This window comes from Brachionichthys hirsutus, chromosome 10 (assembly GCF_040956055.1).
Source record: "Brachionichthys hirsutus isolate HB-005 chromosome 10, CSIRO-AGI_Bhir_v1, whole genome shotgun sequence".
Taxonomy (NCBI): Eukaryota; Metazoa; Chordata; class Actinopteri; order Lophiiformes; family Brachionichthyidae; genus Brachionichthys; species Brachionichthys hirsutus.
Window position 1 is genome coordinate 8,312,012 of NC_090906.1, and position 72,089 is coordinate 8,384,100.

The 72,089-nt window shown below is 41.2% G+C and overlaps 3 protein-coding genes across 3 annotated transcripts; 2 read left to right on the forward strand and 1 right to left on the reverse strand.

Annotated features, from left to right (window-relative positions):
• The first annotated feature begins 5,745 nt into the window (after positions 1 to 5,745).
• Positions 5,746 to 27,448, forward strand: zbtb20 (zinc finger and BTB domain containing 20). Its single transcript, XM_068744903.1, has 4 exons — positions 5,746 to 5,870; positions 21,313 to 21,458; positions 22,604 to 24,133; positions 25,814 to 27,448. The coding sequence occupies exons 3-4, from the start codon at positions 22,624 to 22,626 to the stop codon at positions 26,347 to 26,349; spliced, it is 2,046 nt and encodes a 681-aa protein (XP_068601004.1). The 5' UTR covers positions 5,746 to 5,870; positions 21,313 to 21,458; positions 22,604 to 22,623; the 3' UTR covers positions 26,350 to 27,448.
• Positions 27,449 to 41,316: 13,868 nt separating this feature from the next.
• Positions 41,317 to 43,643, reverse strand: si:dkey-251i10.1 (uncharacterized protein LOC100038774 homolog). The gene is made up of 4 exons (XM_068744036.1): positions 43,459 to 43,643; positions 42,150 to 42,636; positions 41,923 to 42,063; positions 41,317 to 41,744 (listed from the first exon to the last, which is right to left on the reverse strand). The coding sequence occupies exons 1-4, from the start codon at positions 43,567 to 43,569 to the stop codon at positions 41,587 to 41,589; spliced, it is 897 nt and encodes a 298-aa protein (XP_068600137.1). The 5' UTR covers positions 43,570 to 43,643; the 3' UTR covers positions 41,317 to 41,586.
• Positions 43,644 to 46,336: 2,693 nt separating this feature from the next.
• Positions 46,337 to 61,246, forward strand: LOC137900789 (GDNF family receptor alpha-4-like). The gene is made up of 8 exons (XM_068744930.1): positions 46,337 to 46,391; positions 55,440 to 55,706; positions 55,851 to 55,943; positions 56,036 to 56,405; positions 57,159 to 57,268; positions 57,844 to 57,978; positions 59,676 to 59,812; positions 61,049 to 61,246. Exons 1-8 carry the CDS (start codon positions 46,337 to 46,339, stop codon positions 61,244 to 61,246), a joined length of 1,365 nt encoding a protein of 454 aa, XP_068601031.1.
• Positions 61,247 to 72,089: the final 10,843 nt, after the last annotated feature.

Below are 72,089 nucleotides of genomic sequence, written 5' to 3' on the forward strand. Positions count from 1 at the left end.
ATTGCTAAACGTTAAAGTGTTCCAATTCTTCACCCAGCATAATATCACGAGCTGCACCAATGCTACCCGCCTCAAAGGCTGTGAGACGGAAGCATAACTGCCACTGAGCTGAAGAGTGCAAAGATTTACCGGCATGCGTTTCCCTTCACCCAAGTTGCTTCCCAATTGCGTTCACATTGTTCTTCCGACCATGTGAATCAGTTACAGTTGATGTTGGTGTCAGGCCATAGCGGAAATAGAACAAAGTGTCCAAACCTTTCATTAGTGTGTCATTTTCTTTCCCACCCCAGCACCATTTGTCAATGCTCAAACTGCCACTCTTACTTACTTACAGAGTCAATCAACAATGAAGGGTTTGTCAAAGATTCCGACAAATAACATAGTTCAGTATAGTGATGAAAGGCATTTATTCACTGCACATATAATAATCAGATATTTATAGATAAATGGAGCCACTGATGCATACACCTAAAATGTTCGTTACCATTAATACATAAAAAAAAAAAAAGTATTGGACTGAGTGTGTACTTATGCGCTGATGCAAGTCATGTCATAAAGTGTGGTAGGACTCCTGGTCACTCCTTGGTGATAAGCCCAACAACCAGTCGACTGATTTCACAGATTCTTCTTATTTCTCTAAAGTTCTTGGTGTGACTCTTAGAACAGCTGGTGTTACATTATGTAAAGGAAAAAGAGCTGCAGTACATCCCTCACCTCACATACGGAACATAACCTGATTAAAATAAGCACAGTTCTGCAGTTTCTTTGCAGTCTAATAACACCGAGGCACAAAAACAAAACAAACACACACACACACACACACACACACACATACACACACACACGTTTGTCAGAGTGAGAAGAGTTTTCTTTCACATCTGGTTGGGCTGTGATCATTTCATTGGAGTTTCAATAAAACGTGTATTACTAATGTTGTCACTGACATACTGCACAGCAACAACAAAAAAGAAGAAGTTATTTTAGGCTCAATAATTGACAAAATAAGACCAAAGAGCAAATCACTAAAAAGAGAAGAATATCCAACAAAGCAGTGATATTGTCTGTACTGTCAAGCGTCTGCCTGGAGCCAGTTTTGAAGCTGAGAAGCGTTGTTGCAAACTTACTGTGCATTACAAAAGGTAGTGAGATTTAAATGGTTTGTTTTTGTGCGCTTTTTCTTTAAATGGCCATTCATGTTATCGTTCCAGAACATGAAACTTAACAAAGGGTGGAAACGGGGCTGTTTATATTTGCTGCCGTTTCTTTTAATAACTCAAAATATGTGAAGCATGATGAGGCATCCAAGTCATCACACACAGTGAGGTTTCTCGTTACATGCTCCCAAACATCCTGTGGACGTCTTTTACTGCGGGTGTGACCGGGGGTTACTGTGCACGCCTGCAAAAGGAAGCCAGGAAAGCATGAATCGGGTTCAAACAGAAACAATGCGCCTTTATTGAATTAAAACATTGTTTTATTATTCTATGGATCTCGCTCTTAAACTGGTTACCTCGTCTCCTCAGCATCCCTTGACACCACTGTTGCTTTTAAAAATGTATTTTAACTTACCTACCTACCTACATTGTGTTTACTTACTGTACTTTTGTTTGTCTGTGAAAGCACTTTGTGAATTGTATTTCTTGCTATATAAATAAAGCATATTATTATTATTATTATTATTATTTATAATTTCAAGTCATGCCATTGAACATATTTAAGTGCCAAGGTGTGACACACACGTTGAGTTATAATGGAAATTTTGTGATCAACTCTGATGAGAGCATCAAGGAGTGTCTCACTTTTGGCAACTGTTGTTGCCGCAATGGAATTTACAGAAATTACAGATCAGGTTAGGATGCAGCGCAATGCCAAACTAAACGAATGCTCACTGGTGGCAATGGGAGTTGGCTATGATGAAGCTTCGCGTTACAAAGCTGGCACGTTCAGCTGGTTTACCTGCTTAGTGTATGCGTGACAATGAACAGGATCTCAAAAACACACCTCGTTACCACATATCTGGAAGGCTGAAGTCTTTATTAGTCGCGCACACAAATAAGGTCACGGTAAACGTGTGACCAGACTTAGATGCACCGCAGTGACCTCTTGGCTTGAATACAGCAGGCGACACATACGGTTGTGGTATTTCCAGAAGATATATATATATATATATATATAAATAAACTGCTTCCTGAGCAGGAACTTTAAATGAAACTTTCAAACTTTTCAAACTGAAACACCTGGAGGACTGAAGAGAAATCAAGCAACGAGAAAGAATAAACAGAGCATCGTGGCAACAAAGCGCTGTTCTTGATACGTGTTAAAATGAGAAAGAAAAAAAAAACAGGCATGAGAAAGAACCTTTCGTGAAGATATTTCATTTTAAATTACATTGCAAATTAAGCGAGAACTTGTCTCTACTTGTCCTAGATAAGTTTGCACAAGTCGACCGACAGTGAACGGCCTGTCTCGACCGGCGCTAATAACTAGCCTGTAGGCCAGTCATTACACATGAATTAAAACAAAGCCGTTTTGTCTTTGAATATTTAATTGTTAGGCAGAACAGGAAGCATTATGATGGTTTTCAAAATGTTACTGTAAGTCTTACAGTTTAAAATGATGCAAAGCCTCATTCATTCCAACACAAGTTCAGCATTAGAGGGTGTTGGCGGAAGAAACTAATGCTTACCCTAAAATTATCATAGAAGTAACAAAGTCCTTGACGTCTGCAGAGTATTACGGGTCATTGTAAATGCAAAACACTGCATGCAAACAGAAGGAGAGTAAATGAGAAGACAAATAAATAAATATTTGTTAAGACACGTCATATTGCTGCCCTCTGTTGGTTGCATGTAAGGCTGTGCGTGACACGACTGGGCCTGCCAACGTGAAATTATAGTCTGTACCCATGACCATATTTTAATTGTGGCAGGAACTGAGTTTTATTACAAAATATTTATCACAGGAAATGCCTCTTTTACAAGCGTTGTTGGTTCCAAATGTAATTCTAAAGAAATTAAATTAAAATTGCTTTATATATATATATATATATATGTCTTTAAACTGGTATTTGCTCATTGTTGTAGGAAGTTTTACTTTGGTTTTTATGACCAGTTAAAATAATGAGGGGATTTATCAGTAGTGAATAGGTGCTCTGCACATGAATTTATATCAGCCTGTGTCAGTCAAAGGTGGTCAAATTCAACAATTACTAAGACTGTGTACTCGGTTTGAGCGGTAATGTTTGGTATCCGAACCAATACCCCCCAAAAAAGCAAAAGCTCTTGCTGGATAAAAAAAAAAAAAGAATCAATCTTCAAATTTCCCTTTCAGCTCCAGCATCATTTTTTTGTGACACATAATGTGGTTTTCTTTAATAAGATTAAACAGTTGAAAAACATTTGCTAAAATAATTGTTGAATTGTTTTGTTGGCCCTTTTGCATCTCTATTTCACGACAGTATTTGCGTGATCTGAAATGCTTCCACTTACACTAAGAGCAAATGCTTACCAATTTTGCTACTGAAAACATTTCATATTTGAAGTTAAATTATTGAAATATTTTAATTGTGTTTTAATTATCTTTTATGCTATCCAGGATGTTTACACTCACCAGTGATGACTTTCATCTTATTATACATTTTCCATTTGAAGCTTAAAACTTCAAAATCATTAGTTGTAAACATGTCAGGTATATTTATTGGGACCTTAATTTCCTGCTCTATTTTCCCTATGTTTCATTTAATTTGTAATAAGTGTGATACATGCAGAGTAAAGGTGTATTACATCCTATATTGTTAATATATGTCATTTAATTGCGCTGAATTGCTAAATTAAAAGCACATAGTGACTGACAAGCTCTGAAAAAACTGCATATTCTTCTAAAAAAATAAATTAAAAAAAGCACATTTTATATTTGTGTTTTATAGTGGAGACAATGCGTCCCGTCAAACACGCAAAAGCTCTCGTTCCTGCGCTGAAACAAAATGTTCTCTTGGTGAATCCTCCCCTCACGTGCTGCTGCTGCTGCTTCTCGGGGCCGTGATAATGAAGCCAATCTGCAAGTACAGTTCCGGGAAGGCAACGCGCCACATGGTGAGAACGTGTCGGAACATTCTGTCTAAAAAAAAAATATATATTACAATTACAAATTACAACTATTATCACGTCATTTTTCACATTTGCAAAAACGATTCCCCGTGTCGGCAAAGAAGCGTGTAAAGGCCGATTATGTAGTTCCTGTTTAATGTAGGTCAAAGCGGTGACGGAAGGGTGTCCTCCGCTGAACCCGCGGTATTCATCCACGTCGGAGTCCTGCAGGTGGCGCGCACGGCCAACCCGAGTGTCCCCGGCCGGGGTCCTCACCACGCAATTTATACATGCACGTGGGTCCTTCAGAGAGATGGCGGTTATCTGAAGCAACACTTCTCCCTGCCTCTCTCATGCAGCTGCTGGAGGCCCGTGAAATTCAAAGTTCACGAGTGGAACTTGGAAAAAAAATATATCGTTCATACCTGTGCGCGCGACAAGGCGGGAGCCAGCTCGGGAGGATTTAGTACGAGAACGCGCGTTACCTGAGTTAACCTCTATTGTTAGGCTCTTTTGTTGTACAGTCTCACCATTATAATAGACAAACTTACCTCCTGCTTAATAATTCTGATCTAAATTACAGACACGCGCGTGTGTGTGTGCGTACACACGCACACCTGTCACTGTCTAGACAGGGAGGGGGGGCATTAAGGCGGTGGGGTGGGGGTGGGGGGTCCCGCATGACCCACTACTGCTTTATTCTATGCCAGCCAGGATAGGCGCTAGATAATGACAAAAAAAAAAAAAATCATAAAAAAAAAAAATCAACAACAATAAGATCAGAAAGCAATCGCGCGACTCAATCTGATTGGCCGGTTGTGCAAAAAAAGAAAAAAGAAAAAGAACAAAAAATTCATCTCTCTACCTCGAGGTCAGCTCGGGACGTTAAAAAATAAATAAAGGAGAAAATAGAAATGCGTAGAAAGTAGAAGACAGGACAGACAATCTAGCTTGTTGGTGGCCGGGGGGGTGATTGGCACCGCCGCTGTCCAATCAGGAGCCGCGGAGCAGCTGGCTGACTGTATTGGCAGAGGCGGCGTCCAATGGGATGTTCGGACGGATGACGGACGTCGAACCGACGATTCCCCGGTTCTCGCGATGCGGGCTGGGGATACGTTTCATTCACAATTGTGAAAGCTGCTGTTTTGAACAGTAGATGGTGGAGCCCACACAATATAACACGTACTTCTGACTATATATATATATATACATATATAAATAAAATAAAATAAGGTGGGACCGCCGCGACGATGTTCTATCCCTGCACGTATCGTGTTTTGTGACGCGAAATGACTTCCATTTATAAAATAGCTGCGTTTCCTAACGAGACGGGAGGAAACGGAGACACCGAGTAGGAGGAACGGCGCTACTACGACTACTACGAGGCTACTACAACTCCCACAGAGCCGTAATGGAGCCGGTCGCTCCGAGCTCCCGGCGCGCAGGGCGCAATAACGCGGGCGGATTTCTCATCCAAACCAAGAAGACAGTTCTTGGTTCTTGCAATGGCAGCTTTAAGTAAAAAAAAAAAAAAAAGGCGTGCCCGCACCCCCCCCCCCATCACCACCCCTCAAAGCGCTCGATGTATAGTTAAAAAATGGGAGGGCGCACTTGAACCGAGCTGCTCTATGAAGGTAGGCTGCAGCGTGTGTTTATTGATGAGATGAAAAGAAGATGGAAGTGAGAAATGAAACAAAGTAAAGGAACATACAAAAAAAAAAAAAACGCGCTCCGTCGGGGGGGAATCGGGAACACTTTTCTTTTTGAACGAGCTTCGAAGTGCAGGTAAGCGATCGAGAAAAGTAGGGAAAGGGATGGGTCTTTATATTTATCTGTACCGCTGTTATCACAGGTGAGAAATAAGGGCATTTGTTTTCAATACATAACATGTTTAAACGCGCGCGTTGACTTTGTGGCGCTGCGCACGACTTCCATGTAGTTGGTAGCTCTTGCCTTGGCCAAATCAAAAATGAAAGCTCCGCTGCATGATCCGAAACTTCATTACTGAGCAGGTCTGGGACATTCAAATACAAAATGACGGTCGCTGAACGAGGTGAAGTGGAAAAGGAGTCCCTCGCGTTCGGGGCGCTCCAGAGGTTTTTGTTGTGCCCGTTTATAATCGGCTGCCCGGGCATGACGCAAGTTCCCCCATCTGTCATTATTCTCAGACATTCCGCGTTGCCTTTACGGCTTTACTTTCGGATTTGTGTCGGGGCACACTTGAGAACAATTGCTGGGTCAAACTGGGTCAAACTGGGTCTGGTTCCTGAAGCCAGAGCCAAAGAGAGCTGCTCGCAAGCCCCGGAACAACTGTGGCATCCGACGTGCGCATTTTTTGGCTTTCAGGTTCAAATGTTGGAATCGGTTCCTTATCGCGGGGATATTACTAGAATCGCCGCCTCGCCGGGAGAAAAAAAACGTTTCTTAAAAATCTGTTTTTAGTTTGTTGAACTTGCCCGGAAAGATGGGTTCGATGTCTGGAACGTCACCGGCTCACCGCGTTCGGTACTCAGACAGATGTCTAGCCTACATTTTATGAATTAGTATCAGCCCGGCGTGGCATTTAGGGGGGGGGGGTAACATTTAGGATATGCTAAGCAGGCATCTGAAGGTAAAACAATAACGGGAGGTTCGGTTCGGGTTCTGATAAATCAGAACTATATCTAGCGGGACTCTGGGCTGGATTCGGTGTCATATTTCTCCAAAAATGAAAGGGCACTTTAATCGTTTCATCCAACGAGCCTTGTAAAATGTGCGGATGTTTTAGGCACAGGGTGGCCTAGATATGAGTCCACGCCGTGGTGTAATTAAAGTTGCAAGAGACGCTTCCTGCGCGCCTTTTGAGACATTTTATTGCAAAATATTCATGAGCAACTCGTCATGTATTATTATTTTATTTTTTTTGGCGTTGCTCATAGATGGCAGCGAGCGGTGATATTTCATCTCATGGACAAACTTAAAAAATAATAATAATAAAAATAAACCGTTAAATGATCCCCCCCCCCCCCCAAAAAAAAAAAAAAAAAAATTCACCGAAAGGGAGAAGCAATATGTCAGTCCCTTTCTTTCGGGTTCTATCTATCCCGGCGCTGTGGAGCGCGTCCACGTGTGAGACTGGGGAAGGGGGGGGGGGGGGGGGGGCACAGAGAGCGCGTGCGGGAGAGAGTGTGTGTATGTGTGTGTGGCAAATGGACGCTGTCCCAAATCGCTTGGCTTTGTCAGATGAAGGGGGGGTCATACATCCCCTCCTTGCGTCCATTAGAAGCGTCGCCGGCAGATTGCGCTGAAGCGCGCGCACGTCCTGCGTGATTAACAGGCACAGAGGCGCCTATAAGTTGGGAAGTTGCGTGCAGGTGGAAACCACGCTGACACATTTTACACAAGGAGACACAAACAAGAAGGCCGGTCCTCTGGTTTCATGCGGGGAGAGGCACCAGAGCGCAGCGTGCACCGGTGTGCGTGCGTGAGCGTGCGTGTAGTATTTTGCACTACACGTTATTGTGCGCTCGTTCCTTTCCAATTTCGCTGTGATCACTTAATCTCCTCTGCCTTCATACACGTTATGTTTCTGAGGCCTGCGCTCCTATAGGCTCGTTACGTAATTGATGGCTGGCCCTGATTTGCTTTCTGAATGGGACACGTTTTTTTTTTTTTTTTTTTAGAGGAGAGTGAAGCTGCAGCGTGAAGAAGAATCGCAGCATTTGACTTTCCTGGCAGATTTTTATTTTTTGGCTGGCCACAGTTCTGCATGCTGATTGACAGGCTTGCATGTGGGGTGAGTAAAGTGAGAAGTGTGTTTTCACAAAGAGGGATACTGCATGCAATACCCTTCATCTGAAAAGAAACGATATACTCCACTTGAAGCGAATAACTGTATGTTTGGACATTTTTATTGTTTCGACGAATTGGAGGGTGCTTGTCTTATGCGGAAGTGAGCTCTCCACGTTGAAAGACTCGCTTCACCGGAGCCAGAGGTGCACAGCGGCCGCTGGAAGAGAGGCAGCTATTATGTGCAGTGGAAGTGTTTGTAATCCACAGTGTGTTTCATCCCAGTGCAGTCAGTACTGAGTATTTAGATCCATATTCCACATGCACATTAATATTCGCAGTGTTTCAGCCGTCTCCATCCCGCTTTCTGTGTCACGGCATAAACACACCCATGACTGATGAATATTTAAGAGCATGTCTACAGACCAGGGAAGCTCATTATGATATGAAGGAGACACCGCAGATAAACAGCAGACCTTCCTATATGAGGGATGGGGGGGGGCACTTAATCCACACTCAATCAATCCAAATTTTAGTTTTGCTTCATCATCCTTTACCCGTCCTTGTCAGGTTGTCACCCCCCCCCCCTCCCCCCCCTTCCACAGCCAATCCATTACTGACCAACAGACTGACATAAGGCGTCCACAGAATTTGATTTTGAAACGATTTCAGGATCATTTTGTCATTCTGCCACACGTTTCCTCCCTAATGATTATTCCAATTTAAAACGTGTAAGCATAGCATGTTAGCGCTAATGTAATGAGCGCTTCTTTGGAAGGGACATGTAAAAAAAATAAATTGAAAAAAATACAATCATCCTGTACTCTCCATGCACACAGATGGCAGGTCAGTATTCCAAAAATTTATAAATATATATATATATATAAATTTAAGCGCAGCAAAGACACTGCTGCCCAAATCAAGCAGATATCTCTTTGAAGGTTTCACAATGCCACATTTTTGGTTGTTTTTTTATTCCCACATTATCCGGCCATCTGCACCATTTGATCAGGTAATCCCGGTGAACCATAACCCACATAATTAAATGTGGATGCATTCATTCTTTTGTTTCAGTGCAACTCTCTTGAAAAGATCTTTTGTTGGTTTATTGGACAGGACTGGAAATGGAAATGGGGATGGAAGAGGCAGGAGAGAACATGTAATATTGAGCAGAATTCACCTCCATCCACTGGTTCTTGCAGCGCTGTTTATTCTCGCCATGTGTGTTGTCATTGTTATTGGTGTTATTTTAATATATAACTTCAATTTCGAGGGCGGTAGTTTGGCTGCATGGGAAATAATATAATATTATTTTAAAGATAAAGTGAAAATGATTCGTAATTTTAAGATTCCAAGGAGGCTAATTTGCCACATTATGACAAAGAGTTAAAGAAAATATGTACTTGAATCCTTTCTGGTACTTATTCTGCCCCAGTTGAGCGTCTTTGGCAGCCATTTTGGGAATACAGTTGAAATTATCAGCCACTTTGCATGCTGAAAGTCACATTGCTTGAGAACTGCTTTTATTGGCCCTCGATATATATATTTTTGTTTCTGTATAATAGTCATTCGAAAAATATTCCCTCATGGACTCGGGCTCATCTTTGATGTTATTGCCAACTGAGACTGAATTCCGGCGCACACCTTAAAGCTAATACTTGGCCCTGTAATTAAACACCGACATGCCTTTAAGCTTTTGTTTTACTTTTAGATTAAATATTTGGCTTTGTATAAATGAGAAGGATGTATAAAGTTTACCAGCTGATGCTCATTGCCAGTGTTTTTAAGCATTTTTTTTATAGCTTTAATGCTATACCGAGCCCCTTAGTTACCAGGGCAACCTTTAAAAACAAAGAAAAAACAAACTCAGATATGATCAAAATGTCACTAATGCTTTATTTGATTTTAAACGTGTTATACATTGATCATAATAAGTATCGGCACACTATAACGCTACCTTTGGTGGTGCTTGGAATTTGCATACAAGGAAGTATTGGCAGGCAAGCGGCTCCTTGACTAACTGGCTTGGAGCCTTCTTCCCACAAAGCACCTTTTTCACACATAGCATGCTCCTCTTCACATGATTTTTTTTTATTCTTGAAAATACCACAAAAATGCAAGACCAATTGAAAATTCTCACAGATTTTTTGTTGTTGTTGTAATTAATGACACAATTTCCCCTACACTCCATAGGCCACACATAGTTCTCTTGCTGTAAGCTGTGTTGATATCCTTCCAGCTTCAAGGAAATAGCTTAAAGTATTGTATATTTATTTAAAAACAAATTATTGATTGACTTAACGTTTGTGCAATCTGGCTCAATTCGGAAGTTTAAACAGCAGGAATTTGAAAATTGAAATTGAAAACACTCCCTCTTTAAGAGAACTGGCAGTCAGATCCTGAAAGCCTGGTCATAAAAAAAGGATTTTTGCACAACTGCTCTGTAAACCCAAAGACATTCGGAGCTAACAGCATTTTGAAACCTGACAAACTAAAAACTTTAAGGCATGTTTTTTATTTTTTACTTTTCAAATAACTTTTGTTTCAGAGTCTGACCCCCCATCTAGTGCCCCCCCCCCCCCCACCTGCACGTACCAGAGCAATGCATAGAATCAGAAAGATTAAATGTTTGCAAATGTGTTTATGTCAGGAAGGATTTGTTTAGTAACACAACTGTAAATAAATATATTTGGCTATTGAATATTTTTCATGTAAATATAAGTGACAGACACCTGACACCTTTTCACACTCTTGTTAACGCTTTATTGTTGCAGAATTAATAGAATCGTGACGATTGTTATTCAGAAATTTTAAATGCTTGAACTATTCTCTATGTCAGTTTATCTTGTAATGTAAGATTGGGTTAAAGTGTAAGTTGCATTATAATCTATTTGCACACATAACAATCGTTTAGCACACACACAAGAAGCACAGAACAGTGCTTCCATTACCCTTGCTGAAATTGATAATGGACTATTTATTTTTGCTACTTTATATTTGCATTGCTGTTTTAATTCATTGCATTAAAAGCCAACAGCTGTAAAACACACGTCATCTAATGAGGTATAATTAAACAGTATAACAGACATCACTCTTAAAGAGCACACAAAAAAAATCCAAAGAAAAAAGAACATTTATAAAAGCATTATTCTTAAATTGTATGCATGTTTTATTTTCAAAAGGAAGTTTGTAAAATGAATATGCATTCTCTCTTCTTAAACTCGCACAGCAGGCCCAGACATTCAGCCGAAGAGAAAAATGTATCCTGGAATCTAATAGCTAAAGTTGTCTGTTTGCCAAGGTGCGTGCGTGTCCTCAGTTCACCCTGCTACCCATATGGTTTTCTACAAGTCATGTTAGATCACGGCCTAGCCGAACTCAGAAGTACCCAAAGGGAATTTAAGGAATAAAGAAATGCAGCAGGGGTCTTCAGCAACTTTTGAAACTATTTTAGAGAGAATGGGAGCTGTGTCTGCTTCTTTTTTGGCTTCGGGAAGACTTTTTTTAGAAGCCTCATGCCAGTAAAGAGCACTCCCAGCTCCCGAATGTTAAGGCTGTGTTCAGCCTTACTCGGTGAGGATTCGATTTAGGGGGGGGGGGGTTATCTACACGGCCGTATTTGTTTGTGATTCTTATTAAGAAAATTAAGATCCTTCAATAATTTCCAGTGAATCTGAAACGTGGATTTTTATCAGGCATTATATAATACTAATTAGTATTAGTATTTAGGTTATTGAAATACAGTTGCATACATTTTTTTTTAACTTGACACTGTTTCTTTGGAAAGAAGACTTTATTTTTAAAAACAATCTTTTTATTTTTATGAAAAGGGAAGCAGCGTCTGCTCTGACACTTTCGACATTGTCGGTCCCTGAAAAAAGGACTTGGATCAAAACTGATGTCAAAATAGACTTTTCACAGATGTGGAAAATCATTTCTAATTATGCTTTGCAGCTTTTTGTTTTAAAGAAAGACATTTAATTTTTTTTTTATTCCTTTGACTGATCCAAATCATGCTGAACCTGTTCAACGACAAACAAATTGTACTTTATGGAAGTTGCCGGGTTTGTTTTTTAATTTGAGGGAAACCGGCCTGCAGCAGCAGCCGCAGCAGCAGCTGTTATGCAAGCTAACATGCACCTTAGTTTTCTTTTATGATTTATATGAATAGGTGAACTGACGTGAATAGATTTCAGACGAAGTATCTTTCATGGGTTTTGACCGTTGCAGACGGCTGCTGGCTGTTACTGTATCCCAACATTTGTTCATTCACTCAAACACATTGTGTTCCCACGTCCACTCAGGGTCAGTTCGGCGTATCCCAGCATGCATTTAGAGGAAGGCAGGCCAACACCCTCGGTCGCCGAGCTAACAAACAGATAAACATGCTCACAGAAGTAAAAGGCTGCTGCATAAAGATGATTCAAAAATAATAACATGCAAACCTTTTAAAATTCTTTATTCCTCTTATTGCGACACTAACAAATGATTTTAAGGAAGGACATTCATGAAAAGAGTTTCTGAAAATAGCCAAACCCCGGGTGGCGTGGCTTTTTCTATAGTAATGTCACCAGAAACAGCAGGCGGGCTTTCGGTGCCTGCGAGTTATAGATTCAACAAAGATCATAACTGCACCACGTTAAAACATTGAACGCTGATCAATACTTCACATACATTAGCAAGGCCACGAGGACGGGCAAACGCCATAAACAGCCGATGGGTGATCATGCAGGGTTGGACTTTGCTCTCTCAGGAGAAACTAAAGCAGCGTTCAGCTACGCAGTTTGTGATAAATGCCATGCCTCCCATTCTGAATACACTTCACCATAGACTTTAAAGGTTCAGTGTGATACTACCAGCAGAACCACCACAACTGGTGGCTGTTTCTGGACAAAAATGCCCACAAAATCAATTCAGAGCACCAAATTATTATTAGCGCCTGGTGTAAGGGAATACTGGTCATTCAACTTCACAATGCAGGTGCCGACGAGTTACATACGCACACACACAACCACACGCCCACACACCCACACACGATGACGAACTCTTTAAACAGGAATTTGACCCCCTGAACATACTCGAAAACTCACCAAATTTTGTCCAAATTTCAGGTCCGGTGAAATTAGTTTTTTTTTTGTGAATTAAAAAGTACCGCCACAGCACCACCTACAAAAGTCAAAATACATTGTGCAGATGGGGACGGGGCTGACGCCAACGTTTTTGTACAGTCACGGAATTCATTATAGACATGGCTCATTTTAGCAAATGAGCTGGAATTCGGTGGACACCAACTAGAGAAGTGGGGCATCAAAAGTTCTAAAAAATATTTTTTTATATATTTTATGGTTTCGGTGCAGCGAAGCCGCAAAGTTTAAGTAGAATTCTTAGATTTTTAGTACACTACAAATGGTTCCCGTTCGCACATACAGATTTTAAACACGTATTGACCCTTCTTACCTGGACACCTTGAATGTTAAACTTTTACAATGGGCCTCACAGCGCCCCCTACAGAATGAGAAAAAAGATTATACAGGGAGCCCAAAAAAATGTTTTGCCAGAAATGAATGAAATTTGACAGAAAATTCTTTTATGTGATCCCGATAAAAGAAGTCAGTCAAACCCATGTCGTTATTTTTACACCGTTGCCATGGCGTTGGCCGAAATTCCCCCTGTTATTCTAATGCGGCCGACACAACAATCTCCCATGATCCGAAAATGGCATATTACCATGGAAACGCCCCAAATTTGTCACATACATTCTGACACACATGCCGGTCGAAAAAGTCAATGACACCCCTGCTGTATTTTTTTATGCTCTTGCCATGGCGATGGCCAACATGTCCCACATTATCCCAATATATTTTGTAGAATTCGGAAGCATTTACTTGTCTATTTTCCTCTTTTTGGTGCAAATGTATAATCAAACATTGTGACTGTGTCACAGCTTATATTAATTACATCAGAAGGTATTTTATGAGCATTGATGAGGTGGCAAATCTGGTCGGTTTCTGTGTGGCATTGGTAGGTTCACTAAGTAACCTTTCTATGGGAACAAATATGTTAGCTGATACTTTCTATTCCTATTCTTATGTTTGTTTCCAATCATCTAAAATTCCTCTATCCAAAAATATAATCGATACAAAAGGGGGGGGGGGGACTGCTGAGATTCCCTCGTTTCTTGTGAACTGCTTGCTAACGAAGCTTATCCTGCTCCATATCGTTGCATGGATGAAGTTTCTTCATGTGGCTCGATTGCACCTCTTCCCTGTAGGATTAACAGAAATCCTACACTTGTGCCAACTTTGGCTCATTTAAAACTTGTGTATATTTAAGTCATTATGCTTAACTGGTATTGCTCGAAGAGCCTGCTGAACTGTTGACCATCTAAAAATGTCATGCTGACACACTGAAACACGTATACACACTTTCACCGAGCGCCAGCGCTGGGTCATGTGTCAAACAAGCTGATGGGACATGTATAATCTGTATTTACAACACAACACTTTGCCAAAACTAAGGCTAAAAATAAACATAGAATATCTGTAGAGGTCAGAATGCTGCAGATATCATTTGTCTACCTGAGGGACGACTCATCCTGAACTGTCTAGTTAATGTTGGACGTACCTATTTGTCATAAAACCTTTTGTGTGAAGTTCATTTTCACTGTCTCCATTGTGTTTGTGTTGGTAACAAGTGGCATGTTGGTGAACCCTTTAAAAAGAACTGAACACTGAACGTGAAGAGCTTGGCTGTGTGGGATCAGCGCTGTTCTCCTGCAGCTGCTGCCGGAACACGTGGTGAGGAATTTCTGAGGTCACATCCACAAATGGTAAAATAATTAACTAAATGTGCTGCTGGTGGTTGAATCAGAGGCTCAGAGATTAGAGGGTTGCTTCAAAGACTCTGTGTGTGTGTGTCTGTGTGTGAGAGAGAGAGAACATCTTCACTGTAACCTTGAAGGAATTTCCTTCCATTAAGTTTAGCTTCATGAAATCAGCTCTCATTTAGTTATTGTGTGTCCTGCAGAAATGGTTACATGTCAGGTCGTTCACAAGCCGCTGTTGTCTTCACGTTATCTCCAACGGCTCCCTCATGTGAGCCCAGCTCCCATTCAGGCCTCTGATTGGTCCAAAATGGATACTGAGTAGAGATCTGTAGTACCTGCGAGAGAAAAGACGCCCTTTGTAAGAAGTTAGTGCAGTCATGTGGTAAATTTCTCTTCTTGTGGAAGCAGGAGATTAATTCATCTAAATCAGGGTCTTTAAAAGCTCTGGACAGAGTACTGCATGTTTTAAATCTCTATGACAACGCAGAAGCAAGAACGACGACGTAGGGGAGGGGATTCTCTAGGGAGGGTTAACAATCAGAGATTCCAGATCTGTGCTGCGATCGCTTCTTGGTGCGACACATTTTTCTCAAGAATTTTGGTTGAAGTGCAGCCAGCAGTTTGTCTTTCAACTCGTCACTGGGAACAACAATTAAAGGCCCCACAGAAGTTGTGAATTCAAGCGCACGTGTAGGTTTTGTCAATGACGCAGGTGTATATGCACATATATGTATATATCCTAAAAGCTTTTTATATTTTATTTTTTTCAAATCTTTTTTGGTAACAAAGTGCGCTTTAATTTGAGAACGGCATGACAGTGTTTACTTGTTGACACATGTATTGCTCAACTTTAATTCCACTTGATGCACAAAGCTGAAGTAAATACTTTTTCTTAAGACATGATTCATCTCCCGAGGACTCTCAGCTCGAGCTCACAAGATTTTTTTTGGCACAAATTGGAATCACAAAACAGAATCCCTAACAGTGAGAGAAGCAGCGAGGGAGAGAAAGAAAGAAAAAATCTATTTTTTTTTTTGGTCCGTGGTTGACGGGATCCTGGAAGAAATTGTGTGTGTATTTTCTGGGTTTTGGTTGTGAACACGTAAAAAAGTCAGACGTCGGCGTCAGCTGTACTGGAAGCATAGCCGAACTTGAGCCTGATTTCTCTCAGGGCGTCGCTCGGGACAAAGGTACCTTACAAACCCAGTGGATCGGGCAGAATTGATACGACTGATTTGATGCAGGAAAGAGAAAATCAAGCGGCTTTTTCAAGTGGTTTGATTAAATTTGAATTTGTTTCTAGCGCAGATGAAGCGTAATTGTAATGCGTTGAGTGAAATGTTATTGCCGGCTAATGGTAAATTAAAGAAAAGAAAATGATGGTGTTTTGAATTCCCTCTGACAAACAAAAGAAGGTTGCAGTGGGGTAGACAAAATCCCAAAAATAATAATTTGACTTTGGTCTGAGAGAGATCCGTGATGCGTTTACTTGCATCATAAATAAGGGTAATAAAAAGTCTGCATCCTGGATTAGAAGGAAAGAAAACCTTCCTCTTGAGTGTGATAATGTTTCCAATACGCCATCTAAATACTAAATACTAAATCATGTGAGTCCAGATTATCTTTGTTCACTCCCCAACAGACTATATATTCACTCTGATACCTGGAGGCTGTGGCATTTCCTCACATTGTCCGAACTTCTCAGCATCTTTGCTTCCGATTTTATCTACCGAAGATGTAAAATCAGGAGATACGTTGCTTCCTCTTAGAGGTCTCTCTCTCTCTCTTCTCCTCTGTCCACGCCTTCTTTCTGTCTCCCAATAGAATCATGCCACACCAGTAACAATCAGAGGGGTCCCATATGAGCACCTTTGCACATATAGGCTGATCTATTAATGGAATAATAAAAAACATTAAACCGGAGAGGCAGAATGTCCTTGATGTGTCTAGTAGCCACAGAGAGGCAGCCGCTGTGGACACTGGTGCCTGAACGATAACTCTTGAATTTGGCGATATCTGCCTCAGGGGTTAGATGTGATTTGGCGAGATCATATGAGTAGTCACATGATTATTATGGGTCAAATGCTCATTAGCAAATAGCTCACTCCTTTCCCATTTATTTCTGAGAAATGTCTCTTTATAGGCTCCACTCCATCACCACAGGCTGATGCTGTCTTCATTATTCTGGGGGCAGTAAGCCAGCAGTGGGATTTTTTATTTTTGTAATTTTGTTTATCCGCTATGTTCTTTATAAGATGCTTCACAAAACACAGTGTGGAATGTTTACTGATAAAACTCATTCATGTATGTCCGCGCTGACTGAAACAAATCACGCTTGAAATACATTATCATCCCATCTGTAGAAGGACAATGGATCTGCTATGGACAACGGGTGGTGGTGGTGGGTGTGCGTTTAACAAACAAACAAAACACCAAAAAAATCACAAAGTTGAAAAAAGCTATCCTGTCCAAAAAATACTTTAATTGTCCTCTACTTGTGTGATGTCAATGTGGTGTGTGTGTGTGTGTGTTTGTTTTTTTGTGTGTTAATTGTTATTTGCTTTTTGGGGATTTATTTTAGAACATCCTGTCATACTTCGTGTCAAATCGCATTGATCTGCTGAGAGACGTTTTAGTGGCAGCAGAACCAAAGACGAGTGAGAATAAATTTAGAAGAGCATAAAGTTAGCGGCAGTTTCAACCAGAGTGTGATGCGTTCAAAGACACTGTGCAGATACACAAGCAATTTCAATTGAGAGCAGTGGCCATAACATTGCAGTTGGTATTCTGTAATTACTTCGCGATGCTTCAACCAAAGAAGAAAGCATTCACAGAGGGGTGAGAAAAAAAAGGAACGCTGTTGTGAATTAACCAAAACACTGTTTTACTGTTTTACACTCTTCGTATATCTTTAAACCATCCCTGATGGGGAGTTTGAAATGGGAACTGTAGTGAAGGAAGAATTGCCTTTCTACATCTGTGCAGTTGACATTTCCTGTCGGTGACTGTTTCTAACATGACACGTCGTAAAGAAACAGATTTGTGGAAATATTTACTGCGACCTTTTAAAACGTACCACTTCATCCGAAGGTGGGAGATTTTTAACATTATCGGCCCAACGCTTCGACAGTCTGCATTTGCCCGTTGACGATTTTCAGTGACTGCCATTAACGCAAATCAATTTAAATCTCGAGATATTTTCTACTGACTTGCCTGAAGTGCTTTTGTGATTTCCACCCATTAGTCGCCTCACCTGTTAAACGTTTCGCCGTGTCAAAGACGACCACTCCAATGTAAAAGCATGCACGTCGTTGCAAATGACCCTATCAGCCGACGCGGCATTGTCGAACGGAGGGGAATACCCGGGTTTAATTGCGCTCGTCTAAGGGAGCCGTGGCACTTTTGCATTAATGGCGTTTCATTTAGTTCCACCCTTTTCTTTGGTGTAAAAGTTTTACGCGCTGGCCAATTACAACTGGGCGCGGCGCTGTCACCTGGGTGGGAATGAACACGCTGCATCTTATTTCCTCAATTATCACTTGAGCGATCAACACTTTGTCACTTGATTTTGCAAACCCCCGTGATAAGATTGTGTTCTGAATTACATTAGATCCCGCCTCTGAACCAGACCGCTAAAGCGTGGCGTCTCGGAGCCTTCCTTGCTAACGCAGCTGGAGCCGTAAGGGTGATGGAAATTGATAATTACAAGATTGGACGGCGACCCTTATGCAGTAGGTTTTTAACTACTAATCTCAATGAGCACGAATTAACGCAACATTTTGCATCCGATTTGTGCCGATTCGGTGTGCACGTGCAGACACGAGCTTTTCCCCCCCATGTCCACGTGGCCCCTTTGTCTCCAGATTTAAATGTACCAATGGCCTTCAAAATGTGCTTGTATTGTGTGTTGTAAGCAGTATTTACATACTCAAGATGTATATTAGTCACATGGCTGATGCTGCTCCTTTCATAAGCAGGCCTCTTATGTCTGAATCCCCACCCCCCACCCTTGATTAACTAATGTTCAATTTGATGCAGAATATTTCATCAGCTTTTTCACCGAATACAGGCAGATGATTAACCTGGAGACTGGCTGGTGAAGTTGCAAACCTCATTTCCCTGTCTTAATGTTTTTTTTTTTTTTTATTCGCACCCTTCTCCCCCCGACTAACACACACACACACACACCTCCGCCTCCTCCCCTTCCCCAGTCTTTGTTGTGGCGGCAGCAGCAGAGCATGCACTGCATTGACGGTCTGAAGCATTGTGTCTGATTTCCAGCAGACAAACTGACCTCTGGGGATTTATTGACAGCAAACTCCACAGAGGCAGACGGAGAGCCGCGAGTATGGAGGCAGTTGGAGAGGGGCGGAGGGTGGAGGCGAAGGTTTGTGTGTGTGTGTGGGGGGGGTCTACAGACAGAGAGAAGGAGACGGATATGTATGAAAAGATGGAGAGAGAGTTTCAGCATGATTGAACAGGAAACAGGTAGAGCTGTGGAGAGAAAGAGATTAATGCGAGGCGGGAAAAATACACGCCCCAAATTTAGTTCGTTCCAAAAAAAAAATTTTTTTTAGTGGAGTGTTAGGAAATGAAATAAAATGGCCGCCTCTTACAAGGATCTAATTAATTTTGAAGGATCATCAGCCCCTTTAGTCCAAGGCAGGGTACAGGAGGGAGGGAGGGGGGGACAGACCCCTGGGCTGATTAGAATTCACTGCAGGTAGGCACTGGCTGCTGCTCACCCACTGTGTCACGGCTAAAATGGAATCACTGTTGTGAGTGGCTGTCTGGGCAGCTGAAGCCTGCTTCCCTTGGCCTGTTCCTTTGTTGCCAGCGTTCACCTCACTTTACCCCCTTTGGCAGGTGGATTTACGTGCTTGGGTAGCCTCACGAACGCCAAAGGCACAGCGTATATGTTTGCATTGTCTAACAGTAGCCACGTAAAAAAAAAAAAAACAGCCCATGGCATCAGAATACAGTTACTAGATCTCAAGCTAATACCTGCAAGGAAAAGAGAACGAACGATCTATTTGCCACTGCAAATGGTTTCAAGCAAACAGGCACCCATGTGCATTGTGAAAACTCGGAAAACGTTGATGGCTTTGTTGGTTTTGACTTTGAATAAGTCAACGCTGATCTATTTCAGTGCCAGCGGTTTGGCGAGGGCCAAAGTCACACCTGCTGTAGGTGTAATGGATTTGGCTTTCCTTTTTTAAACTATTTTCTTTGTAAAGGATTGTTTTTGGCCTCTATCCATTCTCGGTTACTGTTTCAGTTGCATGTACTGCTAATGTTTGTGTGATGGAAGACAGAAAAAAAAAAGGTTTCATTTCAGATTAAGGTTAAAGATTTTAGCTGGAGAACGTGTTTTATGCCTTGACCAACACAAATGTTTCTTATTTTAGTGGGTTATTTGGTATTTAGGCATCAATTCTTTTGCTGTGCAACACACTCTATTTAATTATCAAATGTATTATTTGAAATGGAAATAAGAAAAGAAGCACATATCTTGTTTATCAAGTCGGGTCTTGTTGAGAGAAACCTCTTGCAGTTCTGTTTCATAATAAAAAAGATTTGACCATTTAGGGCCGCAAATTCAAAGCAAGGCCATTTGCTTTTTTTTTTCTATCTCCTTTTCTTTCTTTCTTTTTTTTTAGGTTTTGTTTGATTTTTGTAGATTTTTACTCAAGCGTTCCAAAGCAGGAGATTGTTCTTTAAAAGTGCCTGATGTTTGTAAAAGAATAGAACAGAAGCACGCGGGCGGGTCTGGCCAGATTCAAGGCCCCATCCTGTTCGTTCAGCAGCAGACAGGAGTTGCTGGCGTGTTGCACAGAGCACTTGATGTTCGTGTTGCTGCCAGCCTGACAGCCATTAAACATTCTTTTCACTGTGTTTCCAAAAAAACAAAGTCTGCAAGAACACTTTGTAAAATTCCTGTTAATGATGACTACGTACATCTAAACACAAACTCATTTCCAGATTCTTTTCAAGCGTCACTGGTTGAAACGCACAGCAGTACTTTGACCAGTGTGGGATAGGAAGGAAGACATTTTCCCTTTTTTTTTTCATGCCTGCCTGACTTTAAATGATCCCATGAGTGTGGTTTGTTTAATGTAATTTTCCATAAAGCTTCGAGGTACATCTTGTGATTGCGTGCAGTATGAAAGCAATTGTGTTACGATTTCTGAGCTGCACTCATCACATGTTTGAAATCAATTTGTTGATTTGAAAATACATTATGTCCACACACACACATTCGCACCAGCAAACGTGCACTCTGTACGAGTGTGACTATGTAAAATATTTCATTTGTGTGTATTTATGAGGAATTTAAGGGTGTGGTCCCCCCCCATCAGTTTAGATAAGTAAGATAAGAGCTGGCTCTTAGAACACATTTATTTGCAGCGTTTTATCATTACTTCCCTCTCGCACTTCGGAGCGTCTCTCCCGTCTCGTCCTTGCAGTCTTTTCTGTGGAAACTCTTCACACATCTGTTGCAGCTTGTTGGCGGTTGATAATTGTGTTCTCGTGTCTCCGGGTTCATTAAGGGAGTGGCAGTATTGAGGAGGCACTAGGAGGCATAAAGATTTGTCTTTGTCTTTTTCTCTCCCTCTCCAAATACCGTGGCAGAGCAACACATGAGTTAGATAGAGCGGAGTGACAGGCTTGCCGAGCAATCCGGCCTCTGATCAGCCATCGCCACCAGCAAACTGAAGCTTGACCCGCATTTCATCACCAGCCACACCAGCGTCTTCGCAACAAAACCTCATCTAACTGTGAGTGCCGGCTTGATTCTTTGTTTTTACGCTGCTAATGTGCATGTTGGAGATGACTTAGCTGTAAACGAATCATCGTTCTTACTATTGTGCTGCTTCTGTGGAACATTCGAGCTGAATTCCTCTTCTGCATCTGGATCTGTTTGAATCTGTTGCTGTCTAACGTGGTTCTGTCGCTGCTGTCCATTTCTATTCAGACTATTACCACCTTCCAAATCACAAAGCATGCCTCCACTTGGTCAAGGCTCTTCATGGATACAGTAGTCATGTGCGATTCATTAATCTCACGTGTTTTCATTCGTGCAAAGGCATTATATTATCAGAATTGCAACAAGGTTTTGGGCAGTTTCCAAGATCAGAATTGGAACTGTTACACTTGGGAGCATTTTATTCAAAAAAATCTTCAGATCAAATGCTTTGCTTGATTTACATTCAAGCAAGTTTCCAAACAACATAAATGAGGTTTATTTTTTGACCATAATGAAACCCAACAATTTGCATAATTCTGACTCTTCCCGCCTGTCTAATGGTGGCGCTGATTTGTCTTTCTTTTAATGCCAATTTGGACGCAAAAACATCAGAAGTTGTCTCACAGACCGATCGGCTGGGGCACATTTGGTGTATTCCAAGGACACTTAAGGAAGCGCCATCAAAGTGAACACATGGCTAACAAAAGAGGCCTCGTGTCCTCTGAGTCCATTGCACCACCTAATGGTGGTTGTAGAAACTTCAGGCACACGCCATGAAAGAACAGGCTGCCCCCCCCAAAAAAGAAAATCCTCTTTGGAGTCCTCCGGACGGCACTTTGCCTGTTCATAATGAGCATCGATGTCACGCGTCCTATATGTGAATTTGTTGCAGCAGAGAGAGACGGTTGCGTTTGTAACAAAGCGAAATCCTTTACTTTTTTATGATGCATTTAGTGCTAACAATTATGTTAAATCGGGTGTATTTAATTATTCATTGAAGCTATTTCTTTACCCCTAATTGATTGGTTATTCTTTAAACAAATATAAAAAATCTATCATGTTTTATATGTGAAGATTCTTCTCTTTGTGCATCGTGGTGTGATCAATCCAGCTGTGTGTCTGCTTTTGAATGCGTTTCAGCGCAACCAAATCAGGTGTGTTGTTCCCCGCTTGCAGGTGACATCAGTTGCAAGGGGATGACCGAGCGCATTCATAACATCAACCTCCACAACTTCAGCAATTCTGTACTTGAGACCCTCAATGAGCAGCGCAACCGTGGGCACTTCTGTGACGTGACTGTTCGGATCCATGGAAGTATGCTGCGAGCTCACCGGTGCGTGCTGGCCGCTGGAAGCCCCTTCTTTCAGGACAAGCTGCTGTTGGGCTACAGCGACATTGAGATACCGTCCGTGGTCTCGGTGCAATCCATCCAAAAGCTGATTGACTTTATGTACAGTGGAATCCTGCGGGTGTCTCAGTCAGAGGCCCTGCAGATCCTCACTGCCGCCAGCATCCTTCAGATCAAGACCGTCATCGACGAGTGTACCCGCATCGTGTCCCAGAATGTGGGCCTGGCTGGGCCGGGGGGGTTCCCCGTCATACCAGGAGACTCTGGTCAGGAAACACCTCGTGGCACACCAGAGTCGGGAACCTCCGGGCCCAGCAGCGATGCAGAGTCAGGTTATATGCAAGCGACATCACAGCATAGCATGGATCGTGCATACACACCACTGTACTCCTACCATGGCCTCTCTCTGCAGAATGGCACCCGCGAGCACCCCCTGTTCATCAACCCCATGCCGTCAAAGTACGACCCCGCTGTCAACACTCAGAAGGACCAACAGTCTCAAGATCCGCCCTGGATGAACCGCATCCAGGAGCGATCACAGCAGGTGGATCGCTTCATCTCCACCGCAGAGTCCACCCACTGCCGCAAGCAACCCCGACCGGTACGCATACAAACGGAAGGAATGCACATAAAGCAGGAGGCCGAAGACGAGTTCACCTGCTACGATAACTTAAGGGAGTGCCAGGATGACACTGACCACACCGAAGGCGTAGAAAGCGAATCCAAGATTGAACATTTCGACTCAGGGGTGAGCTCCTCCATCAGCACCGAGCCAGATGTTGTGGAGCAGCAGCCGTACCTGGGCTTCGGACGAGACATGGGAGGGGACAGCCAGCAAAGTGAAGGCGGTCTGGTGCATATAGAGGTCAACGATTCGTCTCCAGAGCAAGTGCAGGAGACAGAAGACGTGGACACGTCCCACAGCACTAGTGATGGCAGCATGATGCAACACCAACCAAACTCAGTCATGTCCCAGTCCGTGCCGAGTGCCCCGCACTACATGCGCCAGGCAGAATCATACACCAGCAATCATCTAAGGATGCCGCTCACCAGCAATTCTCAAGTGATAGGCACTGCTGGAAGCACCTTCCTGCCCACACTGTTTCCCACACAGCCGGCGAGAGACAACAAGCCTTTCCTTTTCCTCTCTGGCCAGCCGCAGTCGCAGTTTGTGGCCGTGCAGCCCCCTACGATGCCATCATTTCCCAACCCCATATCGGTACCGCAAGGGCCAGCTCAGCAGCAACCGGCTGCAGGCGGCGTTGGCTCGGCAGAGAAGAAGCCCTATGCATGCACTCTCTGCTGTAAAACCTTTACTGCTAAACAGAACTACGTCAAACACATGTTTGTCCATACTGGTAAGTCACAATATCGCCTTTACTGCACTGTTACCAAATCACTTTTCTCAATTTTTTTGTTGTGAAAACTTTACAAAGTTGTGATTGCTGTACGTACATAAATTATATTCATAAATAGTTCTTCATTCTTCATCGTGATGCAAAAAAAACATTGTGCAACAAATCCAGTTTCATGAACATTAGAATGATGAAATGAAGCGCAGACCGTTGAAGCCCCTCCCACTCTGGGTAGATGAGTTTAGGGTTTTGGTGACAGAGGTGAATGGCTGACCTTGAAAACCAAAGATGTTTTAGATCTTCCAAACGTTTTTTTTTGTTTTTCCTTTGTTGAATGTAGATTAGATCGAGATCACAAGTGCCCAGGTTGTGAATTAATGATCAAAGACTAAAACAGTACACTATTGTTTTGGATAAAACATATACCGTTACATATGGCGCACGCAATAGGACACAGTTGCCTAGCAACTTTTTTTTAATGATTATTTTAGTCTGACTTATTACTCTGTGCTCTGCTTTCATCTTCCACTGACAGCATTATCAATCATCACCCATAAAAAAAAAGAAAAAAAATCATCATTACAGAAAGAAATAATTAGATACGTCTTAATTAGATGATCTCATAAAAACTGCCAACTCACAGAGCCATTATTATTCATTACAGCCCATTGCTGGTGGCTCGGACCACCAGTGGATGGGGATTCAAACCAAATTCTCGTGGAGCAGAGAGATGACATATCGAGAGGGAAAAGGAACGTCAGCAATCGATCAGCCACACTGAGGGAGTCTGAGCGTCCCACGGCAGCTAACGACAGATTATATTTACTCAACCTTGTAAAGATATTATTCAAAAAAACGAGCAGTGTGTCACGATGATTTGCTACAGCTCTGCCTCGCTTGTCCCTGCGAGAAGATGCATACGCAACGTAAATTGTTTTTGTTCTGTTTGAAAAGTAATAAAGAGATAATGGGGAAGATAAGACATATCACATTTTGTTAACGCGGGATGAGGGTGAGGGAAAACTCCACCCTCAACAGTCATTAGGATCGTACACGCAATATGCACCCAACGTAGCTGAAGCCTCCCGACACGCAGGCGCCAACCGCAATACCAATGTGCAGCAAAGTTAACGTGGCCGTGGCCGTTGTCGATGCTCGAATGCAAATCCGTTGCCCCGAGGATGACAGAAAACGGTAAAAGAAAAAAAGCAAACATATCAATTATTGACTTAATTAAATCATTCACAGGTAGCTGCACATTAATTCATTCAGAGAGCGCTGCATTAAATTATTGTCAGTCTCTCTCTCTCTCTTAATTAAATCCAGAGGAACATCATTATCGGTATATTCTGCAGCCTGCGATGCTCCAAATGAAAAAGTACAAAGATGCATCCGCAGATTGCTTGTGATCGCACGCGAATTAATATTTTAGCTTGAAGCGCCATTGAAATGAGTCATTATATTTATCACAGCAATTATGGATTTTTATGAAGTAGCCTTTTCACCGTTTTGCAGCAACTGCTCACTATAGGAAACCATTTCCTCATAAACCTGTGGCACACCTATTGAGATGAACGTGGTTTGAATAATTGTGAGCCTTGATCCAGTGCTGGAAGAACACGATGCTCAAAATCTGTCTTCTCTTCTCTCCTGTCAACTCTTTTGTCTTGCATGTATATCCAGGTGAGAAGCCTCACCAGTGCAGCATCTGCTGGCGCTCGTTCTCCCTGAAGGATTACTTAATCAAACACATGGTGACACACACAGGTGTGCGAGCCTACCAGTGCAGCATCTGCAACAAGCGCTTCACCCAGAAGAGCTCTCTCAACGTCCACATGCGGCTGCACCGTGGCGAGAAGTCCTACGAATGCTACATCTGTAAGAAGAAGTTCTCACACAAGACCTTGCTGGAGAGACACATGGCCCTGCACAGCACGGGCGGCGGCATCACCGGCCTGTCGGGGAGCGCCGGAGCCCCGGGCCCGGTCTCCATCCCGATCCCTATGACTGTACCCGAGCCCGGAGCTGGAGTGGTGGCTCTCGCCATGCCAGTGAGCGGAGGTGCAGGAGTCGGGGCTGGGGTCGGAACAGGAGTGGGTGTAGCTGCAGAGGCGAGCTGCCAAGAAGGGACCACCTACGTGTGCTCTGTCTGCCCGGCCAAGTTCGACCAAATGGAGCACTTCAATGACCACATGCGAATGCATGTCTCCGATGGATAAGTACTAATAGATAAACTTCTTTCAAAAAGAATGACAAATGAAATGGCACTAGATTTTCCTTTTCTTTGTTTTTGAGGTATGAAGAGTCATGAGTATAGACACTGGCACATTAAGTTTCCCAAAAAAAAAAAAAAAGAATTTCTGTTATTCTAAAATGAAAAAAAAAGATGGTGGCCTTAAGGCTTAGTAGTTTGATGCTGATCTACTGGATGGATCCTAACTACAGGCCTCTAAATGTATGCTTTCCTAAAATACTGATTTATGTGTTGAACACTACCGAAAGGCCTACGAAAGAAACACATACACACAAACACACCTTTAGTGTAGACATTCTGGATGAATATGCCTGTGCGTAAGTGTTTTTCGAATTTGTGTCTGTGCGGTTGTCCGTGTGTGTGTGTAGGTGTGTGTGTGTGTGTGCGCGCGCATCGCCATGACACATTAATCATGGCAGTTGTGAACCCATATTGACCAGTTTGGAAACTTTAGATGTCCAAGCTTACTGTGGTATAATTTACAACAATACGAACCAATCATCCGGGGCGGGGCGGGGCTACATATTCCCTCTAAAAAAAAAAAATACTGACGGTCACAAGAATGCCTTCTTCTGTAAAAAAAAAAAAAAAAAAAGGAGCGTTAATTAATTTGACAGTGTGTTTTATTTATTCCGACGATACTAAGGGATTATAATGCAGCTGTTGTCAAGGTACCAGTTTCAGTCGTGTCGCTGAAACGTCCTGTCAGCGGCGACAGTGACAGATATTCTTTTTTTCTTTTTTTTGTAATTGTTATCCATGCATTTTGATGGTTAACATTACGTTTACTAAAATTAGGGGGGGGTGTTTCAGATATATAAAAAAAAAAATACATAAATCAGTTTCTTTGTTTCTGACGTTTGGAGGTTAAGCTTTGCGTACACTGCCACTAAAAATCTTAAAAGACTGTTAAGGCTTGTAGACCTCTTCCATTTCAAAGCGCAAGAAAGAAAGAAAATGCTTCTGCTGATCAATCCTGTCATCCGATCACGTTCACAGTTAACGTAGGCTGGCATAAGCGACTTAACGCTCTCCTTCATAATTGCTGCTCCCCGACTTGCGCCTGACTGTTATAGGATGTAGATTAAAAGATGATTTACCACTTGAACTATTGTTGTCATTGAGCAGCCTACACAGTTTTCACTTGATGAGTAAATTATAATATTGGAAAGGGGGGTTAGGCTGCTTGTTGATTGGAATACTGCTGAGGGAGGGAGGGAGGGATGTAATTTGAAGTGTATATGAATTGGAGATAAATGCCATACTTATCCTATAACCCCCGACTTCAATGCTACTGCAAAGCTATTTCAGCAAGTGTGGGCTAAATTGATTACAGTTTATGTATTGCCTCTCCCCGAAGGCTCAAATTTGCACTTAACGTTTTGAAAGGAAATAAGGTCTCGTAGCAAATCAAGTATTGCTATCGAAAATCGCATCTTTTCATTGGAAACCACAAGTTGATGGACGTTCTAGATAATAGTATACATTCCTGAGCTGTCTAAAAACATAGACATGCCATGTACAGAATAGATTTGGAAGCTAGTGTGCACGCATTGTCATCCATGCACCACGTCACTTAAACTCATTTCTGATATTTGAATCTTTATGAAATTGTTTTTTATTAAATATAGAACACACGGCACACCCACACCCACACCCACACACACACACACAGACACCCAAAACTGCCTGCAACTGCAATCTGAAGGATTTGCTCATTTATATGAGCAAACACTTTCGTAGTTGTTAAGAGAATAACTGCATACGGTGGTCTTGAAAAACGCTGCAACGTAGATTCAAGAAAACAAAGTGCTACTTTGCACATTTTCTTAAAACGCCTGTGCTTAATATTTAATCATTTTCTTTCAATGAACTTCTACGAGTTTCTTTTATTCAATTTCAAAAGGAAAAAAAAAACATTTCTTTTAAATCTTGATAAGTGGACTGCATTATTTTCTTGCATATATGTTGCACTGCTTAAACCAATAAGTGCACTACTGTTAACAGAGATATTATAGTTTTAGAAAAGAGGATTTTTTTTCCCTTTTTTTTAAAAAATCTAACATTTGGTTGTAAAGTTCACATGTAATAGAATAGTTTTGTTTCAATTTCTTCATTAATTAATTCAGCAGTTCTTGGCTTTTTTTTTGCTTGCTTGCTTGCAGTTATCTACAGAATATAATTGTGCTAACGCAAGCTTTTATTTTGACTTAAATATGTACCATTGTGTGTGCTCATCTATGTTTGGATGCTTGAATTCATTCTTTTATGGAATTAGCTCCATATAACAGTTATTCAATTGCATTTCTTTACAAACTCAGAATATCCAAGCCAAACAACAGCAACAGTGAGACAGTAATAATAAAGACATCTCCATCTGCGGAGTTAATCATTACTATTATTATTACTAATAATAATAATAATAATAATACCTTTATAATGTGTGTGTAACAATGATATATGTGTCCTAGGTCAACTTCTGTGGGTTTAAAGGTGTAGGGAGGTGATGGAATGCAGCTTCTGTGATATCTGTGTGTCAGTTGTACACAGTTGTGTCCCTTCCTTAGTGTTTTGTATGTCTGTGTGGTATATAAGCCTAATCAAACTATTGATAAGTGGAATATCTGAACTGTAGGGCTTCCTTAGCAATATGCAACACAGGTACTATGAGAAGCAGCTCTGTCCTAAACCCTTTTGAGCAAATATGGCACCCGTGATGTTGGTTCTGGTAGTCGAGTGGAAGGCCGTCTTCTGCGTTCTCGTGCTTCGTTTGGATGGGCTCGTTCCAGTTGCTACTAGATTTCCTGTGGAGTCAGCTGACGTGAAGTCAAGCATGTGAGGCCTGCATCCTGATTTCTCCTCAGCTCTATTAAAAAATTAAAAGAAAATAAAAAATAAAAAAAGAATATACAGACCCCATGTGAGAAATGCTGACCCCCCCCCCCCCCCCCGCAGTAAAAGTAGCACGCTATTTTAACATTTGATCGGGCCCCGTCTCCTCTGGTGTTCATATAAGCCTAAACTGTGTGGTTCCTGTTTGTAGCTGTCGTTGCCCGAATGGCGATATTGCTGCATGCTAGTGCTATATTTGTCTCTACACAGCACGTGGAGGGTAATCTCATGCCTTAACCAGACAATGCACTAAATAGATAGATGTAAGCAACTGCCGCGATCTCTTTCAGTACTGCCACATGTTTAGCACGCGGCTCCAGATGTTGCTGTCTGTTGTCCGTTCAGTACCAAGTGAAACGCTGCCAAACCGACGTCACCGCTCCTTTGGAAGCAGAGGCAAGGCATTAAATTGAATTGTTTCCGTGTAATATGTGTAATTCAGTGATCGAGCATTCCTTCTTGCCACCTAAAAAAATATTTGTGTTTCCTATTTTGTGTAGACACATACCGTATATCAAATGCACTATTGACTGTAGCTAGATGAGTACAACCAGCTTTGTGGTATCATTGGTCTCTAAATAGTAGGTTAAGTAGCTTGATGTTGGTTTTTTATACAATATTTCATTTCATAATGACTCTATATTGATTCTTTGTCGCTTTCTGGAAATAACAAAAGTAGCCAATCACAGCGTGATCTGGATGAGGGCTAATAACTCGTCCCATCGTCAGAGGGCTGTCCGTATCGTAAAAAGAGTTGGATTGCAGACCGGGCCTGGAGGAGAACCTTCTCTCCGGTGTGTCATAACGTGCTTTAGCGTAACCCCGGGCCTTGTAGATGCAGCGTTGATCCACAAAAACGAGTCCTTATCTCAGTCGTGCATTTTTCCTAGTTGTTAGTTCAGAAAAAAGATTCTAAGCTTTATGTTTGCAAAGTGTTTGCATATTTTCCAGAACAAAAGTACATAAACGCCTTGAGCCCGCCTCTGCTTGTGTTGTGTTTCAACTATATTACTGTTCATGTTTTGTTTTTATCTTAGTGTAGAGACACAGAGTCTACAGTGCATTGTTGTCCTCTTGCTGTACGTTTATTTTCATTGTTAGACTTCTTTATTTCAAGCTTCCTGCTGCTTCTTTTTTTTATGGTGATCATAGTGGTGTTGTTTTATACATAGCTTCACACAGCTGGATAAAGGGGCAGCCGGTTCTTGAGTCATACTTCACAGTGTAATATATACTATATGCTAATATGCTTTTTGCGTTGAGATGAAAACAAGGAAATTGATAATGATTGTGAGGGTTGTGTTGAGGAAGAGGAGCAGAGTAAGCATGTCGCTGTCTTCCTGTTTGTCTTTCAGTCTGTCTCCACACATTTTAAGTCAGATTTGTTCTTTTTTTTTTAAAGCTTGAATAACGTCACAAAGAGTAGAATACAGAAAACCATTCAGATAACGCATAACCACATGTCTGGCCTTCTACAACACACATAAGAGTGAAATAAATAACTTCTTACAAATATACTATATATATTTACGTATTTCCATCTTTATTTTCCAGATTTCTTTTGTAAAGACATAATTGCAGCTAGAGTATACAGTACCTTGTGGGATATAGGGAATATGCCTATCAAGTGCCTATCAGTACATACAGCAGCTATACAGAATATTCATAGTTTTTCTCTCCTATATTGCACAGATACAGTATTTACACGATGGTCTATTAAGATATACTATTTATACTACTTCTGCTAAGACCTGGTGGTTGTGAGTGCATCCTAAGAGAACCCTTTAAAATAGCTTAGATGTTCTATACAGATACAGTAAAGGCTACATCTGCTAGTTTTATTTTTTATCATACATTTATAGTGCAGTTTGGAGGATTCAAAGGTATAAAAATGCAATCACATGCTGACGTGTCGGTGTCTAAATGAAGTAGGCGGAGTAGTTTCAGGTACCTGAAAAATATAAAAACTATAAATTGAATAACCTTTTTTTTCCGTTGGAGTTGCTCGCGCTTTCTCGTGTAGTTTGATTTTATTTTTATTGTCCATTAAGCTGTACATTCACAGTTCCGTGTTTGGGGGGAGGTACAGTTGCGGGTTGTGAACAGCAGAGGGAGACACGTCAGAGTCAGCGCCCTGCCTGCTTCAACTAATGAAAATCATCATTAATGGGTATTGTTTTAACCTTGTTTTGGCTAAATATTCTTTAAATTACAATACCATCTAGAATCATGGCTCTTCAAGTCCACCAACTAAAAATTAATACAATAAAAAATGTTTTGGCAGGTAGTAGGAAGTGGCAACAGCTCTAATAATATATTTTTTTACGAGTGCACTATGTGTCCTTTGACCTTGATGACACACCCTTCCTTGTGCAGATTACTGCCCATTTGCCCCATAGTGATATGTACAATTTCATCTTATCTGAAACCTTTATTGCTCGAGATGATAAGTGGCAACCAGCGAGCGACGTCTATTAATCGATTCACTTGAGGGCAAAATTAAATTCCAGATTTGGAGTTTTGAAGTGCAGATTGGTGAGCTCACATCCAAGCAAAATGTGACTGCACGACAAAAATTTAAGAGCGGTCCGCACGTTGTTAGGGTCCCAGAAATATTTTTTTAATCTCTCATAAGACAGAAAGCAAGGCTTTTATCTGAAGGCAAAGATATTTTTTGCAAAATATATTTCTGAGAGCCTAGCAGTGTGCAGTCCTCTCTCTTTCACACTCTAATTTGTATTTTATTTTTATTATTAATTAATGAGATCTCACGGCATTCAAAGATTTTTTAGAGGTTTAACAGTATAAAAATGTACCGGTAGTAGAATAAATTTAAAAAAAAATGAAATCAAGTTTCAGGACGGAGTGGCTGTGAGATTAAAGGTTTTTGGGGATGGCTTATTATTCAGTCCCCTGTGGGCTAATTACCACCGTTTTCTCTCTCACCCTCTCCAGCCGAGGTGGCGTGCCAAATTTTGGAGTTTTTAATTATGCCACTATTAAATCAGTTGTGAGAACCAAGCAGAAAGATAATTTATAGAAGGTATCATGTGTAAAATTGACAACTTGAACATAATGTTCATTACAAAGAGAACTCGCATTAAACAGACACCGGTGATTGCCTTTATTTCTATCTTTCAATCCTCTATAATACATGGTGTTCGAGTAAATAGGAGAAAACAGCTATGATTACCAAATACATCGTGAAGGCTTAGTTTCATATACATTTATTGTTCAATTGCAGCATTAACTTTATAGGCAATGTGATCGTCCCTGTCGTCCAACTGTCTCACTAGGACACAAACAGACAGCATCTGTTCAGATTTGACAAACATTCAGATTCTGTTTTGATTTTTGAGCTTCGCACGCAGAGAAGCAGCTGCTTCAGAGTTCTAAGTATCGCAGAGCTACACTAAGCTGCAACAGCATTCTAGATTATATTTTACTTTCTCCGAACATGCAGTCATTACGCGTCTCTTATGAGGTTTTGATGAAACCTTATCATCAGGTAAATAACCATCGATCAGTCCAGCTGAAGCATGCAGTCCTGTCGATACAGATTTTTACAACAGGGGGTATTTTGGTTTTTGATGGCGCACAAATAATATTTTCAGTGCCCCTCGATAAAAGGCTTTCTGTATCTCTGTTTTTTGTTTTTCCATCACAATGGTGAGGAAATCTGGGCCTGATTTAGCCTCTGAGGACTAAACACTGAGCGTCTTTGTGTTCACACTCGCTGTAGTCTTTTTTTTTTTTTAGGCTTCGTCCAGCTTGACGATTGGTTTAAAAGAGTTTCAGCAGGCCTAATGGAAAACATGCATTCCTGTTCAAGTGCAGAACATTCCAACTCCTACTCTGGCACCCATCTTCCAGCTCTTAATTGTTTTACGATCCCGTTGGATATTTGAATATATAGCAGCGAGCAGTTCCCATGAATGCATCTTTCCCTCGAGTAGACCTGTTTTTAATCTCATCCTGCTATGTAACAGAACATTTCACCCCCCCGAGCTCACGAGCCTGCTTAGCTTCTGAGCTCAGCTTATGTCTGGACCAGCGCTATAGACAACCTGCAATATGCTGCCACTCTGTTCCTCTACACAGGTGTCTCTTTTTTTTTATAGTGCAGAGATGATAAATCCAAGACAAGACAGCAGAAAGCGAAGCTCCTCTTTGCCGTGATGCCGGTCACTGATTCGCTAGTCTGCCACAGGGAGGGGGCGGGACATGCGGACTTGCTTTGAAAAGTTCCACACTGTAATGTTCCTGAAGGGGCTGCTGGTGGCGACATGCAAAACGGGCCTATGCTGATCATCAGAGGCCGAACGGGCCTGTACTAGACAATGTTTGTTTTCACGAACCAAAGAAGGTTTGAGATCATTTAAGTTGCATGGAGAAAAAATACTATTTCCTTTCTACGTGACTGGGGTTCTTGCTTTTGGGCTCGATTGCTGCGGTTTGCTTGTTCTCCTTTGTCTTTCTTCTCATTACAGGGTGCTTGTGAACAGGTATCTGGTTGTTTTATCGTTTTGTGGTTGTGTTCGTTCGCCTGTCGTAGACTAAAATAGATCTTTCTTTTTTTCCCCTTTTAAATAAGATATACAACAAAATTAGAAACGAATCCGACTCGGTAGCTGCGATGTAAACAGTCGCACGTGAAGACAAGGTAGTGATGTTGCATTGCTCTTCTGATCAAACATAACGCTCGATAATCATGGGTTAAGTCTTCGAAACACACATTTAGCAAATCAGCATGTTTCACCTTCAGATTTGATGACATGGGAATATTTTGGTAATAGCAGTTTTCCCTCAACTATTGGCACGTCTAATATCTTAAGGCCTTCCCTGACATTCTAATCTGGTGTTGTGACTTTTAGCCATTTATACTTGAGATGGACCAACATGTTAAGTTTGCACATATTTGTTGGTTGTATATTAAGCCAAATAAAAAAAAGAGGAATAAACGACGACAATATCCAGCTGACATCTAGCAAACATGTCACTCGTTCGTGTTTCCTAAAGTACTCAGCCGTCGCGACATGATGAAGATTCATCCAAACCAAAATGTTACATGAATTTTAAAATATTACAACTTGGTCCAAATATTTATTAAAGCGATTACAATCGGATATATTTTTGTAAAATCACAAACAACAACAACAACACACTATCTGCTAGCAGAGTGTAAACCATTTGGCAAACATTTGGCGATATTTTATTACGGTACTGTAAGGTAACTGTTGAGCTTAATCTGCTGTACATTTCTCCTCCTTGAATTACTGTAATTGGAACCTGGCGTGAAAACAGAATATCTCAAATATTTAAAGAGAAAATCAGAAAATACTAATTTGGTGAGGTTTTTTTTTGTCTTTGTATTTGTATGTGTGTATGTGTGTGTGTGTGTGGGGGGTGTTTTTCATTTTTGTTTTGGCTTTCAGGCGTTTTGCTGTCATATCTTGTAAGATGCTTTTGTAAACATGCACTTGAGTTGAAATATGGGACGTGCGTATAAATATGTGTATATTTTGTTTGGCTCTTTTTGGCCTATATTAGCTTGATATTTTATTATTTCCCTAAAGTACTTCTCCTATATAGCTATGAACATGGCAGAAGTGGAGCTGTTGTAGTAAAGGTAGTTAACATCACAACTAAGCAACCCTGAAATATATGCTGCAGTAATGTGTTTTCAAATTGTTTTTGATAATTTATGCTCCAAGTTGGTTTGTGTTTTATTATTATTGTTGTTTATGAAAACAAGCTTGTTTGAGATGTTTTTGACTGCTGTTATGAAATAGGGGATAAACTTTCTTTTCTTTTCTTTTTTTTTTAAATGTACGTGCAAGGACGTTTCTATCATATGATTTGTCAAAACACTGGACTGGAGTGAATTTTCCAACATTTCCAACTCACGAGATGCATTTGACAGACATAAATAACTGCACAGACGACACCCCGTTAGCACAGACGAAGCACATCCTCCCAGCTGTACAGGGAGGGTCAGCGAAAAGGCCGTCATCCTCCTGCTCCAACTGGGAGTCATGTAGATGTAAGAAGTTAAGGCGTTTCCTTTGTGTTGGGCAATCGCTTCGGGTGGTGGGTTATATATTATAGGAAATATTTACTAGGATTTTCCTCATAAATTCTTACATAACATCAACTTGTTTTTCCTCACAAAGCAAGAAGGCTCTCATAAATGTTCACAATAATCTTAAAGGTATACCACACGAAGCTAGCCGTTATCTAAATCATCATCATCATTATCATCATCATCTGGTGTGTTCTCGCAACGGGAGAGCAGACATGACATCACATCCACCACAACAAACCAGAAAAGAGATTTGCACTAGACTTATTTTGGTCTTCTTCTGTCAAAAGCAATATATTTCACTTTCCAAATCACAGTGCATGACAATTATCGCCTGCAGAGGCAATGCTGAGTAAATGGTGATATCTGACTCGTTTTGGTCTGATGATTTGGTGACTTTTCAAATGCTCATAACACCCAAATGTTTTTTTTTTAATGTTTGTTTGTTTATTTATTTTACCCTAGTACCCCGAGTATTAGTGTCCATAGCTGAGGGGCATTAAACTTGCTTGCTTTTGGACAAATCAAGCAGCTCTGATTGGAAGCGAGAGACGGGATGTACGAGGGCTGAAATTATTTCACAAGAGCAAAAGTACCCTTTGTCTTCATCACATCCCCGACATTATTAAATATAACAGATACCAAAAGACAACCATCCGCCGTCGGACACAACCCTTCCCTTAAAAACGCTCGTCTTCGCCACATAGTTGGTAACTTTGAGTCCTTTTCACTGGGACAACACAAGAAAAATGCTTTAAAGTGAAATAACAAAATAAAGGAAGAAAAGGATTTCCAAATGCACCTTTTTTTGTATAAACACAGCATCATCGGCCATGTACGTAATCTGTCTCCTCCAAAATCATATTTCATCCTTTCTCAATGAAGTCATTCACAAAAGTCGTAACTATTGACCTTAAACGCTATTTTGTTGATGGATAAGTGTACATTTTTTTTTTTGATAATTCACAAACAGCAACACTTCATTTTATCTGGATGTAGTAGCTTTTCCTGTTTTCACCGCTTTGTGGTGTTATTGAAAGATGTTTGTCTAAATATGTCGCGTGTTAGAGGAAGCATAAGTATGTGCCTTCTTGTAATCTCCTTGGTGAGCTTGTTATTATTGAGAAGCTGAAGCCAGCCAATTGTGTTTGCACTAAAACCAAATTGCTTTTGTGATGTAGACTATTTAAGCAAGCTTGTTGCGTCACTTTAATCGTACAGTATGCATGAGGGTGAAATTGGTAAGTCTAGGGCTAGAGCTCTCATCTGTTGACCAGTAAAACCAGTGCAGCTTAGAGGATCTTGTGAATATATCTCGGCTTCGTTTCACATTCAGTTCTCTAATTCCATCTCCTGACTCATCAAGTTTGTCACAAATTTTAAAATGTTTTTTTTTTTTTCAATCAAATTTGAAAAAAAGAAATGCAAAATAACACATACCATGAATAACAACACAGCTTTTACTTTAACATGCCACAGTTAGAGTCACACACCTGCAGCAGAGACATGGAAGTCTCTGAATCCACAGGAATGCATGAGAATACGAGGTCGCCTCAAGACTATTGGTCAAAGTAATTTAGGTTATTTTGAAAACTTGTATTTACTACATATTTTGTTAACAACCAAGGAAAAACCTACATGTGTTGAGTCTTACAAATGCACCTTATTCAGGTCAGTCCACATGGTTGGGGTGGAGGGGGGGGGGGGGAGGCTGGCTACGTATTATCTCTGATTTAGCACCTTACTACACAGCATGTTTTCACCTTATGTCAGTTTAGCTATTCTTCCATATGTGTGATTTGAAAAACAAATCTCATACTTTGTGAAATTGTTCATGGGATGTGCCAAAGTTTGGAGGCGATCTCCCAAGTGTTTATACTTATCATTTTTATTTTCCTCCTCCTTCAGTTATAGCAACGGTATGTCAAAACTTTCCTATAACAGTGTGTGGAATCAATTTATCTCAGCAAACAGTATCATTACTTGCCATTTTACAATAAGCCCTGTATTTCACATATATTTACCAGTGATGTGTATTTGTTATTATAAAGAAAATAGCCGTAAAAGCTTCATTATGTTACATAATATTGTGACTTTTTTCGAAAAACTGTGAAGACTTATCTTGCATATACTTTATACAGAAGTATTAAGCCTTAATACAAAAGACTAAAAAAAGTGTGGAAGAATAAACTGATTGTTGCTAAGTAAGGATGATTTTTGTAAATGTTACCAGCACTTTTTTTGTAATTTTCACTCTCTGAGGTATTGTACAAGTTCAAGCTGTTTGTGAAGTTTGATTATGAAGGAATAAAAACTAGTACTTTCCTGTACTTCACAGAAAGTCTTGCTGCAGTTTTATTTTGCTCTACTTTCGGTACTTTCTCTTTTGGATTTGGATTTTATTTTACATGCCTTTCCTGAACTAAAAAGAATCAAATAAAAGAGCGGTATTACTTGGAATCAAGCCCATTAATAAAATTAGACTGCTTCTGAGTTGATTCCAAATATGAATTGGACGTGACAATATCCCAAACAGGCTGTATTTTATGTGGAAAAAGGCAGGTAACAAGCTGTTCGCTACAGCAGGTCTAAAAGGTCACAGCTAATATAGGGACAATTCAAAAGAGCACAAGCCTTAAAAGTGGTTGAACGGTGGCCGGACGCTGAGACAGCCATCAGGTAAACTCTGTGAGGTGTACGCGCTAACCTCTGCGCTGCAGAACTACAGCCTTAATCTATTGTTCATAATCGTTTCAATACACATATTGAGACTGTGCAGCAACAGTAACCAATTATGGATGCGAATTGTTCAGTTGAATCATGCAAATAAAACATGACCAACATAGAATTACAAGGACTTTGAATACATTTCTTTTTTTTTTTTCATCTTCTCTCCCGCTTAATCCGTTATCGGGTCGCGGGCCAAGCTGGAGCCAATCCCAGCAGTCAACGGGCGAGAGGCGGGGGACACCCTGGACAAGCCGCCAGTTCATCGCAGGGCAACACAGAGACATACAACCAGCCACACACACACTCACACCTACGGACAATTTAGCGTCACCAATCAGCCTAGGCTGCATGTCTTTGGTGGTGGGAGGAAGCCGGAGAACCCGGAGAGAACCCACGCAGGCACGGGGAGAACATGCAAACTCCTCACAGAATGGCCACAAGCCGGAGACAAACCTGCAACCATCTTGCTGTGAGGCAACAGTGCTTACCACTGCGCCACCGAGCCGCCCTTCTTTGAATACATGTCAGTAGAAATACTGAATTTTAATTATCAAAAATGAAAGCAATTTCTGATTAGATTCACCTTTATTATTGTCAGAAAAATTCTATCCTGTCAACAAGGCCGAGAATTTACCAATTTTAATTTGATTTTCTGTGGTTGTAATGCCGTAAAAACACTCGAGCACGAAAGGAAATAAATTGTATTCAAACTCTGAATTCAGCTTATTGAAATATTTGGTTAAAAGTTTTATTTGGTAGAATAATACCTAATAAGTGCTTGTACAGCGGGGGTTGATTCATTGAATTTAAATAGAGGATATCTTAGACTAATTCAAGAACCGAATAAGGCAAGTTTAAGATAAATCCACAAAAGACAATCAGATAATGTATGTTCGTATTTAATTCCCCATGTAACTATTGATACTTTGTTATGGTGATATATTACATTAAATGCTATTTGGAACAAGGGGTGGAGACAGTAAATGAAAAAACAGTAAAATCATTTTACTTTACAGGAAAATGCAATACCGTACTTCCTTTTATCAGAATTAATCATTCAGATAATCAGTAACGCATTGGTATTTATTTATTTATGATGGTATACGTCGTCTACCTTTGTTCACTGATAGTGCAAAATAACAGGTTGAGGCGCTTCATTGAGAAACTCGAGCACGCGCACAAAATACGGAATGTAGTAGAAGACTTGTGTGCCGCGGGCTCCCCCTGCTGTCAGTTTGCAGCACCTCAGGTTTAAACAAGGAGGAGGGTATTGAAACATCTGCGTCATTCTTGGGTCATCCAAAAATTTATTTTATTTTCATTTTTATTAAAAGCCGTAAGCATAGTCTGACTAATATACAGGTACATCTAAAAAAAAAAAAAAAAAAAGATTTTATTTCCATAAGTGAAACCCAAATATTACACAAAGTGAAATATTTCAAGCCTGTATTTCTGGAAATTTTGATGATTATGGCTTACTAATAATGAAAACCCAAAATTCAGCATTGTCCCCCCCTACAAAAATAAAGGATATTTTAAACGGAAATGTCCGACTTCTGAAAAGTATATGTCTATTGTTATGCCGTTACCTTTTCCATGATTTGCTGCGTCACTGCGGCGAGCATGGAGTGTGGGCAGATGCTGAGTCCTACTGGAAGTTGAAATCAGCATCTCCATAAAGCAGGTCAGTACAGAACACACAGTGAAATAACACCACGACTGACTTCATGTGGATTCTGTGCCTACACCCCTACTCCAGATTCTGGGACTTTTATTTCCAAATGACATGCAAAATCTATTCTCATCTGAAAAGAGAACTTGGACCACTGAGAAACATTCCAGTTATTTTTCTCCACAGATTAGGGAAGACTTTTCTGACGTCTTCTGTGGTTCAAGATTGGTTTGACATGAGGAATGTGGCATTTGAAGCCAATGGCTAGGATTCCAGTGCCTGGTGGCTCTTGATGCGCTGATTCCAGCCTCAGTCCACTCCTTGTGAATCCCCCCTCAAATTCTTGAATGTATTTTACATGCTGATCCTCTCAAGGATGCGGTTATTCAGTTTGCTGGTGTTACCTTTTCCTACCACACATTTTAATTCAACTTTTTTTTCAAGTGAATTAGCTGATTAGGCTGTGGTACCCTGACTTTCCAATACTGAACTTTTTCACATATTCTAATTTCCTGAGACCCTGAATTTTGGATTTGTATTACAGTATTTATAAGACATAATCAGAATTGCAAGAAAAATAAGCTTGAAATATTTCACTATATGAAACAAATCCATTTCATATAGTTTCAGTTAGTCTTCAGTACTCAATATTGAGTCACAAAATTAAGGAATTTTACAGAAAGAGGAACAGGCTGAAGCGGAAGCTTATTTTTTGCCTATTCTGTATAATATTGAACTTCTGAGGTATTGCCGTGACAGTCTGACAATCCCTGATTCCGTTATCTGGATTCGTTTTACGTCTCTTTCAGTATGGCTATAACACAGCTATTATAAAGGCTTTTACGTTAACACTACGATAGAAACGTGTTGATGCTAACACGGGCCGAACATTTTCATTTCTGACGCTAAAGCAAGGGCAAAAATAAAACTAGTGCTGTTTACAGGATCTGTCTGACAAAGTGGCGCCCCTTCCAGCTTCCAATCATGGATTCATCAGGAGCGGGAAGTGGAACGGTGATTCTGCAGTTTGACAGCATTTTATCTGGATTTTTTTTTCTTAGCTTTCTTGTGAATGCAGTTTATCTCGACACACCCGTTTTATCCAACATCCTGGAAGTCGGCCCAAGAAACCTTCAGTCAGTCGCTTCAGTAGTGACTTACATTGTGCCTTTACTTTTTATGAAAGGCTTGATCAACTCTGTCTTTTGCAATTCTTCCGTGCAGTGTCTGGTGTAATAGAAACTAATTTTGGATTAAGAACCCCGAAGACAGGTTCTTAATTCAAAATTATTTTTGCCAATACATCTTCACCATTTGTGAGCAAACCGACCCAAAGATTTTACAATCAACTGTCCTTATCAATATCCTACTGCATCTTTGTCGAAGGTGCCCACCACAACCCTAGCAGTGAGTAATGGTGTGTTCAAATCAGGAAAGCTCAGGAAGAGATGAGCGTGAGTAAATATAGCAGTTGGGTGTAACCCACTTCAGGCGTTTCATTATCCAGCGACTGCATCTCATACACCGACAGAACAGGAGGCAGTGGACACAAGTGGTAAGTTTGTTCCCCAGAATAGATTTATTTATTCAGTTTTGGACCATACAAACCAAGTGCGTGACTGGAGGTATCAGATTCTCTTGAACAGGAATGACATTGGTACGAGGGTGTGGACCGTTTAAAACCATACTGATGATGCACAACGTACAGCAGTCACCCACAACCAGGAGTGACACTATTTTGTTCCCATAAACAAGGCAGAACGCTGAGTCCATAAAAATGGAAAGTTAACATTAAGCCTAAATGGACAGTGATGTGACGTTATGAATTAGAGGACCTTCTTCAGCTCATCGTACAACACAAGCACGAAGGCACCGCCCATTCCTCTGAGCACGTTGGACCAGGCTCCCTTGAAGAAAGCCTTGCCACCCTCATCGCGTGCAATTTTACGCCAGCAGTCCATGGTTCCAGTGTACATGATGTCAGCTGAGAAAAGAAAAAATAGTGTCCCAAATACATCATGAAAGCAATGAACAGAAATCATCTGAGAAATGACTGATCTGCAATCAGTGCAACAACAGATCAAAGGAACGGCACAATATTTGTCTGCTCAGCGGTCTGGACTCTAAACTGACTCCAAACGCCTCCATTAACAGAAACTTACCTCCTTTGCGTCCCGACTGCATCATCATACGTCTACGGACAGTGTCGAAGGGGTACGAAGTCAGGCCAGCGACAGCTGTGACAGACTGGGCAATCATCCAGCTCACCAATATGTGTGTGTTCTTGGGGTCCGGAAGCATACCTGTAAACGCAGAAAGGAACGAAGCAATTCAATACGCAGACTCGTCTCAAAAGGACTGAATCAATCCAGTGTAATAGTCAACGTACCCTTCGCTGTATCATAGACGCCAAAGTATGCCGCCCTGTAGATGATGATGCCCTGTACAGACACATTGAAGCCCTGGTAGAGGCCCCGCAGGCCATCAGATCTGAAGATCTTTCCAAGGCAGTTTCCGAGACCAGTGAACTCCCTCTCAGCTCCAGCCTTTCCCACGTCAGCGGCGAGCCGGGTACGGGCAAAGTCAAGAGGGTACACGAAGCAGAGTGAGGTGGCCCCAGCAGCACCCCCAGAGGCCAGGTTACCAGCGAAGTACCTCCAGAACTGGGTGTGCTTGTCAACACCATCAAGGAAGACCTTCTTATACTTGTCTTTGAAGGCAAAGTTGAGGGCCTGGGTGGGGAAATATCTGATGACATTGGCAAGGTTGCCTCTCCAGAAGGAAATGAATCCCTGCTCCTTGGGGATGCGGACAACACAGTCTATAATACCTTTGTAGTGCTTATCTGCTGTAATCTGCTTGCTGGCATGCTGGACCTATAATAAAGAAATAAAAAAGGGGAGAAACGAGTCAGTCCAAGTAGTGAAGAGAACTCCCGGCTGAGCATATCAATCACAAGCCCTCCTTGTAGTGACCTTGTTACGGGTAAATTCTATAAATGTTCCTGCCAAGACTACATGGGAGAGAAATTTACTATAGATTGTGTTTACTAGCAATTAACCCCTTGTGGGTGTCATCTTGGGCTATGAACTACTGGTGTGATCCGACATCGGTTCACATTTTATGACTTTAAATAATACATTTAGAGGGTCATGGGGTCGGTTTACAGTATGAACTATTCTGGGTGGGAGAAATACAACGAGACATAGGAACCTTTGACCCGGCTATGAATGAAAATCCCGGGCCTCGGGACAGCTATCCCCATTTAACCGGAGCTAACTTCCGGCGTTAACGCCCCATCTACTAATTTGGCTTAAAAACAGTATTTTTATTCCATTTTAGAGGCTAACAAATGTACAGCGGTGATATGTAACTGGGGTCGCGACCGCGAGTTGGTACATAATGTCCCAATATTGTTACAAGCGTTTGTCCTTTGTTAGCTACGCTGGCTAAGGTTAACGTGGGAAACTAGCATTCACCACCGGCCCGTGTAGGTCACATTCCTTCCTATGACGACCTTAGTTACTCGGGGACATCACTTTAAAGTCTTTCAACGATAAATAATAACCATTTGCTACTGTGCTTCGCGAAACCTGGAACCTGTGGATAAGTGCTGACAACCAGCGGAAGTAACCGCTTAACTTGGTGCAACAGCAGCTAGTAGCAGCTAGCCGGCTAATCGACCGGAAGAGTTTTACCTGGAGGAGAAGCTTCACTCTCTCGATCGGGGCGACAGCTGTTTTGGAAATAGCAGCTGCAATACCTCCGGCCAGGAAATCCTTGGCGAATGAAACAAACGTCTCATTCATGGTTCGATGCTTGACGTTCCTTTCAAATAAGTAATATAAACTGTGTCCCCGACTTCCCGTCTACGGCTGCTGGCCTGTACCGACAAAATGGCCGATTTCATCGCTGCGCTGGAAATATATATCAGACAAGCTATCGCGATACAACACGGGATCTGCGGTTTCAGGGTGCTGGCCAATCCGCTAACGTGACGCCACACACACACTGCCGGTGAATTAAACTACGTGTGTATGTGGCGATGTCGTCATCACGTCTTCTCAATCTGTACCTAAATATGAGCACCACAAGTTGATGAGGACATCTGCAGGAAGGATAATGGAGAAAGCTAGTACTGTATTTTATTGCTGCGTGATTTGGATTGGGACAAGGCAGCTAATAAAAGCCAAAAACTAAAAGTGAGGTCTTCATTCAAACCAGTGTGGGCTTGATCACCGATGACCACTAGAGGGCGACAAGAGTCTTTATGATGAACACATCCCTCGGCTCCCTGCACATGGACGGAATGATATATAAACAGGTTGTATGCATTTATTGATAACTCTAACAACACGTTTTGTGTGAATATGTGGAGCCGTTCGAGCCACAGACAAAAAAAATCTGCCTGAAAAGATACACATAAATAATAGTAAGTAAGTAAATAAATAATGCGTGCATATCACACATACTTGATACTTTTTCAAATATTCTGTTGGGTTTGATGAATTAGGATACATTAAATTATTTGAGTGTAAATATTCCACCTGCCGTTCAAACGTAGTTCAATCGCCTTATTTATGAGTATTGCTGTCATTTTATATTCTTGCCTTTCTATTTCTAGTGCCTGCTCCAGGTGAGCAAACATCAACCGGTCGTTACATATTTACTGCCTGTCATGCATGTCTCTCTACGCTTGTGCATTCACTGCAGGTCCCTCTGCTGTGTGTCGCTCATGACTTTACATCCATGTTCCAAATGACTGATGTGACGCACGGGTGATTTCTTGTCGTTAACGCTTCAACGTTGTGACAATATGCTCTAGTTGATCACATGAGCCTTTGGCAGTTTATGAATCTACTTAAAGTTTTTATTTCAAGGCTCATCAAACAATAGAACTGGAGGAGAAATGTGTTTTTCATTAAGATGATGACAGCTGTTGAACATTTCCAGGGCACTGCTGATGGATTATTATGCCAAACTACATTTAGTACCATATGTATGGCAACAGAAAACACAGACTATAGTTGCTATGCACAGGGTGCAGGATGCTTTAACCTGCTGTCTGATGCTTTGCTTGGAGTTGACCAAAGGGAGGAGCTGCTGTGATGTCACAGAGCAACTCAAAGAGGCTGCAGCAGGAAGATAAGCGTGACCAAAACCTGACTCCCATATAGGAACACAATGGTAAACGTGTTGCAAATGATAATTCACTAATTCTTTATGAAATTATCTGCTATTTAAAAAAAAAGAAAAGAAGTAAATACAGCATCATGATGAGATGTTTGCAGTGAAAGGTCTACGTGCGCAGCTATGGTTACTGGGCACCTGCCCATTTTTTGTTTTTATTTGCATGGATGTGCTTTTTAACGACAGAAGCTGCCCACTCACATTTATTACTGCCACTTGGGCAGCAAATTGAACGAGATGTGCAAATTAATCCTTTAATCCCTCTATACTTTATTTTAATTACTGTGATGACAACAGGTCAACAGCATGCACTCTGACAATTTAAATCACATTTGACCGATTTTAGTGAGACGCAACATCAGCAGGTTCATTGAATCAAAATTATAGTGCTTTATTTTTGAGAAATGTTTCAAACAGACATCAATCAAGTGGAAAAAAAAAAAATACAAAAAAAAAAAAATCAAGTGACTTCTGTTGACTTGCTGTTTCAACTTTGTGACCTCTTGCTCCTCTCAGAGGTCAGAAACAATCAGTGAACATTTACAGACACAGTCTTCACAATGAAATGGTTGGTTTGGACAGAACAACAACAACGCGTTGAAGGTGAAGGCCTACATGTATCCACCTTTTCCTATCCATGGGGAAGAAGAGAACATTTATCTCTCACAAAATCAGTAAATGACTGCAAAGTCGTAACAATAATACAGAGGCTTAGACTATAAGAACATATTGTAGTGAGCTCGAGGAGCTACAATATTTAAACTCACATCCTCTGACGCATGAAGGCTTTTATGAGGAAGAAGACAATTATTATTATTTGTTGCCATCAATGTTCACCCGGTTCACACCTGCTTTCAAGCAGCATTTTAAAATCAGTAAATGCCTGCAAAGTCGTAACAATAATACAGAGGGTTAGTGAGATCCCCATGTTGAATGAAGTTAACTGGACGCTTCGACATCTGACGGGCACAGCCGAACGTCTGAGGGGCCAATCACAGTGCGCCTCGAACAAAGATGCGCCGCGCAGGCTCCACTCCGGCTGGACAAACTGTGGAGCTGCTGCGACGCGCGGCGACAACAGCTCGAAGCTGCTGTGGATGGAGCTGCTGGGCGATCAACTTTTAAATAAATGGATAAATGTTTTAGGAATCTACCGCCCGAGTCTGTTTAAAATTAGTACAACTAAGGTCCGGAAATAGATGGGACAGCAGCAACTTGGGTCGCTTCTGTTTTATGCGCGCACGGTTCAGTTTGTGCAACTTTGCGCGCCCGCCCATCCGACCTGCCTCAGTCCGTGCGGGCGCAGCGGAGCCTGGATGTAGCAGGAGACGCGTCCCCTGACCTAAAAGCCAGCCGGCTGCGCGTTTCCCACTCCCAAACTCTCTGATGACGCCGGACAGGATGATGATCATCGCACTTCTGCTCAACGTCCTCTCTCTTGGTAAGCGGCGGGATCAAAGGGGAATGATTTAGTAGAAGGATGTGCTCTGGTACAACTTTAGAAATCAAGACATCCATAAAACCGGTTTGTCTTTCATTGGAGCAGCAGCAGCCTTACATTTTACATCTGGATGACATCATGGATTCATGTCTGTCATCTGTATGTTGGAATCATTCCAAAGAGAGAGTTGCTCATCTCCTAAATATCGATTGAACCCTCCTTGATAGAGATAATATCTCACTGGAATCATTAAATCCCTTTGACTTATGGCATCAACATTAATAATCCATTTACACTCACTGCTGTGCATTAGATATTGATTTAAGATTTAACACAAGAGCAAAATTTATAACTGCCATTAATGGACCAGTTTTTAATGTCATTGTCGTTCAAATAAATATCTGTCTGTGCTGGATTCCTCTGCTAGCCCTCGATCTTCAGACCCGATCTTGTGGCCGCTGCTGCTTATATCATGATATTTTTTTTATTATTCTAAGTGATCATCAGCCTTCAAGCTTCAGGACTGGGAGTACTTTCACATTTGTTGGTTTTACTACATTCATATTTGCCAGTAGGTGTGTGTGTAAGTTTTTGTTTTTTTACATTTTCTATTGACAGTAACTGCACTATATTTGGTCATAAAAGGGCAGCCTTTTATGACCAAATATAGTGCAGTTACTGTCAATGTTTTGTAATAGCCTCGGCTGTAACAGAACAAAGTCTGAGTTTGCCTCAGGGCAGGGCAGATGAAGGTTGAGTCTCATCCTGAGGCAAAATGACACTTTAGTTAATACTGTAAGATCATTGAATACTTATAGCACCTTAAATATTAATCATTGTTATTCATTCATGAAAGCTCAGGGAAGTTGTTGCGGTGTTGCGTCACCTGCCCACTTAAGTTCATCTATGTTGCTGACAAACTGAAGGGCCGACGTTCCGAATCCTTTGAAAAAAAATTGTTTTGTTCATATTTGAACCAGGGGGTAATGTTTTTTCAGGACATTTCATTCATGTGACTTTTTAGTGTTACCTCGAGTCAGAATCTTATACCGCGCTGTCAACGCAGACATGTTTTTTGGAATTACTATTGACAAAGTTGCTTACTTTCTTCCTAAGGCAGCTTTGCTGTAGATCTAGCGGAACACGTCTGGTAGCTTACAACGCTTTTAAAATAGGGCCTTTTAAACAGCTCTGTCATTGTGTGAGGCTTGTCTTCAGGACGGGCATCCTGGTACAGACCACATAATAATCCTTGCATGCCCCTTCCCCCTCTTTATTGCAGATATCCATTCAAATACTTTGATTGTTAATAGCATTTCCATTTTATGGGAGGAGAAGGTTTTACTCTATCCAGAAAAATGCGGGTAATATGTCTCTTGAGACATTAGATTCCTAAGTTGATGAATGTTTCTAGCGAACGTCAAACCTTTCAGGGACCCAGTATATTTTCCAATGTGTCAGAGCCACCTGCCAGGCACTTAGGTGGAGTCACATCAAAAAAGGCTGTTATTTCCAAGTGCTTTTTAATAGATAGAGTATTAGATGCAAGTTAGACAGATTGTCACGATGCTATTGCATTATAGCTAATTGCTAAATAAGAAAATGGATTTGAATTTTGTTAATTGGTATTATTAGAGGGATGTGAAATATCATGACTCTTGTCGAGCTCCAGTTTTCCAGCCTTGTTGTAAACTGTCAAGCATCAGCCTGACACATTTCTGGCTATTATATAAATAGCTCTTCTGAACAGTATATTGCATGTCATAGGCGTATAGGAGTTTTTTGTTTTTTTTTTACCCTGTAACATGTCTTGCTTCGTACAATCCTGTGGCTGAAAATGATGAAAGTAGGACATTTAGAGGTAGACGACAATCTTCCAAAATTGTCTGCCACCTCTGATGTACCTCAGGAGTAACACCCATGGGGGCGGGCTGCTGTGTTTTCATTAACCCCCCCCCCAGCCATTGAGACTTCATGGTTTTGTTTGTTGCATTCATCTATTTCCTTTTGAAATGCATTCAGTTTTTTTTTGTTTTTTTTATGCGCGACATCATTACATGACTTAGACCTGTCTTTGAACCTTTGCTGCCAAGCCTCCGTGCAGTTTTGTTAAAGTACAGACAACAACTGGTGAGTGAGTGTTGCTATTTCTGTGCGTCATTTTACGGTAGTGATTACCGTAACATTGTCGTCATACATTTATTAGAGCTCATTTTCAGCCCGCCTAAAGCCTCACAGGTCTCGGGGTGGTCAGATGCTGCCATGCTCAAGCTGCTTGTTTGATTATTCGATAGACACATTGCGCCGGGGTTGGAGTTCTCTCACCTTTTGCACACAGGATTAGTCAATCCTCAGCTCCTTTATCTCCCCCACTGTGCTGCAGACTTTTCTCCTTTCTGCTGAGGCATTGTCTTTATGCACTCCATGCCTGTAATTCAGTATCGTTTAGGACAGCGCGCAAAGATTAAATTGGCAAGCTGCCAGTTGGACTTGCAGATAAAAGCATAAAATACAGTTTCTGAATATGCAATTATTTCATGTTCGTGTGGCACTTTATAGAAACCACTTTAATTAAAATAGTCTAACTTTAACATCAAAATGCGGGCTCCTGAGTGACACCTGATTTCTAGAAGAGAAAATTATTTGGGTGTTAATTAGTGCCATTGTCTTGCTATAGCCCACTTGTATTGCGTGTGTGCGCCGAGTCTTGTTTGTCACTTGCACACATTTGACGGCACCAACGAAAGCTGACACGACGATGGAAAGAGTCCATGTGTCGTTGTCAGGCCAAGAAATGATTTGCAACGATTGCATGGTGCAGAAGCAGAAAGCCTGAAATATCACGCAGCCACACGTGTCCCGACTGCCCGATGCAGCACCTTGTGCAAGTCCGTATCGAACCTGCATGGAGGACTTTGCCTGCATTATGTGGTTGCACAATCCAGAAGCAGATTAATCTAGTGTTGGATACAATGAGCAACTGTTCATCGAGTGTTTGAAGAGAGGAAGCGTCCACATAGAACCTTTGTATACTCAGAACAAGCTTTCAGATCATTTACATCACGCTGAACATCCATAATTAAGTCAGTTCATCTTTATTTTTGGAGTTTGCAGGCCTCGGCACAAACAATCCGTGCGCTCCACAGTTTGATTGTAATCTTGCTGAACTAATCCTATCTCTGTGTCATAGTAACGACGATGCTCCCTCCTTGAAGGATACACTGAATGCTACAGGTGTGTCACTTGTAAAGAAATCCATATAGCTATAGTGCAAGATGCATCGCTGGTTTGTGTGCAGAAAAAACGATTTTAAGGATTGTCACCTTTCAGTGCCCCAGTCTCAGAGTCGTTTTACCACAAAGTGCGGAGCAAATAAAGGTGTAATTTGTCCACAAAAAAGGTTTCGGGCCTTGGATTCAGTGCAAAACTCTGTCCCAGTCGGTGCTGTAGGATGAAATTAAATTCCAGCCGGCGTGGTTTGTTCTGGGAGAAAGAAATAAAGTGTTTGAAGTAGACTTTGAGCAGAATGCTATTGTGCTGGAATGATCCTGAACATGATATGTGACCCTTCTTTAGAAGTAATGTCAGTGAGTTTCTGATGTGACCACGAGAGGACAACCAAAGAAAGATGTGGAGTGGACACTTGAACTGTGTGCTGCACTTCAGGTGTCCATATCTCAGAACATTTGTTCAGAATTGGAGGCATGGGGCTTGAAAATAATAATGAAATCAAAGCAGATCACGACGCCATTGAGGATCAGAGAGTTACAAAGATGAGAGAAGCGAAGGAATTAGTTTTTTTGGACAAAATATTGTTTGTCAGCTGAGCTATTTGGAAGCCATGCTTAGGTTTCCTGATAATGTGGGAACTCGATAAACACAGTGCCTGACACAGTGAAATGTCATGATATAAGAAAATATCATCCTGCCTGTAAAAATTAGAGAACTCAGTGGTTGTTCATGCGCTGAGAGTCGATTTAGTAAATTTGTCCTGTTGAATAATTTATACATAACCTGCCCTGTTTCTCTAAAAATAACTGCATGATTGAAGTTGCTTCTAAAGTTTCACCTAACAAAGAGAATGTGTGCAAAGTTTCAAGCATATGTTTGATGTTAAAGGAAAGCTGAATTCATTGGTGAGCTGACTGGTGGGATGTGGAAAGTTAGAGCGCAGCAGATAAGAGCCCGAAACACGCTTTAAGCGGTGTTAATTAACAGCCGGTGTCCTTCCTGAGGAAACACCTCCCTCCACTGGAAAGAGAGAAAAGGTTTTTAGGAAGTTTGTTTAAATACGCTTCATGATTTAATAAAATCCAGCAGTATTCAGAAAAAATGCGCAGAAATTGAAAAGTTTTTGTCAGTCAATCATTACAAGTTTTTAATCAAACCCTTGTGAAATAAAAGCATTATATTTCTTGGAATGAGATGGGGTCAGCTACTTTAGTTTATTTTTAGGCTTGGCCCTCATCTCGAAGTTACTAATACTAATGAAGACCTCCCTTGCCTTCGCCATCTGCTGTGTCCAATTATTAATAATGGATGTATTTTGAAAGTGGTAGCTTAAATCACAGTTTAAAAACCGCGTTTGGCAGAAAAAGGATCATTTTGAGATACAAGCAGCTTCTCTATTGTTCTGCAGCTTGCTTGTTCCCATTTACTAGTCCAGGCATCACTGAGTTTATTCTCACAATAACATTTGATTACTGGTGATATTTATGTATTTAGACAGCGCATGTAAATAATCTATTACATTTACATTTATCAGGGTAAAAGTTAAAGAAGCTCCATAATGCTGTTGGTCGATCATTTCTGTTCAAAATAAATTGATGTGAGTTAATACTAGAACATCAGAATACTAGAATATCAGAATAGTAGAATATCAGAATAGTAGAATATCAATCTTGTGTAAATGTTAAGAATTTTTTCTATCAATTTATCATCATATAATTTCTTAAAGTTTTTTTAATAATTTTAATTCATTGACTTTAAGTGGAGCATCACTTTGTACTGTATGTAAACACAGGCCATTCACGTTCTATTTGTTTGACTGCAAGTGAGATGAATGATGAAAGCACATTTCTCCACGCAGCCTCGTTTTCTCCACCCAGCTGCCGTATCATCCTCGGACCGGTGACTTCCTTCCATGAAGCTCCTTCTGTCACGATTCTGCAACGAATTTCACATGAGAGTCTCACCGTCCCGTCATGCTCCCAATGCGGATGGTCTCCTGCATGTGTGAAAGGATGGAACAGGAATTATGGCGAAACAGCTCTCCTCCCATTAATGTCTGTGTGTGGGTGTGTGCTTTGTCATTTGCTGGGGGTAAAACCTTCATCAGCTTTGCCTCACATATTTTACTCATTACCTCAGGGAGAAATCGATAGGGTGTATTATGGCTTGCATGTCACAGTAATTCATCTCTGATGGGCTTTTCTCTGCGTTTCATATGGCATGCTCAGTCCTGCAGCTTGTTGCATCTCAGACAGCATAACATGAGCGCAGAGCTTCTTAATCACTGTAACATTAAATAATGTTCAAGCTATCAAACTAATTATGACCTGTCTAGCAGTCAAGATGAAAAAGAGCGCCTCTGTACTTTTTATAGGATTTTCTTATCTCCCAATGTGTGTGTGTGTGTGTGTGTGTGGGGGGGGGGGGGGGTCTTGGAAATTGCTGATTGTCTCTTTATCAATGATAAGCCTGAGGGAGCAAACACTGCAGAGGAATAATGAAGAAACTGTTCACTGTCCAAACAGGAAATTGCATGAAGCCTCATTTAAATTGCAGCTAAACATGGGAGAGAGAATTCACTTTATTATTAGCATCAAGGTATAATGATACGTAGATGAGCAGGACATCCTCACCTCGTCGTACCGTGGGGAGCTGTGACTGTGAGTAGGACTCATTGCCTTGCCCTTGTGTGTTACTACTGCCCCCCCCCCCCCATCCACATCTCTCCCTGTGGATTCACTGCAGTAGCCTTGGCAGCTTGTAGCAGTGGCGCTGAAGCGGAGCCTCTGTTTATGATTTGTCTTATGCCAAAGTGAAACGTGGACCTCATGTGGTGACTGAGATTGCAAAACACGCAGCAGCAGAATTGGGTCGCAGCCATGCGTCGTGCTGGCAGTCAGCAGGAGTTTAATCGGAGTGTGTGACCGGCGCGACGCAACGCATTGCGTATGAGCATGCACGATGGTCTGAAAATGAATGTGCGGCATTAAGCGTAGAGATTTGCAAGCAGCAGTGGACATTTATTTCATGTATTTTGAACTGTTGTCCAGGCAATCCTTTTCTGCAGTTAAAAAGTGACAAGTAAATTAACAAAATGAAGCATAAATAGAGTAAGAATAATGCCAACCCAAGCTATTTTTTTTCCCTTGGGAGCCACTGTGGATGAAAAGTAATTTGTAGAGACAATTATGTGTCACATTTGAGAAAATTAATTTCCTGAAATGCTCTATCAGAACGCAATTTTATGAAGGCCTTTCTTTTTTCCCCTCACATCCCTCTGGCTTTCTCTGGTCTTTCTGCATTGCGCTTTTCATATTGCGAAACGTTTTGTAGCTTTTCACTTTCGGTCATTTCAGACACAGGCCTGTCAATCAAAATGCTATGAGTCAGAGTCTTACAATGGAAAAAAGATCTCAGCAGGGTGCAGACGTCCACAAAGGCGGCTCAGTTTGCCCATTATCTCGTTGCGCCAATCAGCACGAGTCACAGGATTTTATGTTCCTCGTAATATGACTCACTGACCATGACAACCCACCATTAGAATTTACAGTCATGTTGGTTCCATCAGTAGCTTGACAAGAAAAAAAAAGTACTTCACATCATATTTTATGATCTTCAGGATCCAGCTCGCTACGTCTGCGGCTACATCAAGTTTGAACTGACTCAGCAGAATTTCAGCAGCAAATTCATCTTGTTTAAAGTCTGTAGCGTTATTAGATATCGTCTCACGGTAATGAATCTACTCTGAGACCTCCATCCATCCATTTTCTCCCGCTTTTTCCATTTTGCGGGTCACGGGCCTTCTGGAGCCTATCCCAGCTTGCTATGGGTGAGAAGCAGGGTACACCTCGGACACGTCGCCAGCGTCGACAACCCTTCACGCACGCACTCGTATACTACGGACAATTGGGAGTGATCAATTCACCTAAGTTGCATGTTTTTGGAGGCGGGGGGCGGAAACCGGAGAAAACCCACTCAGACGCGGGGAGAACATACAAACTCCACACTGATGGGATCCGAACCTGGTACCTTCTTGCTGTGAGGTGACAGCGCTAACCACTACGCCACCGTGCCGCCACTGTCAGACCTATAATCTGGAATTTTACTTCCATCCAGATCAGAATATGCAGTTGACAGACAGAAGACAATAAAACATTAAGGACCGGTCATAAACCTGTCGGCTACATCGCGCAGTCCTCGAGCACCTTTTAAATGTGTGTCTGCTGGTAAAGCAGCAGTTTAAGTTATGATTATAGAATAAATCATGTGAACCAATTTGACCTTCTACTACTACTACTAATGCTGCTACTACTGTTTTAGAGGAAATGCGATATGCCTTTGTACTCACCTTGTTAGATAATGGGATGCATTATTATTTGTTTGTCTGATGTAGTTCTACAGTAATATCGTCCACCATGCCTATTTCGTAGGTGTGATATGTGCTGAAGCATCTGTCAGACGAAATGTGTTTGCGTCAGACTATTTGTCAGGCAGGAAAACATCCTCATAGTGGACATTTGATGTGAGCGGCTGTCTCCAGGTGATGCCTCTGTCTGAACGCAGAATTGAAAGTGAACGTATATTACCTTGGTGGGAAACGAACTATGCAGAATAAATTGGTTTTGTCTCATAAAATGTGGCGACAGCGTCTGACGTTGGTGAGAAGTTTGTTCCGAGTGGAATGGCTCCTGCTGCCAAAGCCCCCCCCCCCCCAGCTGTTCACAAGCCCCTTCAGAAAAACAACAGCAGTGCTCTTGTACAAAATGACATGCGCACGTGTTTCTGAAGATGATAAATATATCACAAAATATGCAAGACGTTCAAACACTGCACGTTCAAACATATGCAATATAAGTATATCGTATATTGCATATTTAATGCATATTTAACTCTTCTAATTGTGAAATGTTTATTAGATTTTAGAATGACGAATGTGTGTTTGCACACTTTCAGGATATTTAGAAAGGCAACACCTCACAGTGAACATCTTGAACACTTTAATTTTTCAGCCAGATGTTATTGACACGTGAAGAACAGGTTGGAAAATGCCCCCTTGTTGGTGGTTCAAGTACTTGCATGAGGTCCGAGAGACGTCTGCGCCTTCAGAGCCAGCTGGCTTATACAGCATCATATTTGATGCAGGCAATTGAAAAAATCTGAATACCTGTTGTACTGCTTGCTTACTGTTCTTTCTTCCTCACGAGGGCTCTTTACGGCTGTCCTGGTGCCGTCGCGCGCTCTGCGCGATTGCACCGACAAATGTTCCAAGTCTGCGTACCCTCACTGACAATGGCAATAAACTTATTCTGAAAAAGAAGAGGCAGGGAGGAGGTTGAAGCCTGGTTGACAGCTTTCTTTGAAATGTCACAGAATGGCACCACTGGCCGACACAGTGACTCTGAATGCAAGACGCATGTGTTGAGCGTGCTTAACTTGTGGTACCGAGAGTGACAGCTGGAACATTCCGTGAAGCGAAGCATGAAAATTCAATGCAATCAATGCAAATATTGACAGAAAGTGAGAACACGAAGGACAGAAGTCAACCAATGAGAAGATTAAGAAGCAAAAGCAACAGGAACAGCCACAGATTAAGCCTACATTGATCTAAAACAGCCCCGTGTTCCTATGTTAAACCTAAAACGTATCTCCAAGTTGCCTTTTTATTGCACTAATACTTTTATCTCCAATTGCTCTGTCCTCTGTCTTATTGAGCTTCAGGGCTAATGCTGGATTGTTGCTCTGTAAACCGAGCTGCTTTACACCTCCCAGCTTTGGACTTATTGGCGGTAGCACTGACTGTATCAACCTCTCCTCCAGGCAGTGTGCCGGTATCTGCATCCTTAGACTGTCTGGAGGCAGAGCAGGGCTGCATCCAGGAGCACTCCTGCACGGTGCTCTATCGACTGCTGGAGTACTGTGCCGCCGAGGAGGCCGTGTCGCCCCTTGGCCCAGATGCACGCTTGGAGTGCCTGGAGGCCCAGAACTCCTTGCAGCATTACCGCCCTCTTCAAGTTTGCAAATGTCAGCGTGGCTCTCGGAAGGAGGAACACTGCCTCAGGGTCTACTGGACTGTGAGATTCGCAGGTAGGTGTAAGCGCTGGCATTTGTGAGTGTACCGATGTGTGTGCGTGTCGGTGTGTGTTTCCATGATGGGGGAGGAGAGCACTGCTTGGACTTTCACTTGCATGATCAGCGTGGAAATAAACCAACCTTTCGTTGTCATTTTAGCGTACGATGAATACGAAGTGTCTCCATATGAAGAGCTGAAGTTGAATTTGGTGAAATACATTGAGATGTCACGCATGGCCTCCATTATGGCAGGTACTGTCCAAATATTCATGAGTTTGCCACCTAAATTGCTTTATGTGATGACTCTTATCACCCAATTGACCCTTTTATCTTTTAATTTCCAGCATCTTCCCTTTCTGCCGATGGCCAAAACCAATGTCTGAAGGCGGCCCAGGACTGCGGCCTGTATGAGAAATGCGGCTCCCTGCGCTCGGAGTATGTAGTGGCCTGCACCAAGCGAGCCACCGTCTCTGACGACAGCTGTAACCGACAAAAATGCCACAAAGCCCTGCGGCGCTTCCTGGAGCGCGTGCCAGAGGAGTACAGCTTTGCTCTTCTCTTCTGTCCCTGCTCCGACACTCTATGTGGGGAGCGCCGGAGGAAAACCATTGTACCGTCATGTTCCTACGAGGAGAATGGTAGAGGGGAGGAAAGAGTGGGCAAGCCCAACTGCCTCAGCCTGCAGAACTACTGCTCCAGAGATGAGCTCTGCAGGTAAGCCAGTTTGCCTTTGACATGAAATCCTTATTGATTTGCTTTAAGAATAACCGCAATTGTGTTTTTGTTAAACGGGGAATCAATGATTAATGACCTCATGCTTTTCCTTTTAGCGGCACACGCATACATTTTTCTTGTTAATTTATCCGGAGCTTGCTGACAATAGAGCAAAAATAAGCAGGTGACACGTTTTCTGGGCCAGCATCAGCTCAGGAAGGATTAATGGGTTTCAGACGGAAAGAGAAATGGGAGTCTTAGAGGAGTTTATGTCTAGTGGTCCATAATTCATGGCCTCACCCCTGCTCATCACCATGACGATAATGGGTTTTGTGAGGCTTATCTTAGTCTGTATTCTCTGTATATTGTTCATAAATGTAGAGAAATTGCTTGCATTAATTACGGTCTCATCTGTGAGTAAATGTTACAGAGGTTATTAGCGATAAAAGAAAATAGTTATTTGAAACTGAGACGGCCATGCATTATCACCCTCTGCTGTATTAGGAATGGATTTAGACAAGGAGAGGGAACAGCCCCCCCTCCTCGGTTCCACACACCGACTGGAAAGCATTTGAGCGTGTGTGAAAAGCTGTCTATTTCTCTGCTTTGTGTTTTTCACTTTTTCACAGTTTTGTGGTTTGTGTATCCTTTCTTTTAGCTCCACCCATAAATGTTTTTTTTTTAATGCACACGATTGCTGACACATAAATGTACGGGTATTTCTGATTGTGTGTGTGTTTGTGTGCATTTCAGATCAAGGCTTGCTGATTTCCAGCACAACTGCCAGCCGTCGCCTTTGTCTGGCAACGGCTGCGTACGGGAGAGCAGAGCCATGTGCCTGAAGTCCTACGCTGGACTCATAGGTGAGCTGAAAGGAAGGCGATTAAAGAGGCTGAAAGAGGGAATAGTTCAAAAAAAAAAACTTTCAAAATAATAGATGGTTTAGTGATATTTAGTTTATATTTGTTTGATTTTGTCGCACAAAACAATTCAGAGTTCATAAATTGTCAGCTATTAAAGTGCCGCTCTGGGCATTTACCGGTAGTCAACATCATGCTCCAAAAAAAAACTTGATTTAAAAATAGCCGACTATTTCCATCAACACTACAAATGATCCAGATAATAGTATTTGCTTTTGTCTCGCTTGCTGTATTTTTCAAAATGTTACTTTGTAGAATTGCAATTATCAAACATCAATAGATGGAAGACTGGCGATCCTGGATCCTCGGGGAACTTTTCTTCATTTTATTTTTATGGATAAATAGACGTTCACCTCTCCTCCGAGAGGCTTCTTTAGCGCTGACATGTGTCCCGTGTGCTGAGCTTTTTCATTCAACACAGAGATCTGCCATAACCTGGATGACTGTCTAAACTCTAACCGACATTCTATAAATATGTTTTTCTGTTTGACTATTTTTTATCTTCTTTCAATAATCAGGCACTATCATGACTCCCAACTATGTGAGCAACAGCAGCACAGAAGTGTCCCAGTGGTGCACATGTGACGGCAGTGGGAATGACTGGCAGGGCTGCCAGCGCATCCTGCATATGTTCAGTGGCAACATATGTCTGCGTGAGTAAACGGTTAATAATAGCACAACAACAACAACAAGGTGAAGTAGTTTTGGGCTTTAATGTGGATCATCAAGAAGAAGTTGGATAGAAGAGCCATTTACACCCACTTGTTTAGCCTGGCAAACCTAATCAACAACGGTAGATAATAAAAAGAATGAAATATCATTTATAAATATTTTAATTGATTTTTTATTAAAGATTATTTAATATTCTTCTCTTCACATGAACGATTGTCTCGTCAATAATATTGATGTACCAGTGCATTTGGAACCTGTTTTTCTATGCCGACATTCACTCTCTGCTTGTCTATTCTTCAATATATAGTGATGAATAATAGAGGATGTTAATGCTAAACTTTGGGGTATTGAAAAAGTTCTCAAGAGCTTTGAGTATAAGCTTAAAAAGTAATCTTACAACTCAGTCCAATAACTTAAGTGACAAACGCTTCCAAACTTTAGCTGTCAAATACGAGTATAAATTAAATTGATCTTCTAGCGAAGCCTTTTATAAAGTGTATTAACACAGAATTCAGATGAGCTTGGTCATAATTGATGATTTAGAGGGCAAACGATTGAATCGTAATATTTTCTTATAAATAAACAAATTCCAGCAGACATTCTCTCTTACGTATGTTTGGCTGCCAAATGTGAATGTGACACATCAGGATTTGAAAAACAACGGAAGACACCTGCTCAAGCAGCACCGTTTAATTCTAAAAATGAGTCTCACTATAACGTGTACACTGTACTGTACAATAAGGCTCAGAGGCCAGTCAGGTAACAAAATATGTTAACTTTTCATGTGCTTCATTAATACATGCACCTTCCAAAAAATAGTGTCGAATGTAATGGGTTGAAATCAGCTGACTTCAGTCCAATAAACTGGCCTTGCTAATTTTCCTACTGTTCCATGAGCAACAACTACAATGGATCAAGTTCTAATCAGTTTCACATCTTTATTTTCTTTCATTTAGATAAACAGTACAGGGTGCAGTTCTGTTATGCTTGATAAAGGCTGCAGCAGTGCTCTATGCTCACATCAGCATGCAACAACACTCATGACAAGTCCCTCGGAGCTGCGCTGGGCTGTGAAATGATTTTGGCATAGCGGCCACACGGCATACAACATCTTCTGGAATCATCACACATGATTCAGCCTGACCTAAAAACATTCATCTGGTTCACATCCATTGGAAAAGGACTGCTTGTATATATTTATAAAAAAAACCTCTATTGTCGGTTTCATTTGGTCCCATAATCCTCGAAAAGCCAAGATGAGCAGACCCAGCGTAAAGGTCATGGTTCTGGATACACTACATTACATCTTTGCTTTTAATTCCAGCAGCATCATGAGACCAAAACGGTCTGCATCCAGTTGGAAATAAAACAGTGAGATGTTCTAAACTAAAACATATGTGCAAATTAGTTTTGCCTTGCCAGACTAGGCACAAAATAAAAAATCGCCATGTTACCAATTTTAATGCATCTTCACTAGGCCATGGATGTGCTGCATGTAGAAAAATTATAAGAAGGGAATTAAGTTATTGTCCAAAAAAAACAACATGTTTAACAGTGTGCATAGCTCAAAAAGCCAAATTAACAATACAACAAATGACTCTAAAATGAATTTGCCAATACTTCAAGGTTGAATAACACTGGAGATTTAAAGAAGACGTCTCCTGCTGCTTCTTTTCAGGCAATGCCATCACCTCCATGGGAATCTCAGCACCTCCTCCGGTGGAAAACACTCCCGTGCCAGCTTCTCAGCCTTCCCCGTACACACACCAGGAGAGAGTCCACGCCAGCATTAACACTATTCCTCAATTCAACAGTGTAAGCACTCTACTTCCTGTCTCACCGTATGGTAGCGTTAGGCAGCTGCTACGCTCGACTGTGTGTCGGCGTGATAACTCCTGGGTGTCGCCAGGCACTGCAGCAGTCAGGTGGTTCCAGCAGCTCCATCACCGACCACTAACTCTCATTGTTGCTGAGGATTAGGTGTAAGTGTTTGCAGCAGCAGATTCAATCCTGACTGTTAATATTCATGTATGCACGCCCATCTGCTCTGCATTCCACATTTCCTCACCCTTTTAATCCCCGACATTCTGCATTTCCACCCGCCCCGTTCCACAATTTCATATTGACTATTACTCAGCGGTGTGGTGCGTATCGGCCTTCCAAACGTACAGCTAATTTTAAGAAAATGCTTTTTACCTTCTTGGAAAACCAGATGGATTTTCATGCCACGTATAATGTTTCGTGCAATAAAAAAAGTATTTGATTAAATTCTTGAGCTTTGATTTAAAAAAGGAAATCCTTACCAGTGAAAATGTCAAGGTCATTTTGACTGTTTTAAATGGAAAGCGTTGCACCTCATCACCTTCTATCACATCAGTATACACACTAATTGTGAAACTAGTGTGTATACACAATCTAACTAAATGGAAGGTTAGATTGTGACATGTCTGTACGTTGTTTCTCATCATCATCATTTGCAGAACGTGTTTTTACCTCTTCATAGTAGGGTTTAGTCTCCCCACCATCTTTTCCATCTACAAGCTACTTTTTTAAAGACCCATCTTCATATGCACACTGGAAATGTCTTCGTATTGTCTTGATGTTTTTTGTCAGCAGCAAACCTTTGTGGACAGAGCCGAGAACTGATCAAAGAGATGTGAACGTGTCATTTCTGCCAGTACAATTAATATTATGGTTATTATATGGTTAGTATTTTCTTGCATGTCAGAATTTGGTTTACTCTGTAAAAACATGTATAAGAAAGCCATCGACTTGCAGAACTTGCATTGATGGTATCATTTTATAACCGTTATAACCATTTTCACACTTCAGGAGAACTACCGGTAGATTTGTCAAAAAAAAAAAAAAAAAGCTTTGGAGAAATGTGAAATATGCACTACTGATCATAATTAGCATGATGCAGATGCAAAATCTGAACATATTCATGGCTGGTTCTAAATTCTGCACGGCTGGAAGTTTACATCCTGAACTTCACTCCACACTCCACCACTTCTGTTAATTAGAGGAATCACTCTTTCCCTGCTTTTGCAGATGGAGGACAGTGACCAAGAAGAGCAGGAGGAGGAGGAGGAGGAGAAAAGCAAGGAATTTAACATGATCCCACCGTATTCTGAGAAGGACTCTGACATTGAATCGGGGGCGAGAGGGAGTAAGAGGGGTGAGGCTAGCCAAGCAGTACAGATGTTGCCAATACTGCTGCTGCTGCCTACACTCCTCCTGGACTGGTAGTGATGGGGTTAATGAAGCTCCATCCCATTCTTCACTCACATTTCACTCCCACTGCTGCTGTCAAATCACATTGCAACACATAACGAAGAAAGTCCATTTCTTTTCATTTGTTTTTCTATAAATTGTAAATACAGATTTATTTAGCGGTAAAATGGTAAATGGTATGCGTCGCGTTTTGCTTTTGCTGGCCCCTCAAAGAGTTAAAAACCACCAGTGGGCATGCAGTGTCTGCCTTGTCTTTGTTGAAGTCCTCCCCCATGAAACAGAGTGAAGGCCGTGAGCAGTTATGTAAGTGCATGGGTGAATTCTGAAATGCTGTCTGGGCAAATACTAGATCTAGAGCCTGCTGCACAGTCAAAGTACATCCTCTCTTTTAACAAGAAGCACATCGCCCAAGGCCACGTCCACTATACACACTCACAGAACCATAACTAGTCTGCTCCGCTGCAACCAGGCCCCAGCACAGCTTTTTACTTCTACCTCACGACTCATGTCTCATCCATTTCTGTGTTGCCCCTTTGGCTCTTCCTCTCCCTTCTTTATGCCATGGTTGAGTAAAATAATCCACTTTACGACAGGGCAATAAGAAACTTTACTCCACTAAACCGCTTTAGCCCATTGAGAGAGAGCGAGAGAGAAAAAAGAACTGTTTGAAATTGCCTCATTGAAGAAGAGATAAGACCCAAACCAGTGAGCTGTTGTGCTATGCATGAGCGATCCGATGCTTTTTCAATCTTCGGTTCTTCTCAGTTTGGGCACCATAAAGCAGAGAGCAACAGTCACTCTGCTCCAGTTTTTTTTTTAGCAACACAACTCTTAGTAATACACACTCTAGTATTATTCCAGAGCGAATGGGTGAGAATTCAACCATGAGCAAAGGTAATGAGATCAAATTCTATTGTCGGTATGACAAGCAGAGAAAAGCAACACAGGCAATTATAACACAAATGGAATTGCTCAACATGTAGAGAAAGTCTGGAGTAAGGCTCAGGGGAGGAAAGCCAATTTACTGCTGCCATACCCCTCATTTTTTTTTTTTTTTTTACTCTTTAGAGGCGTGTTTTTATTGCTCTTTCCCCATCATGTGCTTTAGATGCTGTGAGAGATGTGGCTATAAGGACAGGCACAGGAGGCTGTGAAGCCTGCAGGCTACTCTGATCATTGAGCAACACATTGAGCCATTCTCTACACCTCAAATAGCTTTTACTAATGTTTTTTTTTTTTTAATTACAGTGGATGGAATGTAGGTTAAATAAAATAAACGAGTTAACTTTTAAGTATGCATAGAGATAATTTTCAATAAATAACTTCTTAAGGCTCTGCAAGGATGTATTATTATTATTATTATTGGATTTTGAAAGGTGGGTAGACCTGCAGAAACGGTTACTCACATCAAGGCAAAATGACCTCATGCAGGTTGTGCCCATTTTCTTCTCAAGAGTTTGGCTATGAAAGCAAAGACGTGGGCTAGGAAAAGACCAATTAACAAAGCTCTAAATTGCGTCAAGTAAGCAAGCTCAGAAGAAAATAGAGTCTGCTGATATGCGAATACATGAACCAGAACCGAACCATTGATTAACTAAACACAACACATCAAGTATCAGCGATGCACATTATTCATAAATTATCGTCAATAACCTAGTTCGGTGGGCCCTGGCCTTATTGATTTTGTGAGATCACATTTCATTTTCAGTGGGGTTGTTTATATTTGTAAACTATGTAAATCAAACATTTGCATTTAATATAGCCTGTATTTTTTTTTTTTATGTGTGTTTAGGTAGATCAGTGAAAAAAAAGCTATTCTCCATTCATAAATAAAAGAAGAAAATATGTTAGTATTCCCCTAAATTAGTTAATAGATCATTTCTTGAGAATTCAGTGACAGGGTGCACATTAGTATGTTTCACATGTGAACCTTCTTTTAAAGACATGGAAAACTTGCCGGATAATTCTGACTGTAATATGTAATAACTGTGTAATTTTGTGACATAGCAGAACAGTGTACTACTTTGTTAAAAGAAAAATAAAAGTTTGGAAATGTCCACGTCCAGGCTAAGTATACTTTTGAATGACCAGAGTATTACTGCTGATGTCTTAGCATTATTCCTCTTCCGAACATTTTCCAAGAGCTCCTGGAAAATAGAGATTCAGTCTTGTGGGATTAAGATAACTTCTGACAAGTTTAATGATTCAATTGCGAAGTTAGTTGTTTTTAATTTGTATTTATTTTTAAAAATGCTGAAATAGACAGCTTCAGTACTGTAACTGCTTTAATTAAGAATGGAATATTTCAAAACTAAATAAATGCTAAATCACTTTTTTTCTGCAGCTCACAGCAACATTGGACACACTGTTGAGACTCTTGTTTTTAATCATTTAACGTCTGACTGATGGGAGGTGATTACAAGGTCTTGAGGCTTCTACATCCAATATGACACCACTGTGGAACTTTAATTATAAGAAGTACAGCATGGGGGCATAGCCTTTGTTTTTCCATGTCCAAATTCAGCCAATATGTCTAGAGTTATGTTGTGCTTCATTTAAGCCCCTGAGTATAAATTATCTTTATCATAAATGGAAGCGGGAGAAGTGGGCAGCCCCTGACCCTCCAAGGTCTGAGACAAGAGAGAACAAAATGAGTATTTTGCATTTCTAGACTGTTGACCTCAAATCATAAACACTTCAAATCCAGGTCAGTATTTTGCAAACATGCTTCTGTCAAAAATAACATTCTCTGCCATTCTTATTGGTTTAAATTGTTTCCCTATTTACTCTAAATGAAAATAACTCTTGACATGATTTTATAGGTGGCAAAAAAGTGTATACTGGACCAGTAAATTTCTGTATTTAAAAGAACATATTTAGTATTTATATATAGTATTAAACTATATCTATCTACATCGTTAGCCAACATGCTAAACTCACCTAGTCACACTCACACTTTTAGATCTGCCATTACAGGCTGAAAAAGAGCAGCTGGACAGTTAAAAACAAATCTCTCCATCAGCAGGACATTGAAAGCCATGGAAACCAACAGCTGCTTGCAACAGCCAAAACACTCAAACCAAACAAGTACAAGAAGCTGCACACAAAGGAAAGTGACCTGCAGTAGCTCAACCTTTTAATTTAATTTGTTGAGTGAGGAAAAAGCAGAAAAAGCAGAAGAGAACACCCTCACTCAGCGTACAGCTCCATTTGGGTTCAAACACAGGATCCTCATTTTGTGAGGCAACAGTAATCATAATTGAGTCACTGCGCTGCCCCTGGAGGCATTTAAGCTGCCTAATACCCCAGCACCATATTCCTAATACACTTGAGATAAGCAGTTATGTTAATGTGGTTATTAATTAAGTAATTCAGTGCATTCATTTGCCGATAATCCTATGTCAACATGCAGAACGTGTGACATATTGCACTGAATGCATTAAACTTAACTCAGGGATGAACTCAGAATCGCACTGACAAATTTCGATTTCTTATTAATATGATAATTTTTGCTACAAAAAACTTCAGTGTAATCAGATAAGCCACTGTTTCCCTTTTTTGTTTTCATATTGCGCATTATTCTTGTTTTTCTGACTCCACGCAAACAAGCAGTAAAAATAAACCGGATTTATTTTAAAAGTTAATAAAAACAAAATTGTTACATGTTCTGGTTAAACCTAATATTCTTTAATTTGCTTACAAAAATTATTAAGAGTAGGATATAGTGTCTTCTGCAATGACCCATGGAGTGCAGCCGACAGCGGGATGTGAGGTGAGGCAGTGAACTGGCAGCTCCTTGATTGCGTGAACATATCAAGTTTCAGAAATGCCTGCTTCCATTTCCAAGCCATCCACCTGTGAGGCTTATCCACGCTGACGGTGGCCCGAATTTCAAGGAAGCCTTCCTGCTAACAAAAATCTCAACAGCTGCAAATTCTCAATCAGTTTTGAGTCCGACCATGACCTGAGTCAGACAGACCCGAGCACTCCGCCTTCACCAGGTTGCTTCTATCAATGCAGGCAGTAAAAGGGTCCAGCAGCTTATTGCATTGGTTTATTTGGAGTTTGACACTTTTGCAAACAACTTGACCACAAAGAGATGCTGTATTTATACATGCATTTATGAATTTAAATTCTTCTACCAATACAAGTATCTTTTCGAATATTCTTTTGCAATTTTTCTGCATTTAATATACTAATACTATAATAAATTTGTATTTTGTTCTCCCATACAAAATTGAAGCAAATGTTGTTGTTAAGCCATTGGAAAGAAAATAGTTTAAAGAATATACCAGTACATTTCTTGGCTTCTGATTGGGCAGGTAGCCGACAGCCCACCTTGAAACGCCACTCACGTGCAGCCCGAGTTTCTGGCACACAGTATCGACAGTGACTTCTCTCAACTTTAACATGAAACTTGAATCCCCCCAAAACACAACACAACACAACACACACACACACACACACACACACACGAAAATGCATACGGCAGCATGAATTACCTGAATAATCAAAACTGAAATTTATGTGAGACGCTGCAGATTTTTATTTGACAAAACCTATTTTTCATTTGCTGCCGTTTGCAAAAGATGAAATCTAGTGGTTCTCTCTGCTAACATAAACATATAAAGAACTCATCTAATGTACCTCTGACTGCTGATTTCCCTAATATATATATAAAAAAGACAATTTGCACAGTTTTGTTGATATGGAAAGTTGAAGCCCTTATTGTATTGACACTGCACATATTCATTGCCCTATAATAAGACACATCCATTGACATGCAATATGACAATGCTGCAAGGCTTCAACTGCTCTTAAAGTCAACACATTTTGTGAAATGAGTTTTCCTGATGACTGAAATGCAAATGCTATTTTGTGAAGACAGATTTATGTGAACATTGTGTTCATCTGCCATGGAAAATTATCTTACGATACCATAAACTGAAGTTTGTGATAGTGTCCCTATAAGCTAAGGACCAATCAGATTTTATTGACCATATAGGTTGTAGCCACAATGACATGGGCCATTGAATCTGTGGCGTACTGGATAGTGTTCAGTGATGACATGAAGTTGGGAGCCACATGAGGAAGATCTTTCCAACGGGTCAAGGATGTTCAGTTAAATCTGTATAGGAGAAAAAAAAGCTGGAATTAAAAGCCTTTAATTGTGAGCTCTTTATAAACAGATGAGTTAAATTAAGTGCTTAACCCCTTCCAGATAAGTCTTCTTGTTCTCACAGTTGAAATGAACTGGGACTCAGTGACCATGCCTTCCTTTGCTTCCTCCTCTTTGTTCCTTTATTTTCCCTGGTGGTGCTGTGGCCCATGTTACACCGGCCCTTAAACATCCCATAATGTCTGAATTTAATGTACAGCCTGGGGAAAAAGGTCTGCAGCACCAGTAGGAACGCTTCAGACTCCAGCGCCGGTAGTTTCATTATACATTTGGACTTCACACAACTGTTCAATCAGTATGGATGGGTGTTACTCCCCTGCCAATGCGAAGCTGAAGGATGGCTTTGACTTCTGAAATTGTTGTTTTGCATTTTAGACTGCTTTTTATTATCTCCTTGAAAACTTGCTTGGCATCTGCACTGAAGAAAACAAAATACACAATATTAGAAAACTGAAATATTTTTATACTGAGTGAGCCCATAATAAAACTGGCATTTAATTGCATTAATTGACTTTGAATTCGCAATTAGCCCCATCTGCATATAATTTCTTTCCCAAGAGACCAAACATAATATGCATACGCATACATGATTATTTGGCTGCAGAATTATTTCAGCAGAGTGAAATAGCCTTGTGATTGTTTTTGATGCTGCGGAGGCACAAGTTAAAAATAGTTTTGCATGTATTATGAACATGATGGGATGCTTTCCCAGTTGGTGGAAGCAGATGCACAAGAATATAGCTCTTCCAATCAGAACCAGGCTTTAGAGTGTCGGAATGGAAGAACAGGTCACGACAATCCGTCAGACAGGCATGGCGGGAGCAGAGAATATGAAGAGTCCGAGCTGATGAGGAATGAGTTGCAGGTGAGCCGAGGAGCACAGGTGATGGGAATTAACTGATTGCCGAAGGAGGAACAGAGAAGACAAGAGAGGTTAATGCATGGAAAAAATACAGATCCTCCTCAAGCGGTGAATTGTCTTTATTTTTCGTGGTTGGTGTATGAAGATACCAAGAAAAAATTATGACCTTTTGATGATGATGCAGATCACCATGTGAAAGGTGTAAATCTAATTATGAGGGGAATAAGCTGTTTGGTGGAGGTCTGCACTCTCTGAGTGCTTTTCTAGTTTATTTAAATTAATTTCCACAGCTGTTGGCTGGATAAGTAAAGCCACCTACAGGAGGAAGAGAATGATGAGAGGGAGAAAGAGAGCAGCGGTTCACACAACCGAACAGTGTGTGGACGGAGTAAAATGGACAGAGGGAAACTACTGCTTTACTTCTCTTTTTTGGGGTTGGGTGGGGGGGGGGGATAATTGCAGATGAACAATGTTTCACATCTTGTAAAAAAAAAAGTGGCAGCTTTTGGGAGGGGTGCTATTTGATGGGGTGGCGTGTGGAGGAAGTGTTTCCGTGAAAGAGCTCATAGTGAGAGATACGAGGCAACAGATGGAGAGAAGAGACCCACTGAGACTGACGGTAGTGATTCACCAGAGCGGGAAGGCTGCAGGGGGTGAAGCCCCAAGTCCACTCAATAACTGTCAGAACGTTCTTTATAGTTAGCCCAGAGACAATGTTTTGACAATGTGTATTATCGCTACTAAGTTGAGGCACTCATTTTGCACGCATGCCTATTTTTTTTTACTTTTGATTTATTATTTAAACAGTAATGATAACTCCTTAAATGTGATTGTGTTTAGGGCCAAGAGAGTCAATGTCATTATGCCTGCTATCATCTGCCAACTCACACAGTCCTGGACAATATACCGCTTGTCCGCTTGAAAAAAAATGGTAGATAGAAATAGCAAGGGAGGGAGGGGGGAGAAAATAAAGATGAAGTGTTTGATGCATGTCCTGAGAAAAAGAGTGCCCCTAATGATGAAACACGGCCGGTGAATGCATCTGCCAGCGGACGGGGCAGGCCTGTCAGCATGAGCATAAAAGGTGATGAGTGAGAGCTTTGCGCTGTTAAACCTTCGCATTCAAGACTATAATGTCAGACTCAAAGGTGCAGAGAAACTCTGTTGACAGTAAACATAATTAACTGCTGGGATAAGAGTGACACTCTGCACTATGTTAAGGCACACATTTCTTTTATGCGGAACAGAAACTCAGTATATTTCAAGCCTGCAATATGTGACCAGAATCTTTAGCTTTGTTCACAGCTTCAAATAACGGACCTCTGTGTGTTCAATATTACATTATTTACAGTGTGCAGTGCAGCAGAAACTAGAAGGACTACACACACACACACACACAAACACACCAACTCTATCACTACAATCAATAAATGTATTGCTTACTTTTCACAGATAGATGAAGTGTTTCTGAATTCACATTTTTCATCCAGATCATCCAGCTCCATTGGGGAATTAGACTCAGCTATAAGACGACGCTTGTTACAAATCTCTATATCTAATATTAAATGCACAGCAGGTCCAAAACGCAAGTGTGCCACCCATTTCTCGAAGAATCTTGATAATATCCACAATCCAGATCTGATCTGGATGAAATTTGGTGGTGAGATAGAGGCCCCCACCCTACATGACTGTGTCTAATTCCATAAGCATCGGTTAATAATCAACTGAGATATCGAGGAACAGATTTTGAAGCTCCATTGACTGCAACGTTAACGAAAGTTGATCCAGGATCTCTTCTGGATCGTCACCAAAAAAAATGTCATCTGTTCCTGGTAACATTCGCAAAAATTCCAAGGCAATAAGACTCCTCAGGAGTCGTTAGCATTCGCCTTATGCGACTCCTAAGGAGTCTTTATTGCATTTGGTGGTTTGGGTCCCTTGTTTGTTTTCTGCTCCAGCAGGAGTATAAGTATCTGGACTCTCTCCCAGCCATTTGGAGCTGAAGAAGGCTTTTGGATGAGAGGCGAAACGTCTTCAGTTGAACTTGAACAAGTTTGGTTGATGCTTCGTTTGTGCTCTTTGTGCTTTACGTACTTCAACCTGGATGACCGAGAACCTGCACACACATGTTAATGGGGTTGTGCATTGGTCAGAGCACGGCTGCACATTTATATACAGGTATATAAGGCCTTTCGTGGCTCCAGAAGGGGGCCGCATGAAGTCTGATAAATTGCCTGAAGTGGCATCACCTGAGTCAGAGTCAGCTGGGGCTGAAGTCTTCAAGCAGGCTACAGTGAAATGAAAACAGTGGGTGTGTGCTGAGAAAGAACTGAGCTTCCAACCCTCCGTAGGCCTCATCTCTGCTTGAGGCGAGCAGCCCGCGGCTGTATGATCTGCTGCCAGCACAACACGCCTGAATCTCTGTCCGAGCTACGATGTGGGTAAGACAAAGAAGACAAAGCATGATATTTAATGACATGATATCTGACAATGGTTCACATACAGTAATAAGCTACTTAATTTATGTATTCCTTTTTCACTGAGTCCATTTAAACAATTGTCAGTTTGAAAATTATCTTCAAGCTGATACCAAAACATTTGAACGACTTCTGCTGAATATTTAGCAATAATGGTGGCTACTTTCACATGTCATAATTTTACACGGCACATGTGACAACTTGCATACACACAAAATGAGACTGTTAGGATATTAAAAAAGAGACCGGCTTCTCTGATGATGTCACCACACCTCTTTAAGACCGACATGATAGCCCTTTGTTCCTCCTATACTGTCATACTCACTTAATATAGTACATTGTAATATAGAGAGCACATTTGCAGTGTAAATTGATTTTCCCCCTCCATATCAGTGAAAGCCATTTTTGTGCGGATGATTCCTGACTGATGTTTTAGTCCTCTGCGTAAATTGGGGCTCATGGTCAGATCGTAAAAGCCTACAGTCTGGCAGAAAAAGGTTTACACAAAACCATTTCCTTTCTATTGAAACATGCACAATGGTAGATCCCCCCTCCCCCCCCCACACACACACCCACCTTTATTTCTTTCTTTATGTTTTTGTTTTGCGGGTAAATTATGCAACTCGATGGATTCATCTCTGGTGGAATAGAACGGCTGGAGGGAGTACGGCGAAATGTCTGCGAATATGGAGAATTACAGGCGGATGAAAGGATGTAAGAACTGGAGTGAAAGAGGGGAGGAAGAAGCGGAGATGGGTTATCTCAGAGATAAAGATACAGCCAAGGGCTTTGACGCTGTAAATCCTCTTTTCCTGAAGAGATGTGTTTTTTGTACCTTTCTTTCTCTCGCATAACAGACTCATAACAAATATGTACAAACACATTTAAACTGTTCTGCTGCACTAGACATTAAATCCAGCCGTTTCTATAAAATAGCCTTGAGTGGTAGCAGAACCGAGGTACGCACTGATCTTAATGACGAGAACTTTCTCACAAAGAAATTATCATTTCACTTTGCTGTGAGCGACTGTCCTTCAGTATGCACGTCATCCAATTTGGCTTTATTGAGCTTCCACAGTAACAATGAACCCTAAATTAACCGGTCACTCAAGGAAAACTAACATCGACTCACAAAAAAGGTTTTAAAGACTCCAACTCAGCTGTGTAACTATCAGTCCATTTGCTTATACCACTTTCACTGACTTGAAAGAAAAAAGGAACAGTTCTAATACTTTTGGTTTATTCAATAGTCATGCTGGTCAGTTTTAAGGTGCGTGAATTAGACACGTAAATGTGTTTTATTTGTGTCATTTCCTGAACATTAATAATACTGCCTGCAGAGGCTTCCGAGTCCTGAGTGGTGGCCGAGGATCTCAACACACTGCAGCATAAGAATTAGTTTAAAAATGACAAGCATTGGAAAAAAATACACCCAGATACACAACACTTAGCCATTTCATTGCAGAAACATGCTGCAAATACCACAAAACAATGTACAGTGTTAATGAACAGTGCAGCACATACAGAAAAAAGGTTCAAGTGATAAATGTGTTTGTTGTTTCAGATTGTGACTAGTGAATTACCTCAGGTTTGGAGACACTCACTCCCACATTACCTTTTTCTATAGCGAGGAAATAAGTGCTGATTGGTCCAGGGCATTATAGAAAATCATCAGCCTTGCTATTTGATTGGAGTGTGGGCCATCAGTTCAGGTGGTGCAAGGATTCGGAAACAAGATAAAGTTGATACAGACTCAAAGCTACCCAGCCTCATTCTGCGGTGGCAGGTAACAGCCTGGAGGAGGACACCGAGTGGTCAACACTACATTGTTGTTGAAGACGTTTTTACCTTACTTCAATTTTCTATAATTGGTACTCAGGGACTCACAATATTGTGCTGCTTTTTTACAAAGCAGTGAAGGAAAATTACTCACAGAGCACCTCTCTGGAAGAGGCAGGGGCTGGATGCTCGGCACTAGGGCCAAATGATGATGCAATTCCAGCTGTGCCCTCCCACCAATCAACGCTGCACGAATCGCCACAAACACCTCATTTGTTCTGAAGGATGTCCATCAGGAGAAGCAAAACAGAAGAGGCAGAAGAAGGTTGGGTTATTCCATTTGCCAATCTAGGAAAAATAAATATTGTGATGCTTGCAGCCAAATATGAATTATGACAACAAAAAAGGAAACGAAAACTACTATCATGTACCTCATGAAAATGATTCACCTGATATATGCTGAGCAGGGTTTCCTTTGAATGATTATATCTTACATTCTTACAATGTGTGTAAATGAATTTGACAGATGACAAAACAACAAGCGATGAGTAGTGGCACAAG

Coding starts and splice junctions, on each gene's coding strand:
- si:dkey-251i10.1 (XM_068744036.1), bottom strand. CDS start 43,569: ATGAATGAGACGTTTGTTTCATTCGCCAAGGATTTCCTGGCCGGAGGT. Junction 42,064..42,149: donor CGTCTATGATACAGCGAAGG/GTACGTTGACTA, acceptor CTGCGTTTACAG/GTATGCTTCCGGACCCCAAG. Junction 41,745..41,922: donor GCAGTCGGGACGCAAAGGAG/GTAAGTTTCTGT, acceptor TTCTTTTCTCAG/CTGACATCATGTACACTGGA.
- zbtb20 (XM_068744903.1), top strand. CDS start 22,624: ATGACCGAGCGCATTCATAACATCAACCTCCACAACTTCAGCAATTCT. Junction 24,134..25,813: donor ACACATGTTTGTCCATACTG/GTAAGTCACAAT, acceptor ATGTATATCCAG/GTGAGAAGCCTCACCAGTGC.
- LOC137900789 (XM_068744930.1), top strand. CDS start 46,337: ATGACGCCGGACAGGATGATGATCATCGCACTTCTGCTCAACGTCCTC. Junction 46,392..55,439: donor GCTCAACGTCCTCTCTCTTG/GTAAGCGGCGGG, acceptor CCTCTCCTCCAG/GCAGTGTGCCGGTATCTGCA. Junction 55,707..55,850: donor CTGGACTGTGAGATTCGCAG/GTAGGTGTAAGC, acceptor TTGTCATTTTAG/CGTACGATGAATACGAAGTG.